The following is a 67,125-nucleotide window of genomic DNA, read 5'->3' as shown; positions in this document are numbered from 1 at the left end:
CACCGGTGCTGCTGAGATTTGCAACTCTGTGTGTGTGACGTCCCTAGTTCTTGTTCCCTGGGTCAAAGGCCCTGCTGTCTAGGACAGAACCCTCTGCCTACTTTGTGGGGAATTTGCAACCCATCTCTATGCTGGGGTCTGGTCTCTGTAAATCCACTTACACCAGCAAACATCCCAAGCCCTTCCCTGCTGACAGTCACAACACCCTTATTACATCTGCCATCAGAACATCCAGACCCAATGACATGAGAACATGCCTGGCCAACCCCACGCCTTGCTCTGGGGCTGACACACGGAACAGCAGAGTGATTTTTTCCTTTTCTTCAAAACTCTATGGTGCCTCTTGTGAGTCAGTTTCAAGTCCCGCGCTAGACATTGCAACCCTGTAATTGCAAATGGTAAACTAGGACAACACATTGCTGCTCTGGTTCCTTGCGTCACCCTTCCAATCTTTTTCCATTGTCCCCTCCCTGGGATGACTGTGTTCTGGCCGCCCTGGCTCAAAACATGACATGAGAGCCGCTTTCAAGTGCCTAAAAGGGTGTTACGAGGAGGGAGAAAAATTGTTCTTGTCTTCTGAGGATAGGACAAGACTCAATGGGCTGAAACTGCAGCAAGGGAGGTTTAAGTTGGACATTAAGAAAAACTTCCTGTCAGGGTGGTTAAACACTGGAATCAATTGCCCAGGGAGGTTGTGGCATCTCCATTCCTGGAGATATGTAAGAGCAGGCTGGATAGAAAGCTATCAGAGACGGCCTAGACCAGGGTTTTTTAAATCGTGTGCTGTGAAGAACAACAGAGTTCAAAATGGCCACCCTTAAAGGGACAGGAGACTTTTTTCCCCCTCAATAACTTTTACCCTCTTTTCTTTTTGCTCAATAACTTTTCCTTGGCCTCTTCTGTTGTTGTTGTTTTGTTTTGTTTTTTGTTCAACAAAAAGTCCTTGGTGTTCCTCATAAAAAAAAAAAATTCTTGTTCGGTGTTCCTCCATCTTAAAAAGTTTACGAAACACTGGCCTAGATGGTGCTTGGTCCTGCCGTGAGGGCAGGAGACTGGATCTGATGACCTCTCGAGGTCCCTTCCAGTTTTAGTGTTCTATGAATCTATGAAAACAGCTCGGGCTGAATGGCGAGGCTCAGAGAGAGCCATAACTTTTGTGGTATTCAAACCACAGCTGCAGCCTTAACTGCAATGCAGTCTAGTGCTACCCAGAGTATTGGTGTTATGAATTTTTCTCTATTGTTTTCTACGCCATTCCTTACCCAGAGTGATGGCTGGGTTGCTCTTTAGCCTTGACCTTGTGCAGAGTTTCTCATGGAGTATCTTTTTGAAAAGCAGCTGGGACCAATGTATCCAGATTCTGAATGCCACAAACAGTGGGGCCAGAGGTTGCGTAGGGGGACTGGCTTTCTGTTCTGTATATGAGTCAGGGCTCCGGCACTTCTGCACTGTACATAATAAGGATAATTCAACACTGCTTTGATCCCGTTCCTGCAAACACTTTTTAAGCAGCCACTTGTGTATGCAGCGCCACTTGAGATACAGTGGGCTCTTGTCTCATGTAAGAATCCTGGAACTGAGCATTTGCAGAGTCAGATCAAAGAAAGTAACAGTCCCTTTCCTTTGGGTACTTGCGCCCACTGAAATCTGAGTCCTGGAATGCCCTGCCATGCACTTCGCTGGTGACACGCCAGTGCCTCTGGAATCCCAGTGGCAAACCTAAAGTGGTTGTGCAAGTTCTATTTCAAAGCATTTCATTGCTTTTTTTTAAGGTAGTAAAATGCAGCGTATTTTAAGTTCCATGGAGTGGCCGGAGTGCTTGTGGTGTTCATAAGCCTGCTTGTGAATTCAGAACAGCTCCCTTTGTGCATATCTGTCGAAATTCACATGAACGGGAGCTGTCACATGGGCAGGGGGAGGGGAGACTTTTAAAGGTCCACAGGGTGGTGGAACTTTTAGTAGCAGCTGGGTGCCTATGTGCAAAATGGCCACCCTTTCGGCCTCCCATTCCCACTTGTGTCTTAAATCTCTCCCCTGCTCCCCAGTCCTAATGGAGTGGCTGTCCTTTGTGGATAAAATTCGTGAATGGGGACGGGAAGGGCAGGTTTGCATGGGGATGGTCCACAGATGGGTCAGCCAGCATAAAATCTATGCCCCTCGTACATCCCAGAGAACCTATTCCTAGGCACCATGTACCTCCCAGGTAGTATATTGCCCCCAGCTTCTGTCAAAATGAAGAGGAAAGAGAGAGGGGATAGGATGTAACAGTCCAGGAAAAGGCAGCACCCCAGCTGTGCTGTTATGACCTTGATCTATTGCCTTCTGGAACCTGCACCAACTCCTTGTGCCTCCAGACTCCAGCTGAAGGGGAGAAGGGCAGCAATAGGATTTGGTGCATGGCTCTGAACCCCTAAACAAGAAACTGATTAGAAGCCTCAGCCCCCAAGAAGAACAAAGAACCACGGCTAACAGCATAAGAAACACTGGTATGAGGGAAATTTCACAATATGCACAAAGGAGCTTGTTGGGGAGGGGGGGAAGGATGCTTATAAACTAAGTATAAACTAAACCATGTCAAACTTTAATTAGAGAGGGCCCTGACCAAGACCGTACTTAGCGTGGGAAGCTGGAGCCCTAACTTGATGACTTGTACATGGCACCACCCTTCGAAATGTTAGAGACAAGCAGCTAAAAAAACAGCTAAAATGGAAAATGAGAGAATCAAGTTTTTAAATACTTGCAAAACTTCCTGATAAGAGATGTTTATAAAGGGGAGACTTATATATCTAAAAAGCTGGCTAAAACATTCCACATCAATAACTGGAGAAGCAATTGTAAGAAACTTGACTATTTATAATGATACTCTATAATAATCCATGATAAAATTATACATTTTTATTGCATTTGTTGTTAGAAAGTAAATATTAAACTTTTTTTAAAAAAAAGGCAGAGTAGCGGGTAAACGTATATTAGATTTGAAAGAGAGGGAGACCAGATACAAAAGCTGAAATAATGCCGTTTATAAATAGTGTGAGTTTCATATTATTTTGTACAGTTTCCATCTATTAAAAATCAGCTGCTCCCATCTGATCCATGGTTCCTCCAATTCACACATTCCAAGCCTAGAAATCGTGCAATAGTTATTCTTTTATATGCTAAATGAATCATACTATTTCTCTCAGTTCTTAGATTCTAGTTCTGTAGAGTGTATATTTTTTACAACCGAAGGAATAAAACACACATTTTATGCAATCACAAACAATGTAAAAATGCCCCTCTTTAATCCACTGCAGACTCTTTGGGTTCTGTTCTTCACTCTGTGGTTAACAGGAGTGCATTGTGCATGCCCCTAGAGTCCTTAGTTCTACATGCTTCATAGGCAAAATAGAAATAGTTGCTTTATTACTCATTTGCTGTTCCTGATTACTCCTCTTACCATAGAATCCTAGAACTGGAAGGGAGCTGGAGGGAACACAAGTCCGGACCCCTGCATCCATGGCAGGACCACGCACAGAATGAATGGAGACAGCTCTTGCAATATCTGCAGCTTAAATTACTACAATGGAAAGTTGTGCAAGCAGGGAGACTTGTTTTTAACAAAGCTTTGGTGGCGTAGAGAGAGAGAATATCACCACGTCTATACGTGCTTGCACTCGGGTTTCCCGCGAGAGGGGCTTCTGAAAACAGGTCCATGTCCTCTTCAGTGCTGGCTAGCTCACTTTTAAATCCAGACACATCAACAGGCAGGCACACCCCTGCCTTTAAGCTGAAATCTGGAAGCCTTGGGAGCAAGGTTATCGAGAAGCTGCTAACCACAAACACTTTGCTCGGCTCCTAGTTTTAAGTTCATGCGCTGAATCCCTTGGTTGTGTAGGGGGATGTGACATTAACCTGTCGGTGGGCTTTTGGTCCCAGTTCACCAAATGTTATGTTTAACTGGTTAGCCAATTAAGTGAGAGGGCACCTGGGTAGCCTGGCCACATAAGGTAAAGGGGTTGGAGCATCCCCACCGCCCCATGGGATCCCATTTAATGAGTTAAACAGTTAACTGATTAAAGAGGATTTTACATCCCTCCTGGCAAGGTGAGGAGCCAGGCTGGTCCAGTTCCTGTGGAACTGATTTTAATGCTGCTGAGACCCACTGGTATTTATTGTGTAATGAATTACATAAGGGCATCTGGAGCTTTGGCTTGGTAGATTTAAATCTAAACAAAGAAAATATTTTATCGCTTCCTTCCAGTGTTTGCTTCTGATATTGTCCTATGAAATAACTACAATTAAAGACTTCTGGCTAGTGTCCTTATTTGAATGTATATTTAATCTCACCTGTGTGCTTTTTAAAAAAAAAGACTTTTCATTGTCAGTATTGTGTTAGCTATTAACCTAATTTGTTTATTTCTTAAAAGCTGCAAAAGAAAATTAAGCTAAAACATTTAGGTGAATTTTGCAACTAAGAATCTTTTTTCCCTTTTTAAGCATCTCTCCTAATTTAGCAGCAGACTGGAAGCAAGATAAAATACAGCACCCCATTAAGGCTAAAATATTCACTTTTCTGTCTAAAACTGACATTTCTGGAGCTGTGTGTATTCAGCACCCTCTAAAAACGAGGGTGCTTATTTTGTGGCCTAACTCAGGCATTCAAGTTGGAAAAGTTTGGCCAAAGAGTTTAAATGACCTGCCACAGGCCATGTAAAGAGTGTGAGACAGGTGGGAATAAAGCCATGTACAGGCAGTCCCCGAGTTACGCGGATCCGACATAAGTAACATTACGAACGGGGCCCTCCCTCTCCCTGGTCTCCATACATACAGATTCAACTTAAGAACAAACCTACAGTCCCTATCTTGTACGTAACCCGGGGACTGCCTGTACTTAAACAAAATGTAAATCCGAAGCTTCCCTTTAGTGCGTGTGTGTGTGATAAAGCTACTAAGGTATCAGAGGAATTTTGATATTCTGTGTTTCACACTAGGGTTACATATAGTCTAACAAGTCACATTTAGTTATTAACATCTATAACAGGAGATGAACATCTGTTAACCTCCTTTCTCCTAGTGTCACAACTCAGATACTATCAAACTAAAGAAATATTAAATAATATTTTTTTCTAGAGGGGAAAAAAGCCATATTATCAATTTCTTCCATTACTAAGACTAGCTTTGGTCAGTTTCATTAACAGTATTATTGAACAAGCCAGGACAGGCAGGAATGGTATCCATAGCCACCTGGAGATGGGTGACAGGACAAAGGTCATGCGAGGATTACCTGTTGTGTTCCCTCCCTCTGGGGCGCCTAGTATTGGCCACTGTGAGCAGACGGGACACTGGGCTAGATGGACCTTTGATCTGACCCAGTATTGTCATTCTTATGTAAGAAATATGGCAAGACTCCACGTAATAGTTTAATTCTTGGGTACTTGTTGCCAATTTGGAATTTTAAAGCCATTAAAATGCCATGTTTTCATGTTAGGGACGTTCTAATCTCACAAAGGCTTAGTTATGGGAATGGCCCCAGTGAAGTCAACTGGCCTATGGCTAAGTTAAATGTGTCTAAAAATACTGCAGGATCTTACGTTACAAATTCGTTCTTCAATGGGAGTAGCATCGACTCGAGACATTCCAGCAGTTGCCAGCTTGTGTGCTGAGTGGCCATCCAAACGGTCATTTGTAACAGCCACTTCTTCATGATGTCTTCCCTGTGCACCTGCATAGAGCTTCCCTGGCATCTTCTCTGGAGCCCCTATAGTCTAAGAAATGCCCGTATGGATATTCAGTTTGCCAAACGTTCAACTATTCTTGCTTGCTGGAAAACCCTTCTGAGAGTGACAAGAACCATCATCACACCATGGGACTGGAAGGGGACTTGAGATGTTATCTAGTTCAGTCTCCGGCACTCCTGGCAGGACTAAGTATTATCCAGACCATAGGTTAAATTCCGGGGGAGGGGAGCACAGGTTGACTCAGCCTCCCCCGTAAATCCCCCCCTAAGAAAAAGCCCTGTCTGTCCTGTAGAAAAATTCAGAAAATACCATGTGAAATTACTTCACAATTGCCTCCTTGAAAGGGCAATGCCTGCTCTGCTATTTCTAGTTTTGCTGCTATTTTGGGGGGGGGAACGGGGACACGAGGCTTCTCAAAAATCAAAAAGGAGGCATGTTGCAGAAAAATTTGAGAACCACTGATCTTGACCATCCCTTACAGGTGTCTGTCTAACCTGCTCTTAAACATCTCCAGGGATGGAGATTCCACAATCTCTCTACGTACTTTGTTAGGCTTTATTCTCTTCAGAGAAGCTGTGGAATATGTGCCTGTTCTTCATTCCAACCTCCAAATCATTCCATCCTATTCTCCAGTTCATCCCCCGCACTTTGCACTACAGCATGAACAGTTACTTAAGGTCCTGTCACTGGTCTTTTTCCAGTTAGTGAGATTGCTTTATGTCTCCTCCGCCTCCTCAAAGCCCTTGTCTCAGTCTTCCTGAACTGGATGACTGTTTTCCAGTCACGCATTCTTCTAGCTAGTATCAGAAGCAGAGAATCTGCCAGATGTACTCCGGCTGTGTACCCTCAATGCACAACGGGAACTGCTTGTATCACTTAACTACACATCTGCAAGGAAATGAGATCCTACCATTTCCCTGGGCAAAAATTAACCCATGGTTTTAAAATCATTGGTGGGCAGGGCAGGGGGAAAGTCAGTTCATATGGGCAGGGCCGGCCTGAGCCCTTTTGGTGCGCTGGGCCCGGGTGCGCGGCGCCACCCCATGGCACACAGTGCATGCTTGGGACCACCCTCGGGGCACATGCGCGCGCTGGCCACGGCCTCTGGCACGCAGCCCGAGGCCTGCCCCCGGGGCGCACAGCACATGCGCTGCCCAGCCTGGCCCGGTGCGTGCACTGGCCATAGGGGAAAGGGCGCTGCTGGATGGTACTGCGGGGCCAGCGCTGCGGGAGCTGGGCGCACGGCGCCTGATGGCAGCTGTAAGGGATGCCGCACACCCTTATAGCTGCCATCAGGCACCCCTCATTGGTTGGCGCCCTGGGCAGCTGCCCGGCTCACCCATGCCTCCGTCCAGCCCTGCAAATGGGGTTGGAGATTTCAACAGCATGGTCCCATTTTAAAAAGTGACTAAAGTTTCTAGCTAAATCAACGGGGGTGGAATCCTCAAAGCTACTGGGCTGCTTAAGCTTTTCTCCACACACTATGGCTACGTCTACATTGGCATGATCTTGCGCAAATACTCTAACGCAAGAGTTCTTGCTTTAAAGTATTTGTGCAAGAGAGCGTCTACACTGGCATGTGCCTTTGCACAAGAGATGTGCTTTTGCACAAGAGCATCCATGCCAGTGGAGACGCTCTCTTGCGCAAGAAAGCTCTGATGGCCATTTTAGCCACTGGGCTTTCTTGCGCAAGAAATTCATGTTGCCTGTCTACACTGGCCTCTTGCGCTAGAACAGTTGCACAAGAGGGCTTATTCCTGAGTGGGAGCATCATAGCTCTTGCACAAGATGCACTGATTTCACACATTAGAACGTCAGTTTACTTGCGCAAGGACTCCGTCAGTGTAGACAGGCAGCATGTTTTTGCGCAAAAGCAGCCGCTTTGGTGCAAGATCGCGCCAATGTAGACGCAGCCAGAGGGTCACAACATTCCCTCTGCAACCTGCATGTGCCCAAACCGTCAGCCTGTCCCCTAGTAGAGGGAGAAACTTGGATGTCCCACAGCTGCAAGTGCTCTAACCATTGCACCACATGGTCTTAGGTGGGCACCTTCTCTAGACAGGGAGGCCAGCACCTGAGCCAGGAGCGGGGTCCCCATTCAGCAGAACTAGTGCCCTTCCCGACCTGGACTAAGCCGGGAGATGCTTTCTCACAGCAGCACCTCCCATGCGCGTAGCAGGGGACTGCCTAGCAGGCTGGCTTTTGTGCACAGCTCTCCGATGGGCCTGCTCCTCCCCCTTCATTGCACAGGGAGCCTGGGCCTCTACCTCAGCTCTGTGGCTCAGGGAGGGGGTCCCGGGATTGTCTGGGTGCTGTGGGGCAGCAGGAGCGCAGCGGAGGGGCGATAAAAGCGGCCGAGGGGAAGGCAACCACAGGCGAACTGAAGTACCTGCTGGGAACCGAACGACCCCGCCCTCCGCCGCTGCTGGGGGCCAGGCTGGAGTGAGGACTGCAGGTTTGTGGTGCAAAGGGTCGCTCCCTCCCCCACCCGTTGCCCAGGCCTGGGGTAACCCTACGCGAGGGGAGGGGCTCAGACACACCCCTGCAGCGCGAGGGGCGTGGGGGGCACAAGGCCGGTGTCCTTTGCTGGAGCGACCTGCCAGGGGGCTCAGACCCGGGCCAGGCTCGAGCGGCTGCCCGGGGCTCTGTGTCCCGGCGGGGCAGTCCCACGCCCCCCGCCCCCGCCGGGAACGGCTTAAGGCCACGGCGCTGGCACGGGCGCTCGGACGCGCCTCCCTGCGCCCTTGGCCGGACACAAGGGGCAGCGCCCAGCTGCGCTCCGCGCTAGGGAGCGGCCACCGGCGGGTGCAGGTGGGCAGGGCGCCGAGCGCAGCGCGGTCTGGCGGCGGCATGGTGCGTCCTGGAGCCCAGGTGAGCCCCCCCCCCCCTTGTCCAATGCGATCGCGGCCAGGTCTGTGGCGTCCCCGGGGAGCAGCGCGTCTCCGACTTGGGCGCAGATCCCCGCTTGGAGATGGCGGAACCAGCCTGGCGCCGAGCGATGCAGCCACCGCCCCCCGGGCAATGGGGGCCCCGGGACGTGGGCGCCCCTGCGGGAGGGGAAGGGGCCCTGTTTGCTCGGCCCGGGGCCCTACAGAGCCCGACCCGCTTCTGCCCGGCGTCTGCCCAGGGCGGGCGAGGGGCGCTTATCGGAACGCAACGTGCGAGAGCCTCCGGCCGCCTGGGGCTCGGTGCACCGACTGCGGGGCGAAGCGGTTTCCGTGGGCGCGCCCCTTCTCTTATTTTCTGACCCCCCCCTTCCCCAAACTGGTGTGCCCTGTGTGTGTGAAGTGCAGCATGGAAATAAGCGCTTGTAGGAGTCAGTAAAACTGCAACCACCCTCACTTCCGAAGTAAGAATGTTTGTCAATAGTTAAGCACCTAGCTCGGTAAAACTAGGCCTGTATTTAAGCATCAGCGGGGCTTGGGCCCAAAGGCTAGAAAGGGAGGTGCTCTGAAAGGAGGCAATGCACGTTGCGGGTTTTTAACACGAGTGGCTGGTCCACATTTTCTGCCATGGGTATTAGCTGCCATCGAACTTTCTGTGAAAGTTTCAGGGGGCGAGTTTTGCCCCTGAAGCCTGTTTGATTGCATCAGCGAGTCAGGCGGAGAGGTTTCGGAGGGCGTGTGAGTTATGTGCCCCTGCAGTACAAAGAAATGTACTTTTGCACACCCACACAATGCTAAGTTGAATGTGGCTTTGGCAGTCAGGTTAGGACCTGGCTAATCTTCCAGGATTTCAAGAGGGGAGTGAAACTTCATTGCTGGGGTGTCCAAACAGCTCTGAAACAGCGGGCACTAGAGTGAACTAGCCACAGTCAACTGGCCACATGGCATAAGGATGTTAAGGACTAGTCAATTCCACCCACCCCACCATGAGATGGAGGCAGGAAAAGTGAGGAAGGGTCATTCAAAGCAGCAGCACTGCACAGCTGAGCTAGGGATCAGCCCTGCAGCACTGTCCGTTTCAAATGCCACCTCTACAGCCCCCGTGGAACCTGGAGTCAGCTGGGGAGGCCTCTGCCTGGCCCCAGGCTCCATGGCTTTGAAATACACAAGAGCACCTGCTGGGGACTCGTGTACATTTCAAAGCAGGCACCGGCCTGCAGTCCGGAGTCAGTGGGGCTTCCCGCTGGCCCACTTGGCTAGTTGAGTAGTCGATGGAATTTCCAGTCAATTAACCGTATTTTAACATCCCTGGTATGGCACAGGGACAGTGTGGCACAGACTGGGTGTGTGACAGTGACACCAGAGTGTGTGCCGGCTGCTGCTGGGTTACTTTCTCTGTAAGGCAGGGAAAGCTGTTTTGCCCACTCCCTTTCTCCTCCCCATTCTTGCTTTAGATGCTAATTTTTCTTTTTTTAATTTCTTTTTTCTCCTTTTTTTTCCTTTCCTCATAGCTGCTGGTTTGTTTTTTCCTCACTGTGTTCATCTGGGTCCAAGAAATTCCAACAGCAAGCTGCATGCACGTGACAGGTAAAAACTAATTTAAGCTGTTGACATGCATCCAGAAAAAGACTGCCTACCAGTGTTTGAAAACTACTGCATTATGCCACATCACAATACTTGTTCAGTGCCCTGTTTGGGTTGAGAATAGAAGCACCGTCAGGAAATTCTAAAGATAAGACCCTAACGCTTCAAAATCAATTGATCTTTTGGGGTATTTCTGACCATAAGTGCTCAACAGGAGATGCTTTAAGAGGATCTGCTTTTTGGAAGGCAAGTGGTGACTGAAGTCTTAGGATAGGTGCCTAAATCACTAGTAGCTTGAGAATGTAAGCCAGGCTTCAACAGCAATGTTGAAGGGATCCTTTAACAACTGGGGCTGATTTGGTGAAGCCAATGGGATGTTGCAGGGATTTTGCTGCAGAATGGGGCCCCATGACGTAGTAGCTGAAGTGGATTGTCGAGAGGGTATATGGTATGCGGCCAAGTTCCACGGGGTATGGATTTTGTAACAATGGAATGTCCTGACTTTCAGGGAAGGTATTTAAATAAATCCTTCAAGTTAAGGCATTTTGCAACATGCTTTCCAGGAAGGTCTCCAACTAACTGTGTGCTGAGAAACAATTGAACAGTGCACTTCAGCTGAGAAACTGCATAGACAGGTGCCAGTTTACAGCAGTTGAGCAGCTGGGCCATAAAGCCAATTGTTCTCGCTAATTGTTTCCATTTGTGTGCAGAATAAATTTTGTTATGTGCGCTGAGACCTGTGTGGATGTGCACCACCAGTAGAAACACATGTTGTGGGTGTTCTGCTGATCATTTGGGCAGCATTTAAATATCTCCTGGATAGTTCCAGTATTGGGGACACCAGGGAGCATCTACATATACTCATCTGTCTTGTGGCCTGTACGGGGCACACAAAGCACACGTGCTAGACTCCTTGATTTGTTTTTGGGGAGAGAGCTTACCCAGGCAGCAACAAGCACTAGGCCTTTTAAAGCTGAAGTTGAACACTGGTGTCTAGCAAGTATCAGCTGCTGTCCCCTTTAATGATGTCTCACAAGATGCTTTTTAAATCATGATTTCTTTATCAGAAGATTTGGATTTACTTAGAGAAAGGAATTTTGGATTTTCCTGGTCCTGGTGTGAGTGTTTCCCCCACCTGAATGGGATCTAGCCTTGTACAAAGGAATTTGAGAGCTTCCCCCCAAATTAAAATGGTTGGGGTCACAGCCGTGTTTCATTTTTGTGAATACAGAAAACCCCAGCTTTTGATTCACAAAATATTTTGAAATATGCTGCATTTGGATAACCAGAAATGAATTATTTCCCAATTGCCAGTGGACCTAAAGCTGCAATTCACTCCAATCTCAGCTAGGGATGTGAACGGATAGCGGTTAACTGGTATCCAGAAGGGCTCCTGCCTCTCTGGGCCCCTGGATGGGGCTGCCAGCCCTCAGACCTGTGTGGGGTCAGAAGCAGCTGGCTAATCAAGTCAATGGGACTTAATAGAAGATCATGCAGAACCACAACTGCTCTGAAATATGCTGTATTTCTGTCTTTCAGCACAGACACTGTCTCCGTGTTACAATGCCAATCTCACACTGACATCTGACCAGCTGACTTCTGCTGCAGGCTGCACAGTGGTGTTCTATCCGCCAGATCTGAATGACAGTCCTGAGGTTGTACATTGGACCTACAGAAATGCTGACAGCCCAAGTCTGTCCATCATAGTGTATTTTAAGGAACAATCAAAGGTGGATCTGTATCATTCCTATGCAGGGAGAGTTAACTTCAGCAAAACCAACTGGACTCTGCAAATAAAATTGCAGTTGGAAGATGAAGGAATGTACCAATTTAGAACCAACTCCCAAGAATCTAAGTGGTTCCTTCTGGAAGTTATTGGTAAGTGCCACACATGATAGTTTTGGTGACTTTCTTTATTTCTATACTAATTTTTATTTAACCATTGAAATAGATCGCCTGTCCCAAGGAAAAGGCAGCAGCAATCTAGCTCTGTCACTTTACATTCCACTTACTCAAGGAGATCTGTTGGTATGTGTAGTTGCTTAGCAATCAAGAAGTGACTCATAAGGAATGGGAGTTACCTTTCTGATTTTGATAGGGAATTTCCCTCCAACCAAGGCTCTGCACCTTGCTTTGTCTGGCTGCACAATGATTTATTTCATATCCCGACGGTCTGTGTCCATCGGATTTGGCTTTCAAGACGGGAGTTCTTTTGTTTGCACAGCTAAAGTTTGGAAAATATTATTTATAAATACAAATATGTTTTTTTTTTGTAAGTAGCACCACCCAGTGTTGCAAAGTGCTATTGTGCTAATTTGGGGGTGGGAATTTTTGGCAGAAATGTTACACTATTTTTTAATGGCATTAGCGACAAATACCTTTCTCTTCAGCTTTTTGAAACAGAGTAATTAGCAGGACTTATTAATTGTATTGGCTTTTATATGACCAATGACAGAGCAATAATGCAAGGAGCCACTTTATGAATGAAACCAGCATCTTAACAAGCAATAGCACAAATCCATACTGACTAACACATTGTCAGTCGTAGGGTATGTCTATACTAGCCCCCTCTCTCGAACTAGGGAGGCTAAAGAGGGCGACCAAAATTGCAAACGAAGCGCGGGATTTAAATATCCCATGCTTCATTCGCATGTTCCCGGGCGGTCGCCATTTTGGAAATTGACTAGCCCGGAATTACTGCCTGCGTCTACACGCGGCAGTGAAATGGGAGTTCGAAGTAAAGCCTTTAATTCAAATTAGCTGTTAAACCTCATTCCAGGAGGAATAACAGCTAATTCGAGTTAGGGCTTTACTTTGAACTCCCGTTTCACTGCCACGTGTAGATGCGGGCAGTTATTCTGGGCTAGTCAATTTCCAAAATGGCGACCGCCCAGGAACATGCTAATGAAGCACGGGATATTTAAATCCTGCACTTCATTTGCAATTTCGGTCGCCCTCATTAGCCTCCCTAGTTTGAGCTAGGGGGCTAGTGTAGACATACCCATAGTGTGTGAAAGTCACTGGAGAACTGCTAGTTGTAGTAATTGCTCCTTTGTTAAAAGTTCTTCAGCAAGACATCGGACACCCATTGAAATGGACTTGAAGCAAGTAAAATAAACCATATGGCTTAGTGCCATAACTGAACAAGAATAGGATTGTTCTCTTATCCTGCGTGTTGAATTGAAGGAAAGGGGCCGGGTATTAGCACTAGTCTACAGGCATGTTAGGGTCAAACTCTTGTGGACCAGTACTAAAGGCCTTGCATTGGCAGAGGGGGAACAGAACAGCGAGTTTGAGCAGGAGAGCTGTGCATCTCGGGACTTTGTTCCCTTTGTGTGCTCTAAAGCTGAAATGACTTTCGGTCAAGAACATGGAACTCTGTACTTTGTGCTATTTGTAGCTAGCTCCATTGATAACTACTTGGCTGTGAACTTTAGTGCCTTAAGAGCAACAAGTAACTTTCCACATTCCAGGCATTTGAGTAATTCTGCATACTAATGGTGTGTAAGCAAACCAAGTGAACATTGCTAAAGGATTTATTATGCTTTAAGGGCTGTCCTGGGCCTTTGGTTTCAGTGAGGTCTTCAGTCTTATATGCAGGATCTCTCATGTAATGATACCGAAAGTTGACTCAGTACATTTTATGAGCCACCTGGGGCAATTTAATTTCTTTCTTTCTTTGTGATTAAAATAGCTGCTGATTCCCAAGTGATATTTGAAGAAATGCTTTAAGCTATGTCTATGGTTTTGGCTTCTAGGAACAAAATACTGGCATACTTAGGATTTCTGATTCTCAATTTTAACTGATAAAATACCCTGATGTAAAAAAAACAAACCCAGCCGGCAGGCGTTTCATGTGCCCATCAACGGTTCTGTGACGCTGATGCTGTTTGAAACAGTGCCATGTTAAAACCAGGAGTGACAGAATGTCTCAATGGATGTATGTGGGGGGGGAGGGGTTCCCAGTAGCACCTGAACTGTGTCTCTGTCCTTCCCCACCCCTTGCAGCTGATAAAATAGGAGAGGCCATGAGCTCTTGCACCTCCCCACCCCATTCTGGTGCCTTGATGTGACGGACTGGGCCGTGTCTGGGCACAGCTGAGGGCGTCCGCTCAGGGCAAATTGCTCGAATCCGGGGCTTCTTACAGCCCCCGACTGGTGACCTTTCCACACAGGCCACAAACCAGTCTCACAGAGCGCTTCAGCTGCCTGCCTGAAGCCTCCCGAGCAAAACCCCTCCGACACCCCAGCAATATCCGTGCCCCAGATGGCCCCGGGCCTATACACAGGTGGGGGGTCCTAACACCCAATCCCACCTACCCCGAACAAGTTCTGTCCGGTTCCAAGAAACCAGCCACAGATCCCTGGTCAATTTACCCTCTGGACCTTGCCCACAAATCACGCTGGGCTAATCCTTTAGAATCTATATCTAAAGGTTTATTATTACAAGAAAGAAAAGCCTGAGAGTAAGGTTATTAAAGTACAGTACGTTACATGCACCGAATCTCCCAGTTCTCGATGCAGGCTCTAGCAGAGATGTTGCAGCTGCTGGTTTAAAAGTTCTTATTGCACATCCTAGGATCAGGATGGGTTCACAGGTCTTCCGGGCTCTTCAATCCCTGCAATGCTGCCTCTGGGATGAAGTGCTGAGCTGAGAATAAAATGGCATCGACCGCATGGCCTCTTTATACCTCCTTCCTGGCCTCTTCTGGTATGCAGCAGGTTACCTGGTCCTCAGCCTCTCTGTGTTCCCTGCTGGCTGCTCTCAGGACAGCCCCCATTCTTTGGGTGTGTCTTTGGCCCATTGAGAACCATTGTTCCACAGGTAATTAGCATGTCCACAGGCTCCACAGGCTCGGCCCTGCCCAATGCTTAACCACATGCAGGGAAATCTTCAGTTTCCACACAGATTACAGATCTACACACACAGACATTATATACTCACATAACCAGTGTACACAGGATCAGAAAACAACAAGCTCCCATTCAATACCAATCTCTGGGGCCAACACCCCCACCTAGGGGTGCAGCAGCGATCTGGCTGCTTCCCTCCAATTCGGTAATGTGACACTTGATTAAAAAGAGCTCTCAGTCTTTTTCGTTTTGTCCCCCCCTCTCCCTGCTGTAAAATCTCTGGGGGTGAGGGGACCTCTGGTGTAGGCATGGTTTGACTTCTACTTTGGGGGGAAGCCGAGACCGGCAGAGGTTCAGGGAGGGAGTGTCACCTGCAACCCCTGATTTGCTTCAGCAGGCCACCTACCTGTCGGAGTTTGGGGGGGGGGGGTGCAACCACAAGTTATAAATCAAGGGTGGGGGATGCAGCTTAAAGTTTGAAAATAGCTCAGGGTGGGGGGGTAGCAAGGGGCTGTGTGTGGGCAGGGGGTAGCTAGGGGCTGGGTGCAGGCAGGGGTTAGCTCAGGGTGTTTGCTGGGGGTAGGCAATCATTTTTTATAGGGGGCCACTCCAAAATTGTGTTAAGTGGCTGAGGGCTGCATTCTTCTATGCTAATGGAGGAGGTGTGGGGTCTGGGTGGAGGTCAGATGCAGAAGGGGCTCTGGGTATTGGGGTGCAGGAGGAGGTGTGGGGTCTGGGACGGGGGTTGGAGGAAGGAGGGGGTTATGACCTGGGGCAGGAGTGCAGGTGGAGGGATAGGAGTTTGGTTTGTGACCTGGGGCAGGGAGTCGGGGGGGGAGACGGGAAGGAAAAGGGGTTGGCATGCCAGGGGCAGGCTGGGACCAGAAGACATTTACTGTAGTAGGCAGCTCCCAGCCAGCAGCCCAGCGGGACCCTCAGGCGGGCTCGCTGCCTGTCACGCCCCCTTGCCACTCAAAGCATCTGGCTGCTGAGGCCATGTGCATCTCTGCACCATGTGTTCCTGGGGGAGGGGTAGCTCCCATCCCATTGGCTGGCTTCTGGCCAATGGATGCTGCGAGGATAGTGCTGGGGTCAGGAGCAGCATATAAAGTCCCCCCTCTCCCCCAAAGTGGCATGTGGCCCCAGCAGCTGCTCTGCGTTCCCAGACGCTGGCTTCCCACATCAGACACGGCTGGAGAAGGGGCTGGGGAGCAGAGGAGGAGCTGTCCCAGGACTGCTCAGCTGCAGGTCTTTTTGGGAGGAGGCAACTTCCCCCATACCCCTGCCTTTGCCCATGGGCTCAGGGCTCCTGCCCCATGCAAGGTGCCAGGGTCCAGGCTCTGGGTTTCAGCCGCAGAGCCCCGGCTGTGACCTGCTGCACTAGGGAACACTGCCAAGAGTAGGTACAACAGTATGTCACGGACAGAGACTCCTCCCTCCCCCACAATGCTAAAAATACTACCCCCCCCCCAAACAGAGCGCTCTGAAAACCAAAGGCCTTGCATGGAATTGGGAATGTTTCCTCTTCCAGAGCCCTTGTCTCAGCCAGAACTCAGGAGCGACTCCTCCCTGGTGGGCTCCACCACCGAGCTGGTCTGTGCGGTGTCGAGAGGGCGCGTGGATGTCTACCAGTGGAAGAAGGACGGCGGGAGTCTCCCCGAGGACGGTCGCTTCCAGTTGAGTCAGAATGGCAGCACGTTGCGTATCCAGGACACGACCGCGTCGGACGGCGGGGAGTACACCTGCACGGTCAGCAACCTGGTCAGCTGGAGCGAAGCCTCCCTGAAGGTGGACCCCCGCGGTAAGTGGGCGCTTCGACGCAACGCAGCAAACGAGAGTGTGGCTTGATTTGCAATGAGCCCAGCGGTATTTGTGGGTGCAGGGAAGGGAGGGTGGCATGTGGGGGGGGAAGAGGGGGGAAGGTGATTATCTTGTCTGACCACCTGAAACTTCCCCCCAGTAATTCCTAGAGCCAGGCCCGCCCATGGCGGGTGCAGAGGGGCAAAGGGGACAACTGACCTGGAGCCTGGTGATTGAGAAATACCTGGGCTAGCAGCAGTGCTCTGAGCACTGGGCCCTTTAAATCACCGCTGGAGGGTGTGCTCCAGGTGGCTCTAAGGGCGGGGACTGGCATAGCATGCTCTGGGCAGTGCTGAAGGCTTGCTGCCCAAAGGCCCCGCCCCTGCCACCCAAGGCCCCGCCTACCTTGCCCAGGGCCTTGGTGTGTCTGTTGGCTCCCCGACCTTGTGCAGATCATTCAGAAAAACACCTGGTCTCGAGTGACCAATCGATTTCTCCCCATCCCCCAGGTGCCAGCCTGGAAGGCTCTCAGGCCGGTGCGCTTCTTTTAGGGAAAGTCAACATTTTCCACGGAGTTTAAAGCACTTGGCAAGACGTTTTGTTTTTACAAATTAAATCGCTAAAGGTTTTAGGTGCCTAAATTTAACTCTTAGCATCCGAAACCCAACCTGTGGCTTTAGGCTTTTGGCTTTGCTTGGCTTAGTTTACTGTATTTATTCCAGGATTTTGCCATATATGGGTGTTTTGGGGGCGTGTGTGCAAGGAGTTATAATAAAACCTGGCTCTCTTGAATTGTTTTTTTTTTTGGTACGGCTTCGTGTCTCTTGAACTTTTGCTGTATGGTATTGATGAAATAATCCATTCATAGCAGGCACACGACTTTTCTCCTCCTGGTACCTGAGTGCCCCGGTCACGCAGGGGTTTGAGTGGGGTGGGTTTTCTGGGAGTTGCAAGCCACCACGCTGGAGAGGGGGGTGTGCACGTGCTGAGTTAGGGGTTGGTAAGCTGGAGATGGGGGAAGGCTGGGAGACATTGGGACTAGGCTATGGTGTGGTCAGATGGAGGGGGACGGACGCCCCTGCCTTCCCGCTTCCTCTGGGATTCCTTTGCTTTCTCCTTCTGTACCTCCCTCGGTCTCCACTGCTGACCGCACCAGCGGCTTCTCTACCGGGCTCCACACGCTGCCTCTTTGTCAGCTCTGGGCACCTCTTCTCTGATGGACTCCACAGCACAAGCTCAAGTGTGGTCACAGCAGGAGGAGGTGGTGTGGGGCCGTGGGGCCGTGAGTGGACGCCCAGAAGCCCCTGGGGCTAGCAGCGGGGCCTGGCTTTAGCAGTGAGGAGGGGTGGTCGGAAGCAGTGGAGGAGCCTGGCTGGGAGCTGAGTAGCCAGTTACTCTCCCAGAGTACAGGATCTCCTGTAAAGAATTCACAACTTCGGTCTCTGGACAACCCCAAACTAGAGTCACCTGGGCAGACTTGACATGGAGCGCTGAGGGAGGGGAGCAGCTGGTGCCCGAGAGGCTGGCAAAACCCGTCCTAGACCCTGCGTGAATACCAGTGTCTCTATCGACAGCTTGCAAAGATTTGCCTGAGGTGGGGAGATGGTGCTTGCTACTAGCAATGGCCCAGTTTTTGCATCCTGTTTCACAGATCCTTCCACCCTGGCTGTCTCTGTGGCCGTGGCAGTGGTGGCGGTGGTGGTGATCGCAATCCTGGCAATAGGTAAGTCGTGGGCTTTTCTGCTTTTGTGGCTTCCTCTTTGCCGTTCTGCTGCCGGCAGCTCCCGTGGCGGGTCGGTTCCGGGAGGCTTGCCAGCTAGAAATGGGGAAAGGGACCCAGACACGACCCCGCAGGTCATCTAGGCACAGACAGATCTCGCCCCCCGAAACGTGGCTGGTGCCTGGCCAACTCGTATGTGACGTGCGTGAGGCCGAACCCTGGCAGGGGCAGAAGGGGCTGAGACTTTGCCAGATCTTTGCAGCAAACGTGGTGCTGCTCTTGGAGGGCTCAGGGTGCCTCTCCCCTGTCCTGTGGGAAGGTTGGCAGGGCACCAGCTGCCTTCCAGCCCTGCCACTTCCATTCCCTGCCTAATGGACAGCTACTACTGCAGCCCCTGTGTCTGGGGAAGCTGCAGCAGCCACATAGAGCGCCCCCACCCAGCTGTTCCAGGAAGAAACCCCACAGGCTGATCCCCTCTGCTTATCCCCCATAGGGGGGCTGTTGACAGGTCCTGTCTCCCTCTCCCGCTGTGGCTGCTAGACCCATGGGGTGGCCTCTGTGAGTCAGGGCAGGGGGCAGGCGGCCTCACACAAAGTCCCCTGTGTGCCCAGATCCAGGGTTATGGGACCTCCTCTGGCAGTCTTTACTCACAGGCCTTCCATGGGAGTTCTGCCCAGGAGCTGGTGGGGGCATGGCCAGCACAATGTGGCCAAGAGGATTTAAGTAAAGCTGAAGCTACATTAGCACCGGGCATCTGGCCTAGCCACAATCCCAGCTGTTCTGTTTTCCCTGCCCCACATCTGAGATCACCAGGACATCCAGAGCTACTCAGTGTTTTCCTGGGCGGAAGCCTGACGACAGGTTGTGGTATGACCGAGAGTTCAAAACTCTGAGTCAAATCCAGAGATATCAGGCCAGTTTTGAAACAATCCACGTTAATGTGGATTCATTTTGGGTGTTTTTTTTTTTTTTAACATCTTGTTTTGAGACTTGGCTTTGCGTCCTGTTGTCTGGCTTTTCTTGGCAGCCAAAGATAGAGAAATTTGTGCTTGTTTGGAAAGCTACGATTCTCCACTCCAGAAGTGGGTTCGAAGAAAAACCATAATTTAAAAACAAGTTGTCCCATGGCACCTTAGAAACAACTAAAAATATCTCTAGCAATATGAGCCTTTGTGGGCAAAACCCACGTTATCGGATGTGTTGGAGAGGGATACCAGTAACCCTGAATTTAGAACAGAAAAAGAAGGGGAAGAAAACAAAAAAGGACCTGTCAATTGTTGGACGGGTGCTAATGAAGCTAATTCAGTGGGCTGCAAGTGCCCTACACTTAGCTTTTGATGTAACAATGAAGTGTTAAATGCAGGGCAGGCTACCTTTATAATGCAACTGAAACAAAAAACAGGACTATGTAGCACTTTAAAGACTAACAAGATGGTTTATTAGGTGATGAGCTTTTGTGGGCCAAACCCACTTCCTCAGATCAAATAGTGGAAGAAAATTGTCACAACCATATATACCAAAGGATACAATCAAAAAAATGAACACACATGAAAAGGACAAATCAAATTTCAGAACAGAAGGGCGATGGGGGGGGGGGTTCGGACAGTTCGGATGATTCTTTTTCAAGACCTTTTCACACCAGCCTTGAAAGAGAATCCTCCGAACTGTCATTCATGCTTAAATTCGACACTTTACGCCTCGGTCTAAACAAAGACATTAATTATCTTACTCATTACAAAGATAGCTTCCCCAATTATCACCTCTAATATCATTAGCTCACAGACATTTACCTTCCCCCCCATTCCCCTTATGTTCTGAAATTTGATTTGTCCTTTTCATATGTGTTCATTTTGGTAATTGGGAAAGCTATCTTTGTAATGAGTAAGATAATTAATGTCTTTGTTTAGACCGAGGCGTAAAGTGTCGAATTTAAGCATGAATGACAGTTCGGAGGATTCTTTTTCAAGGCTGGTGTGAAAAGGTCTTGAAAAAGAATCATCCGAACTGTCCGAACACCCCCATCCCCCTTCTGTTCTGAAATTTGATTTGTCCTTTTCATATGTGTTCATTTTTTTGATTGTATCCTTTGGTATATATGGTCGTGCCAATTTTCTTCCACTATTTGATCTGAGGAAGTGGGTCTAGCCCACGAAAGCTCATCACCTAATAAACCATCTTGTTAGTCTTTAAAGTGCTACCTAGTCCTGTTTTTTGTTTCAGCTACACCAAACTAACACGGCTACATTTCTATCTTTATAATGCAACATCCAGTTAATGTCTTTGTTCAAGCCCAAGGAAACAGTGTCACATTTGCAAGTGACTGTCAGTTCTGCCCTCTCTCTGTAATTGGCGGTGACATTTCTTTGTAGAAGAATGGGCTACTTTTAAATCCATTAACGAGTGTCCAGGCTTAACAACACAAGACTGAGGATAAAATCACAAGAGCTGACAACTCAGGGACTGCTGGGGGCTCCTAGGATGGAAAGTGCAGCTGACAGAAAACGCTACCCGCGGGTTCAAGCCATGGAGCCCGATACGCTTTCTGCCCCCAATTTGGCCTGCATGTGGAGTTGAGCTTAGTCACTGTGTAGCTTGGTGGTGTGGGAGGGTCCGTGTGCGTGTTTGCTCTTGCAGGGCTGTAGTATTTCTTTCCCGTTTGAAGTCTAAGGAGGAGTTGGAGGTCTGGGCAGGTGGCGGGGCTGCAAAGTGCTGGGTAAGTTTCACCAACAATATCAACAGGTTCATGCGGGAAAAATATGAGCCCCCCAAAAATCAGATCCCCTTTTTGCAAGTGTAAGCGAGTGATGCGTTTGGCTCCTTTTCTTCCATGCTTCCTCCTCTTTCCACCTGCACCACTTCAAACTGCAGCGGAAAGAGGAGTCCTTTTAATTTGTGTTTAATTTAAAATCAAGTGACAACTTTCAGGAAAACTTATGCCTCCTTCTGGTTTGTTTTCTTTTTAGTTGGATACAAGAGAGGTTTCTTTCAACGCTGTTTCTCTGAAGACTCTGGTAAGCTGGACTTAAATAGGCTAAAATAACCTCTTTGCTAGCTTGGGAGGCTGGTGCTTTTTTGGCAACTGACCCATTTTCTGTGCATTTCTTCCCCTCCCTTGTTCTACAACAAGACATTCGTTCAAGGAAAAGCATCAATTGGGAAAACTGATCAATTCCAAAAGCTGAGTTAAACATTCCTGCTCTTGCTGAGTCCCCTGCCAACTGTGTGCATGGGAGGAGGTTAAATCACATTTTTCTGTTCACACTCTCTTCCTCACCTCTTGCTCTGTGATGGACCCACACCGATGGCTGGCAGTGCAAACTGCTGACTGTACAGGAAAATGGTGAAACTGGCTAGATGCAGAGTTTGGTCAGTTACACTGAGAAATCACACTGGGAACAGATTTGTACCCTGACGTTGTGTTACATTGACAATAGTGTGTTGAGGAACCGCCCCTCCCAAACTCTCCAGTAGCAGGTGATCCCTCTTTAAATTGATGGTGTCCCTTCCATTTTTTTCTTTATGAGGACAAGGGATTGAAGGGGAATTCTGCTGTACAGCAAGCTTTGACCTGGTTGAATAACATTTATCAGAACCAGAAAATATTTGTGTAGTTGATGTAGGAATGTCTACGCTGAACAAAAGCTCCTTGTTACAGGGAGATGTAACAAGCATGCGGATGGATTCCGTTAAGTTAGTGGCTCAATTTAGCTTCTTAAGGCTTTAACCCCTTCTTGAGGGGTTTTCTTAATGGGAAATGAACCAGAATAACTGTTCCTTAAATAAACTATTCTGGAAAAGCTCCCTGTGTGGACACCCTTCTTCAAGAATTCCTGAATTGATCTTGATCCACTTCTGGAGGACACAAAACCAGGAAAAGGCAGCTCTTAATTTGGAATAAGAGCATCCACGTGCAGAGAGTTATTCCAGGATCGCTGTAGTTCTCTAAACTCAAGCCGTACCGTCTTCTGGAATAACTGCCTGGTACCGACAAACCCTTTGTCATGTGGCCTGTGGCTCAGAGATGCTTGCTGCTCCCAGATAAATACATCCACTGTCTGATCATGGCTGGGGAAAGGTCGGAATATGGGGGAAAAAATCAAAACCTTGCTCCAAAATCTGCTAGTGGCCTGTGCTGGCGTGGGAGGTGGGGGGAGAGGTCCGGTTCTCCCCTGCCTGGAACGTTCTGCCTGGATTTATACCTGTGCCAGATGAGCAGTGGTGTTGGATACACCCAAGCCTCAAACACTGGGGAGAGGGGAGCAGGGGAAGAGGTGAGCTTGAGCGGGAATGTAGAGCCGGTTGTCTTATGGGAGGAAGAGGGAGTGGGAGGCACAGGCAGGGAGGAAATTGGGGAGCCCTGGAAATGAGGAGGCTAGGATGGTGGTGTGTGGGGGCTTGTGCCGGTGGAATGGAAGGCAGCCTCAAGTTGAGACACGTAAGCCCGTACCTAGTATTATTTCCACTAGGCGAGTTGTCGCACAAGGTGCAAGTTGAATGATAATGCAGCGGTGCCCAAGTGCTGGTCCGCCGGGCTGGGGCGGCTGTTGGAGCTCGAGCCGGCTGTTCACGGCTCCGCGCTGGCAGCTGTGGTGGCTGAGGTGGTGGCAGAAGGAGGGGAGCAGGAGGCGCCTCCCTCTCACTTCCCTCTCCCCCACTCGGTAATGGAGGCTGGCCGGGGCTCCGCTCTCCCCCCACCCATGTGGTGCAAGGTGTGTTTGGGGAGGGAGGGGGCGCAGAGGAGGAGGGCTGCTCCCCCTTCCTGCATGGCAGCAACAGCCACGCTCCCTACAGGGGGCAGCCTCGCTCTGTGGGGGTGGGGTGGGGGAGCGAAGAGGTCTTGGGTCACGAGGTGAGAGGGTGTTGGCATGAGCTGTAAGGGTGAGTAAAGGATGTTTGGGACTGGGGAGAAAGGGGCTGGAGTGGGGCTAGGAAGATGGTAACATTTTATTTGCATATTCATTATTTGTATAATGAATAGCCCAATGAAATGCGACCAGTCTGCCAAAAGTTTGTCAGTGGGTTTGCTGGTCCATGGCATAAGAAAGGTTGGGAACTCCTGTGCTAACGGACAAAGTGTGTCGGTGGGCGGGATCAAACCTGGGACCTCTGGCACTCCTCTAGTGCTGGAGCTAAAAGCCCCAAAGCTGTCGCAGACTCAGTGATCGCTGGCTGGGCGGGGTGCTGCTGGGCGGGCACAAAGCGTCACACCCAGAGGGCGTGGGTTGCCCGAGGGGAATGAAATTAGCGTCTCTGGCTTTGTGACAGGGCTGTGCTTGCTGTGAATGAGGTTAAGGGGAGACAGGCACTGCTGGGCAGAGGCCAGGACTGGGTCCAACGCAGGCAGCTGTTGGCAGCAGACGTGAGCAGCAACGAGCCTGGGACGCGCTGGGTGAAACCTCTGCAGGGCTTCTGGGGTAGCCGGGGGCAGGCAAAGAGCCACCACAGGCTAGAAATGCGTCGTCAGCACGGACCGAATGTTTTAGTTTTCATGTGGTTTGTTTTAAAGCTCTGAGGCGCTGTTTGCCGGGCGGCCGTGCCGCTGGAGCAGGAGGACACGGGGACGACAGGGTGCAAATGTCACCGTTTCCTGGAACCCCGCAACCCACGGAGGCCCTCTTGGGCCAGCATCCTCCAGATTCGGGAAGTCAGAATGGGGCACGGATGCGGTCACCCACACCGGCTTCAGCCACACCTTGAGCAACACCCGGGTTCCTGCTGCTGCGCCGTTCTCCTTCCCCACCTTGCTTTTTCGCTTTTCCATCTCTCCCCTTTGGGCTGTCTAAGAAGCGTTTGGCTTACCTGGCCACGGCGGCGTCTTCATTGTGGTTGTGGCCACACGGCTCTGAGCCGGGACCCGAGGCAGCTCTGCAGATGCAAGTTTGGCATGTGCCTTGTGGGTGCTTGGCTAGTTTCTCCAGCCACGAGGTGGCCAGTAAAGATAGGTGTAAGGGGACTGTTGGCCCCTTATTAGAAGTCGGTGGGGGCTTTTGGCTGGCTTGCCCCAGTACCAGAAGGAGGGGGGGAAGTGCTGGTGTGGGATGCAGTGATGAGGGAGTCAGGGAGGTGGGGATGCAGAGGAGGGGAACGTCCTTCATGTGAGCTGGATTCAACCTGGCCCCACCCTGTCTAAGGGGCCCAAGCTGCGCTGGGGAGCTGAGCCGGGTGGCCAGGGAGAGCCAGGGAGCTGATCCATGATGGGAGCAGGGCTGCAGTCAATGCAGTGTTGGTGTAGACCAGTGGTACTTAAAAGGAAGTTCTTCTTCACACAGCACATAGTCAACCTGTGGAACTCCTTGCCTGAGGAGGTTGTGACGCTAGGGCTATAATAGGGTTTAAAAGAGAACTAGATAAATTAATGCAGGTTAAGTCCATTAATGGCTGTTAGCCAGGATGGGTAAGGAATGGGGACCCTAGCCTCTTTGTCAGAGAGTGGAGATGGATGGCAGGAGAGAGATCGCTTGATCATTCCCAGTTCGGTTCACTCCCTCTGGGGCACCTGGTACTGGCCACTGTCGGCAGACAGGATACTGGGCTGGATGGACCTTTGGTCTGACCCCGTCTGGCCGTTCGGATGAAGATTGATGGGGGGTGTAGAGACCAATGCTGGATTAACACACAAGCTAACTAAGCTACAGTTTAGGGCCTAGAAATACAAAACATTTGCTACATTCAAGCTTTCCATAACTGGCTTAACAAAGACGACCGGGAAAACAGACTCCAAAGCAGACCTTGTTCGGATACGGTAGAAATAACTGTCATTTCTATCAAAACGGCCTGAAGCCAGCTGCCCAGAAGCTGTCACACACGGATCGCAGCGGGTTTTGGAATGGCGATGGCTTTCGCGTTCCTCGAGTTAGAATGGGAGAGCGGTGAAAGTGCTTGCAAAATCGATTTCCGTCAGTCCGATGATGATGTTGTCAACGTGGCCGGAGAGTATAATGGCATGCAGCAAAGACCTCTAGAGAAAAATAAGTCTAATTATAGTCCATTTGCCGGACAATCACCGAATTGTGTTGGCTGTGCTGCGGCTGCCTGCCTGCAGTACGTTTTTTTGCCGTTGTCTAACAACCATCTACTTTCTCCTCTGCCTCTATGAAACGATGGGCAGAACTCGAATCATTCTCAGGTCACGATTCCATAGCACCAAAATGTGTCTCTGACTCTCGGTGGGCAGCACGTGCAAAGGCTATTTCAGCCGTAGCTGAGAGTGATGATTCACTTACGGATGTCCTTGTGCACATTCATATTAGTGACCGTGAAAAAGGTGCCAGAGCTTTGCTTGGTGCAGATATGTCAACGCAGTGTCAGCGTAGACCAGTGTTTCTCAACCAGTGGTATGAAATCTGGGGGGTACGTCAACACAACAAAAATTCAATTTTCTCTGAATTTCAGTTTTAAGTTTTACAGCGCTTTATTATTTTTGTACTTTTTACACCCAAAAATTTCATCAGCCACCCGGCTACAATTAAGCGATTTAAACAAATGTGTTGCATTGGTAGGAAAAATATTGTGTGTGTCTGAAAACCATAGGTACTGCGGCTGCTTATAATTTTTTTAAAAAAAGGTATACTTTATAATAAAGGGTTGAGAAATGCTGGTATAGACTAGTGGTACTTAAACTTTTTGGCCAGTGGCCCACCCGACTCAATGCAAATCTTTCTGTGGACCACCAGCTGCTAATGGAAACTCACTGTTAATTATATAATTACACCTGAACCATTTTGCTAGTGCTCAGCTAGGGAGAACAGTTTAGTTTAACCAGTAGGAAAGGAAATATTAAACAGATTACACACTTTAACTTTTTTTCATCTTAGTTTCCCAAACTTTATCTTATAAGTATTTCTGAAAGTTCATTTGTTTGTTTGTTTGTCCCGAAATATCTCTGAAACGGTAAGAGCTAGACACACCACATTTTGCACAGATACTACTGATTTCCTTACGTCATTCACTGGATTGGTTATAGCTCGAAATTGGTTCCCCCAGAACCCCAGTTGGGCCACTAATTAGCTTTCAGTAGCACCTGATCATAGGCATTTGTTGGACTCTTCTTTTAAGTGTCAAAAAACTGCAACTACAGTTTAGATCCTTTTCCCGTGATAACAGAAAGAGCACTAGCTATGTTCATTTCTTACAGTCACATATGAGAAGAGTATTTCCAATAAAATATGCTATGTTAATGCCATTGATGTAGTTCATTCATCACACCTTTTACTATATTTTCCCCAGGCGCCGCTGAGTATTTCTGCTAGTTTTAAATAAAGTAAAATATTAATTTATGTCCAGCACAAAACATTTCAACATGGCCTTTATTTATAGCAGGGGTGGGCACCTTTCTTGGATCAGGGGCCACTGACCTTCAGAAAAATCAGAGAGGGACCATACAAGTGAGAAACAAAGAGACAAACCCTCCACCCCCTGCCTGGACCCTCGCTGATGTGGCCCTAAATGAGACACCTCACTCCCCTGGTGCTCCAGCCCCATGGGAGAGGGAGGACTGAGGTTCAGGGGTTCCCATATTCCAGATGAACTCTTCTGGGGTTAGTGGATTTTGTGGACTCCCCTAGGCTCTGGGAGAGGATCAAAAATTAAGGGCTCAGTGTGCAGAGGGCGGCCAGTGAGTGGCCTAGGGAGGAGGGTGCAGGATTTGGGTGGGAGGTAAGGGCAAGGTTCAGGTTGTGTGTGGCTGGGGGGAGTGGGCAGGAACAGGAGGAGGGGAAGGTGTCTGGCCAGGAGGGAGGGGGCAGGAGCAGAACGGGGGTGCAGTGTTGGGGGAGGGTGTCTGAGAGGAATGGGGGTTCAGGTTCTCAGTGGGGAAGTACATGAGGGGGATGGGAATCAAAGGAAGGGGGGGCACTTACCTGCCCTTCTGCTCCCAGGTACCCTGTCCTAGGCACAGCCTGTCGCCGCGCCCAGGTACCCTGTCCTAGGCACAGCCTGTCGCCGCTCCCAGGTACCCTGTCCTAGGCACAGCCTGTCGCCGCGCCCAGGTACCCTGTCCTAGGCACAGCCTGTCGCCGCGCCCAGGTACCCTGTCCTAGGCACAGCCTGTCGCCGCTCCCAGGTACCCTGTCCTAGGCACAGCCTGTCGCCGCTCCCAGGTACCCTGTCCTAGGCACAGCCTGTCGCCGCTCCCAGGTACCCTGTCCTAGGCACAGCCTGTCGCTGCTCCCAGGTACCCTGCCACTGGCCAATGGGCGAAGTAGGGAAAGCTTCCAGGTAGCACATCCATGTGCTGCTGTCTCCCAGCCAGAGGCATGGTAGCGCATGGAGCTGCGTCTAGCTTCACTTCTTCCCTGCGAGTCAGATCTGGCGGGGAGGCGTGGGGCATTGCCCTCCCTACCCCCACAGGAAGCCAGTGCTGGTACTCCAGCTCAACGGGGCAGGGGGCTGGCCCACCAGCAAGGTGTCTGCAGACCCCAGGTTGAGACCAGCTGGCGTAGACGCGGCGGTACTTCTGCTGCTGTTGGCTGCCCGGGCCCCGCGGCCATTGGCGGAAGCGCTCCCGGTGAGGGTGTGCGCTGCTGGCGGGAGGCGCAGAGTATGGGCATCAAATGCTGGCGCAATTTCTGCGGGGGGCAGGATGTTGACTGAATTTTCCAGGGCAGACTTGGCCTTGAACCCCCGAGGGGAGTGGCAGTAGATACGAGTAAGGTGGATGAGAGGCTGGAGAGGAGCCAGCAGGGGGCCCCTGTAGCCAAGACGGCTAACGGCATATTGGGGTAGATTAGGAGGAGTATGGACAGCAGGTCTAGGGAACTCATGAGTCCCTTTTATTTGGCACAGCTGGAGTATTGCGTCCAGTTCCTCCAAGACCGAAAGGCTGTGGACACTTTAAGCACCCCCCAACATCACCAGTAGGGTTGCCAGGTGTCCGGTATTCAACTGGACAGTCCGTTTTTTGCACCTTCTGCCAAGTACAAAATTCAGAAAATACTGGACATGTGTAATGTCCAGTATTTTCTGCTTTTCTAGCTGGGCACCTGATGGAAACCTGGAGGGGGGGGGGCGTGGCTGCGGAGGTGGCGCTGCGATAGGGAGGTTCATGTAGTCGAAATATATGATGTAGACCACTGGTCTCCAACCTTGTACGCCCAAGGTCACTTTTTAAATGACAGACCAAGCCAAGATCTACCGCCCCGCCCCTTCCTTGAAGCCCCGCCCTCTCTATCACTTGCTATCCCCAATCCTTATACTGCGCTGCTGGCGGGAGGCGCAGAGTATGGGCTGCCCGACCAGCTGACCATGGCGCTCAGCCAGGGTGCCACCAAGCTCCACGTGGGCAGGCGCAGAGGGGAAGCCGCCGATCAGCTGGAGCGCGGAGCAGTCTCTTTCAGCTGAAAGCCACAGTCAGCTGGCTGGGGTGTTTCAGCCCTCCCGACATCCCAGCTCCCACCATTCTGCGTAGCTACTCACCTGTGCTGTTGCTCGGTGAGTAGCTGCTCCTCAAATGAGGAAAGCTAATGTAAATGCACTGCGCAGGCGCGCAGCTCAGAGATGGCTCAAGAGCTACTCTTAGAGCCCCTGAAATCTACCGGTAGATCGCGATCGACTGGTTAGTGACCATGGATGTAGACTGTTGATTGTTTATAATAAAGTTCCCATTCAGTGTTAATAGTGGTTGTGGTGGGGTTTTTGTTTGTTTGTTTGTTTTTTGTGCTTGACAAATTTGTAACAGGTGTGTTCGGTATTTTTTTCTCTTGCTTGACAAATTTTTAGCATGTGTGTTCGGTATTTTGGGGCAACCATCGTCATCAATGAAAATACCGCCTAGTGTTAGGTTTCAGACGGAGCTTGTGGTCATAGTCCGCGTGGTCCAAGAGTCCCTCTTATCATATTAGACCCTGTCATAATAGAAATCTTTCTTCCCTCTTTGTGTCCACCTCTTCGGGCATTCCCCTGCCTGGCATAGCCCCATTCAGCCATATGTGTTCTGAGCCCAAATCTCCCCTTGTAATAATGCAAACAGAAGGTCCTTTGTGTCCCGGCCTGTTTTCCAGCTCCGGCCTTGGTTGGCTCCTCTGGACAGGCTGCCAGACACTACGTCTAGGAACGGTGATGAATAGCTCTTTTTTCTGCTAATTACTGACTTGCCTGGAGAAGAATAGAAGCTTCACGGACTTTGCTGCAGTTTGCAGGAGCTCAGAAGCTACCTGAATGGTTACAGTCAGCATTTAAAGCTGCGGGCAACTTTCCTGCTCCTAGAACAGTGGTCTCCAAAGTGGGGTGCGCGGGACGCTCGGCAGGGGTGCGTGAGACAAGCAGAGGGAGCACATGCCGCTGCACAACAGCTGAGAGGGGAGACACTGGTTCACAAGACATCCAAGGGAGCGCATGCCCTGTGAACACACCATGCGTGGACTCCCTCAGATGTCTTGTGAACCGGGCGTCTCCCCTCTCAGCTGGTGCGCGGCGGCATGCGTTCCCTCCGATCGGCCTGTGCACCCCTTCTCCCCGTGCAACAGCTGAGAGGGGAGACACCAGGTTCGCAAGACAGCCGAGGGAGTGCATGCGCGGCGTGTTCAAATGCCCGTGCAACAGCTGAGACGGGAGACACCTGGCATACTGTGATGTCACGGCCTGGGACTTTAAATTTTAAAATGGCATGGCCCAGCTGGGGCCGGGCCCGATCACAGACTCAAACTGGAAGGCAGAAGGTGGGGTTGCAGGAAAAATAGGGGGAAGGGGTGGGAGAAGAAGGGGCTTGTGCTGACGGGAGGGGGGCAGGTCAGGAGAAGAAAGGGGAAGGCACCAAGGGACAGCGTGGAGGAGAGACAAATGTCAGGGGGCCAAGTGGAGACAATGAGGAAAAGGGCAGGAGGGGAGGTGTCGGTGGGAGGGGGACAGGGTGATGCTGGGAGAGGAGAGGGGAAGGGCATTGGGGGCTGGAGGGGGGAGAGGGAGGTGCTGGGAGAAGGCTTGAAAGAAGGGGTGGGCATGAGGAAGGCAGGGATGGAGCAAGTCATGTGTGAGGGCACAGGGGCATGAGGGGATCGGGGCTAGAGGGTGGTGAGGGGGGTGGGCATCAGGGAAAAAGGGGGCAGGGGCAGTGAGGGAAGGGGGAGGCACCAGGCGGGTGCAGGGGTAAGGGAAGGTGCAGGTGCCAGGGGATTCTGGGGGTGAAGCAGAAGGACAGACACCGGCAGGGGAGGGACCAGCACCAGAGGAGAGAGGCAGGGCAGGTGTGTAGAGGGAGGTGTTAGGAGAGGGGATGAGGAGGGGTAGCTCACATGATGAGAGTGGGGCTCCTGGAGGAGTGGGCACAGGGGGGAGAGAAGGGCTGGGGGAGGGGGACAGGTCTCAGGAAGGCTGAGGGCAGTGAGAAGGGCAGGAGTCAGGACAGCAGAGGAGGGTGAGAGGTTGGGGGCAGCAGGCACCAGGGGAGCTGATGGAGCAAGGGGAGGAGACAGGGCAGCAGAGGGAAAAGGGAGAGGTTTATAAGATATTTATTAATAACTTGGGTGCCACAGTGGCACATCCAAACAAGCCACATGAACTCAGTACTGGTGCACAACACAAAATTCATTCTGCTCATGGGAGGAAACTCTTAGCGGGAACTCTTCCCCCAGCCTCTCCGCCCCGAGTTAACGTCACACACATTGGGGTAATGCAATTGCAGGGTAGTTGCATGAGGGGGGTTTGGTGGGGGCCAAACTAATCCCTATTGGTAGGAGGATGGTGGGAAAAGTCCTTAGAGAGAGGTCACATGACACCTTTTACTGCTGGTCATGTGTCCATCTTGCCCCGAGCGTGTTACCTCCAGAGGCCTGGCTACTGGGAGTCAGGGTGTGTGGCTAATGGGGGTCAGGGGCATGATTAACGGGTCAGGGATGTGGCTAATGTGGGGGGGGGTCAAAGAGTCAATTTAAAAAAAATTCTTGGGGGGTGCACGCACAAAATTTTTTTACTGATAGGGGTGCGCAATCAAAAAAGTTTGGAGACCATGGTCCTAGAACAGAAACTCTGAAGCCCTCATTGTTGGCAATGACTGCTCCAGCCTGACCTTTAGTGCAAATGCCAACGGGCGGGTAATGGAACAGACTGTGCTGGCTACCTCCCCACAAAGTTCAGAAGCAGGGCCGTTCTGGGGCAGGCACGTCACACTAGGGCCCCTGCCCGGTGTAGGGCTGGCTCAGCCTGTCACGTGCAGCTGCCCCTGCGAGGTACAGCAGCAGAGCAGGCAAACGAATGCAGCCCAGGGGATAAGCCCAGCGCCAGCTGCACCTTCGTGGCGCACTAGACCGGGAAGGGACCCCGAGAGGTTGAGTCTAGTTCCCTGCCCTCACGGCAGGACCCAGCACCGCCTAGCCCATCCCTGACAGGTGTGAGTCCAACCTGCTCTGAAGTATCTCCAGCGATGGAGATTCCACAACCTCCCTGGGCACGTTATTCCAGTGCTTAACCACCCTGACAGGCAGGAAGTTTTTCCTAATGTCCAACCTAAGCCTCCCTTGCTGCAGTTTAAGCCCATTGCTTCTTGGCCTATCTTCAGAGGCCAAGGGGAACAATTTTTCTCCCTCCTCCTTGTGACCCCCTTTTAGGTACTTGAAAACTCCTTAACTGGGAAAGAAGCAAGCTACCACCCCGTCTCTACCGAGGCTCCACTCCTGCTGCTCTGTGTGTGTACACTGGCTGATTCTGGACAAAACTCCTATTCAAAAAGGGAGGCCAGGCGTACTGGCTCTGGCCTGGAGCCCTTCCTACAGGCCAACACCCCCTCCGCTCCCCTCTCCTCCCCCCGCAATGCCCCTCTTCAGCTGGGTGCACGGCAAATCTAATCCAAAGGCGTTTTTAAGAAGCGAAGCGAAGCCCACGGCTCTTCCTTCAGCCCTGCTGCCTTCTGAATGAAGGGCCTGGACTAATCGGAGGTGGGGGGAGAGGGGGGATCGCCTGGTGCAGCGCTGCCACGCTCCCATCTCCTGGAATGCAGGGCCTGCCTCGGCACGTCCCGGCCTCACCGCTAAGCAGGGAGTGTCGGGAACCACAACACAGCTGTCGTGAGCCCACACACCTCTCCCAGTGGCAGCAGCAAGGGCTGCTTCTGTGGGAACAGCTGCCGTAAGGCTGAAAGTCCCGTTCCGACCTTGTGGTGTAACCTCGCCAGCCCTGGCGCCATGTGGCTTCCTTTGAGAACGTGTCACAGCTCCGGGAACACACTGCTGTATTATCTCCCACTGCCTGGCGCTGGTTCAGGCTCGGAGCTGCCGTTGCCTCAAGAGCCGCTCACTGTCTCGCTGACTACGGGATAACAATCTCCGGGCGGGGTGGGGTAGGGGAGGGGAAGCTATGTGAGTCTGTAACTTTAAACCGACAAATAGTCCTGGGGCACCTTAGAGACGAGCAAAACTTATCTAGAGTGGCAGGAGCTTTCGTGGGCACAACCCACAGAACGTGGGTTGGGCCACGGCCAGGTGAGCCTGCCCTGGCCTGGCGGTGGCTATCTCCTCCCCATGCATGTGCAGCATGCCACCCCCAGCAGCCCTGCCTCAGGAGCAGGCCCACCCACGGGGGCAGGCAAAGGGGACAACAGCACCGAGGCCTGGTGTTTCTAAGGGGCCGGGAGCGCCTGGCCGCAGACGGCAGCAGCGAATCCCTTTGAAGTGCCACAACAATGCTGCTCCACCATTCTGCCTGGCTTTGAGGAGCTCCGCCCCTTCTGCCTGAGGCTCCGCCCATTGCAGGGGTGTGGTGCCGCCCCCACCTCTTGCGCCCCAGTGGCTGTCGGCCCTGCTGCTCAGGAGCTAACCACTGAGCTGCCAGCATAGGCTCCGGCTGGCTTCTGCGTGGAACGGATGGTGTTGGCTTTGAGTCTTAAGTGGTAGGTGAGGTGCTCAGTTGAGCTGTGGGAATGGGATGGGGGCGGGGGTCTGGGATGCACAGGATTTCTGGAGTACGTGATGACTCCAGGTTTGATGCGGCTGGTTGAATGTGCCTGGTGTGCGTTATACCAGGGCTGGTCAAACTTACTGGCCCGCCAAGCCGCATATGTCAACCGTACCAAATCCATGGCCATAAAAATGTGTGTCAAGGGCCATAAGCTCTGGTCTCCTCCCCGTGAAATCCGGTCTTTTGGGGGCTTTTACGCTGGACTATACTGATTCCACAGGGGAGACAAGCGTTTCTCCAGTTGGGGTCCTGCCCTGAAAAGGAGTAGTGGGGGCCTCAGAAAAGCAGATTTGACTCCCACGTTCCTCTGGGATGCTGCCATGAAGGGGAAAGGAGTCCAGGAGAGCTGGCAGGATTTTAAAGAAGCCTTATTGAAGGCACAGGAAGAAACCATCCCGATGTGCGGCAAGAAAAGCAAATAGGGTAGGCAACCAGATTGGTTTACCAGGGACATCCTTGGGGAGCTTAAACAAAAAGGAAGCTTACAAGAAGTGGAAGCTTGGACAGATGACGAGGGAGGAGTATAAATATATTGCTCAAGAATGCAGGGGAGTTATCAGGAAGGCGAAAGTGCAATTGGAATTGCAGCTGGCAAGGAATGTGAAGGGCAACAAGAAAAGTTTCTACAGGCATGATAGCAATAGGAAAGTGATCAGAGAGGGTGTGGGGCCCTTACTGGATGAGGGAGGTACCCTAGAGACAGATGACCAGGTCAGCTCTTAGACTACTGCACTAGGCAGTATGGGAAGGCGGTGGGCAGCCCTCAGTGGGAAAAGAACAGATTAAGAACTATTTAAAAAAGCTAGACATACACAAATCCATGGGTCTGGATTTAATGCATCTGAGGGAGTTGGCAAATGTCATTGCAGAGCCTTTGGCCATTCTCTTTGAAAACTTGTGGAGCGCTGCAGACATCCTGGATGATTGGAAAAAGACAAATGTAGTGCCCACCTTTAAAAAAGGGAAGAAGGATGATCCAGGGAACTACAGACCAGTCAGCCTTACCTCAGTCCCTGGAAAAATCATGGAGGGGATCCTCAAGGAATCCATTTTGAAGCACTTGGAAGAGGGGAAAGTGATCAGGAATGGTCAACTTGGATTTATCAACGGCAAGTCATGTCTGACCCGTCTGATTAGCTTTTATGATGAGGTAACTGGCTCTGTGAATATGGGAAAGTCAGTGGATGTGTTATACCTTGAGGCTACGTCTAGATTTATGAAAAAGGGATGCAAAGGGATGCAAATTAGACGTATCGCAATTGCTAATGAAGCGGGGGATTTAAATCTCTCCTGCTTCATTAGCATAACAATGGCTGCCGCTTTTTTTCGGCTCGGAGCTTTGCCGGAAAAAAGCGCCAGTCTAAACGCGGATCTTTCGGAAAATAAAACCTTTTCCGAAAGATCCCTTATCCCTTATTTTACAAGCGGAACATGGCCTAGGGAGGAGCGAACGCTCCCAGGAGGGGTGGAAATGTTCAACTCTACCTGATGAATGAGAGTGTAAAACTACACTGAATGAAGGAGAAGCTTGTTTATGTTAGAACTTTTTCCTCCTTGGCTGGAAAATCCAGTTCCAGCGCTACACAATGCGTTTCTGATTGCAGACTACCCATGCCTTGGGAGGTGAAGAAACAAACACAAGGGTGAGGCTGAAATGGAAAGTTAAAGATCAGCCCCCCTCTTGCATAAGACCGACTACTGATGTCAATGGCAAAAGGCCCATTCACTTTGGCAGACGCGGAGTCACTTGCAGAGAGGTCAGACTTTAAAAATAATCGTTCCCCAGAAAGCCACCCAGCCATATTTTTTTAAAAGTACAAACACAATTGTACGAAAACTCAGGTGTCCTTTAAGTCCTGGCCAAAGAGTCAAATGTTATGCCCTGATTCCCATCTCCCCAATATCACATCAGTCCTGGTACCTGTGGAGTTACTCCTTATTTACACCAACACACAGACGCCGGCCATTGCTGTGCACTCAGAGAAACTAAACCATGTTTAACTTTTAATAATCAAGGCACAATAGGTCTGCTTGGGGCTTGATATTGTGACAATACTCAAGCAGGGGAAAGCATTTGCTAACACAAGAGGCTAAGAGTTCCCCAAATCACTTAAAATACAAAGTAACCGCTGCCCAGGTTTACTTAGGGGGGAAAACAATGGGGCACAGTGCCCTTGCTTCTATATTTACCGTAAAATCTGGAGTATAATGCGCACCTGTGTATAATGCGCATCTGCCTTTTAAACATCAGAATTCTCGAATAAACGAAACTCTGATCTATAATGTGCACCCCTATTGTACTCGAGATTTTATGGTATGCACAGGAAAGAAGGGGCTCGCACTTGCCGTGGGGCCCCCTACCCAGCCGAGTTCATGCCTGCCGTGGGGCCCCCTGCCCAGCTGAGCTCGCACCTGCCGGGGGGGGTCTCCCCCACTCAGCTGTCGGCGTGCCAAGCTCGCACCTACCGGCCCCCTTCCCCCCCAGCCCAGCTCATGCCTGCCAAGGGTGAGTTTAAAACTTTTTAAAAAAAACTCCTATAGATAAAGCGCACCCCGACTTTGAAGCTAAAAAAAAGGGAAAAAAGTGCGCATTATACTCGAGATTTTACAGCAGCTTTGACATTTTGCTTCCTAGTGAAACACACTACATATTTTTAATTCTCTCTACACACTTTTAACCAATAGTCAGATACAGTGTCACATTTACCCTACATATTGGTCATTGGCATTTGTGCCTATCGTTAATGACCCCCCCCAATAAAAAATCAGGCCACAGATGGCCACTTGGGAGGGTGTGTGCGTGTAAGCCATTCCAAACACTGATCGTTGGTGCCCTCCTGTGGTGCCTAAGAAAACAACACAACTGTTGATGGGGTTTTGCACCTGCAGCAGCGTAAGTTTAGCAAGAAGCAAGGCAGTAGCAGCTGGCAGGCAGGGTGTGGGGGGCCCAGAGGGATGGCACTAGCTGGGGAAATCAGAGCAAGCCAGTGACCCGTTGGCGGGCACGGAAGAAAGAAAAGCGAGGGGTTGGCAGGGCAGCAGCTCGGAAGGACTTGGAATAAAGATTCCTGAAGGAAGTCACCCGGCCCTGGGCAGTCGCTGACTCAGCTGACAAAGGTGGGATACTGGAGCTAAGCCACAAGCCTCTACTGCTTATACGAAAAAGCAAAGGGCCACAGCTGTACAGGCCTTTAGGTACCTGCAGATGCTGATTGTGGGACTGTTCAATCTGGAGGCTACGGTTAACGTCTGTCCCTAGATCCACGGGCAGGACCTAGTAACAAACTCAGCTCTCTGGGCCCCAGGCAGTAGCAGGCACTCATCTGCTACACGCTCCTACACTGGGTTACAGGAATAGTCACGAAACACTGTGCTGGGCACGGGCCCCCAAATGGTAGGGTGCACCCCCCGGCGGGCATGGAGGATGCGACAGGGTCCAGGTCAGCCCCCATCTTTCTCCACACAGTTCATGAACCACTCTGGTGCTGATGGGGGAGACAGGGCCCCTTCCCCACTGTAGCCCAGTGAGGACCATAGATGCCCAGGGAACTTTTACCCTCAGCATTTAGGCATCTGAATTCACTGAACACCCACAGGCTGCGTCTAGACTGGCAAGTTTTTCCGCAAAAGTGACTGCTTTTGCGCAAAAACTTGCCAGCTGTCTACACTGGCCGCTTGATTTTGCACAAAAGCACTGACGTTCTACTGTCCGAAATCAGTGCTTCTTGCGCAAATGCTTTGACGTTCCCGTTCGGGCAAAAGCCCTTTTCCGGAAATGTTTTTGCGCAAGTGGGCCAGTGTAGACAGCGAAAAACTGTTTTGCGGAAAAAAGCCCCGATGGCGAAAATGGCGATCGGGGCTTTCTTGCGCAAAACAGCGTCTAGATTGGCACGGACGCTTTTCTGCAAAAAGTGTTTTTGCACAAAAGCGTCTGTGCCAATCTAGATGCTCTTTTCCATTTGCGGAAAATCATGCCAGTCTAGACGCAGCCACAGAGTTTGGTGCAAGTTTTATGGAGCCAAAACTGGCACGGAGAAGCCCACATCTGGGATTTAGGCAGTTAAGTACGTTTGTGCATCGCACCCTAGATCAACTAGGATTGTCCGGCTTTGTCAATCAGCTTCTTGGAAGAGAGGGTGCTATTTACCTCGGGCAGGAAAGGAAACAAGGCGCAGAGAGGGCAGATGGAAGGAGCCGGGGTTGAGTCTGCCCTTCTCAGGAAGGCCGTATGGCGGAGTAGTTGGTGTGGCTGGGTTAGGTAAGGCACCCTCACCTCGCCACTGACAGGAAGGAGGGGTGCGTGTGTCTGTGAGTGTGTGTGTGAGAAAGAGACATCAGGTTAGAAATGAGGCAGCATGAGGTCACATTTCTCTCTGTGATTTTACTGTTACTTGTAACACACACGAAGACATGCTTACAAATAAAATACAACCACCACTTAGCAGTGATAGTTGGGATTACAAACAGACACACTCAGGAGCTGAATGAAAATGGAGCTACATTCAAGTTGCAGAATCCAGCCCTGAAAAGTTAGATAGTGGCCAGAAATTGTCCGACACCCCCTTCTCCCACTTGGGCATGACCAATAAACCAGGGGTTCTCCACACAGGAGCCGCATAAACTTTTGGGGAGGGAGAGAAGGCTGTAAGGCCGGGGGTGTTTTTGTGACAACTGAAAAAGGCATCTCAGACCCCGACCTGTCACTTTGCCCAACTTCCGCTCCCTGCATCAAACCTCCAGAGGCAGGGCTGGACTGAGCCATTCCGGTGCCCCGGGAAGACAGTTTAATTGTGCCTCAGTTGGGGGAGGGCGCATGCGTAGCCCCGCCCCTGCCCAGCACGTGGGGGAGGGAACAGAGCTGGTGGCGGCAGGACGCATGTGCCTGGCCCGGCTATCGCCGCTGGTGCACAGCCCGGAGCTGCCCAGGGCAGGCCGAGCTTGGCCGTGCAGGGCCCCACGGCCGCAGGGCGAAGGGCGCTGCTGCGGGAGTTAACGTGGCCTCCGCCCTGGGTGGCCACTGCAGGGTGGCTGCTGGGAGCGGCTGCAGCCCGCGATCCGGGAGTCGGACAGCTGCCCAGAGGAACCAGAGCACCTCAAAGAAATGGGTTTAAAAAAAAAAAAGTGTGTTAACTTCCCTCTAACTCTGTTTTTTCCTTTTTCCTGACATTCTTGGGGGACGGGGCAGAGCCGGAGGCAGAGACCCCAGTGAAAATTTCAGCCCAGCTAGGTACATTTTGGCAAAGTCTATACAGTAAGCAGCCAACCACTTGCAACACCTAGACACAGTGTCGCCAAGAGCCGTGTAACAGGGACAGGTTTCCTGATTTGCTAGTAGTGTCTCCGGGACCACTCCCGGTGGTAAGAGGCGAGGGAATGCTCTTTACAGCTGCTCCGTCTCCTCTGCGTCCGGCTGCACCTGCACAAGAGACGGATGTGCATCAAGTACCCACCCACATCCCATTGCTAGGGCTCGGCGCCAGCCTCGCCATGAGGCGCCGGAGAACTTAGCTCCTCTGAAAGATGGTCAGACAGGGGCAAGCCCGCTTAGAGGGGGAAAGCATTTCAAAAAGCCTCATGGCCATGTGGGTGCCCCACCGCCTAGGGAACGGATTCACCAAGATGAGGGGTGAAGAAAGCTGGCATTTTTGGAGAACTGGGAAGGAGGGGTGGGGGTTCCACAAGGAGTAACGGTAGTTCGGCATAGGAAGCCTAGTCCGAACTACCTAGTTCGTGCCGCGTGTAGCTGTGGGCACGGAGTCCGAACTAGCCAGCATTTAAAAATGGCGGCGCCCGGCAACATGCAAATGAAGCCCGGGAAATTCAAATCCCGGGCTTCATTTGCAAGTTCGAATGCCTACATTAACCACCCTAGTTCGAACTAGGGGGGTAGTGTAGACATACCCTAAGAGCCCTGATGTGCATGCAATCATTATTCAGAACCACGGATGGCAGGCTCGTCAGTTCTGGGACCAGATCTCCCGCCTTCTGTGGGTTAAAGCCAGCCTCCTGCCTTGTATGGCACAGGCTGTCAGTTAAAAAAATCATCCTCACAATAATTTGTAAGCGAAGGGGCAGAGGAAACTCAAGATACAGACAACTGGCAGGCAAGGCCCGGCGCTGAGCGGGCAAAGTCCGATGAAAACCAAAAATAATTATTCACACTGGTGTTTCTCTAAGTGGGCCGTGGCTCCTCTCTGAGAAAGCTGTTCCTGGGCCACTCCGGTTTCTTTACTCACTAGCTCCGCAGCCAAACAGCAAATCGCAGCCACTAGAAACTGGTAAGTTAACAAAACGGAGAGGCCCACTAATGAAGAAGAACTTTCTTTTATTAGTTTTAAACCTAAAATTAATGGGTAGCAGGTTTTAAACTAATAAGCAAAAGTTCTTCTTCACACAGCACATAGTCAACCTGTGGAACTCCTTGCCAGAGGAGGCTGTGAAGGCTAGGACTATAACAGAGTTTAAAGAGAAGCTAGATAATTTCATGGCGGTTAGGTCCATAAAAGGCTATTAGACAGGGGATAGAAATGGTGTCCCTGACCTCTGTTTGTCGGAGACTGGAGAGGGATGGCAGGAGACAAATCGCTTGATCGCTGTCTTTGGTCCACCCGGCAGTGGCCACTGTCGGCAGACAGGACACTGGGCTAGATGGACCTTTGGTCTGACCCAGTACGGCTATTCTTATGCCTAGTAGCAGCTCTCTCAGGGTACGTCTACACAGCTCGCTTATTTTGGAATAAGCTATTCTGGAAGATCTATTCTGAAATAGCTTATTTCAAAATAGAGCGTCCACACTACAGGGAAGCCTCAAAATGAGTCCGAGGCGAACGTGCTACCTTGATTTAGAGACCCGGGGAGTAATTACTCTGAATGGCCACAGGGAGGAGCTATTTTGAAACAGCAGCAGTGGCGTGTCCACACCACCGCTATTTCGAAATCGCCAGTTCGGAAGAGGTGCTATTCCTCGTGGAATGAGGTTTACGGAAGTTGGAATAAGCTGCCCATTATTTCAACTTTATTTCAGAATCACGGACTTGCTTTGGAGATGCTCGCCCTGTTATTTCAGAATAACGGCCGTTATTCTGAAATAACGCTGCTGCGTAGATGCACCCTCAGAGCGGGTCCACGGACCACTCTGAGAAACGCCGATTTACAACTTTTGCCCAGCATATTCCAGTGTAAAAAGCAGGGCTTTCCGCTTATTTCAGTGGCAGGACTGTTTATGCAAAATTTGGTATTCAGGAAACACGACTTTATTTTGCACAAACAAATCCACAAACAAACTCTTCCAAACATACAGTCGACAAAACGTGGGTTATGAGGGCTGCTACCTTCTCTTTGGAACGCCGTTTATTTTCTCCTTGGTTTCCTTGTGTCCGGTGATCTGCAAAGCAGGGAAAGGCTGGTTGGTGCCGGTCTGCGTTTTGTGTAAGTCACACTTTGTCTACTGGGCGGCTGCATGTGTGGCATGTAAGGGAGCCCAGCTGTTGAGGAGCGGCAGTCAGCTGTTTGCAGAGCATCAGCTGTCAGACCCGACCTTTCCACCGGAAGGAGGCGTCTCTTTGTCGATTTGGGATTTCAGAGTTGAGGGCAGGAATGTGAGCAGGAAAAGGAAATGTCCTGTTTGATACTCCCAATCACCTGCATGCCACCCTTGTGAATTACCTGGTTCTAACCCGATTTACTAGAATCTCCAGTTGTATTTGCACTTGCTGGTATTTCCAACACCGCAGGAGGAAACATTATAGAGACCGTTCAGAATAACAACATGAAAAACAGCATTTTCTCAGAGTTTCTTCCCCAAAGCAATGGGGAAGAACACTCAGATGTGAATCCACACCTTACAAAAATACCCGAGAACAGGCAAAGGATGAGCAAAAGGCCCAAGAAGACGCACATCGCAAGAATAGCATCCCGAAAGCGTTGGTGCAAGGGATAGGAAAGGAAGCAAAACGGAGCCCGCTTGAGTTAGTTGTATCAGAGACATACCTTTATCTGCTCACACACATAAAGCAACACCACAACTAATCATGCGAGGGACAGGGTTTCACATCACAAAGCCATAGCCTCCAAGAAATACAAATGCATTTACACAACCCCGGGGAGCAGGAGAGACACTCAAACTATCCTGGCACTCTGCATGGGAGAGAAAATTGGCATTTAAGATGCAAGACTGTTAGTCACACTCAATACAGGCGAGCCAAGCAGTTTCTCCAGCTAGCTAAGCAGCTTTGTCCTTACGCTCGTTTCATTGTTTAACGTTTAGCCCAGTTTGACTTGTCGTTTCTACGCCGAATAAAACCTTGCTTCCGGCGAGAGATGCCCGGGCGGGTAATTTCTAGGGGCAAACCCTGGCGGCGGGATAGTCACGAGGGAGGGCGCTCCGATTGCAGCGTGGACGTAAGTTTGCCGCCGTGACCGCAGTCTGTGCCGACACGCCTGAGCTAGCTGAGAGTCCCAGAACGTTGAAGATGTGGGAGCGTGGGTGGTGCTCGTATACCAGACCCTGGGCTGGCTCTGCAGCTGGTGTTGTAACGTGCCACTGCAGCTTCACTATTTGCACCCAGAGTAGGGAGATTAGCACCTGCAGGACTCCAGTGACCACTGCTTCCTGACCGCAGCATATTCAGAGAGACCTGCTTCAGGACTCCACTGCGGGCCAGACTGTTCACGGTGTTTGGGCGCATAACACCACTGCTTTGGGGGCTTCTAAAACCCTTCCGAGGCACCTATCTGAATTGTCAGGGGCTGAAATGCCTGTATAAAGCTGGTCTTGAGTCCAAGATATCTCCCACAGCATTGACAGTAGCCAGGCTGGCCAGCTGGAGCCTGGGGAAGGGAGAGAGCCATGCACAAAGCTACCCAGGAAAGAGAGAGGGAGTAAGTGATGGCCACACAGCGACGGGAATGAAATCCCATGGATACTTACACCACACGAAGAGGGCCAGAAGGCCAAGGAGAGAGATTACAGCCGAGGCGACTGCACTGCCGGTCAGATCTACCGACGGGGAGCAGCCTCGCTCTGCGTGAGTTATTTTTTTAAGAGAAAGTGCATCAGTCGGTTGCTCGTTCAGCCAAAGAAATCGTAAGGGAGCAGAAATCTACGAGTGTCTTTAATTCAGACCCCTGCAGGGCTAAGCCGTGTCTGTGGCAGGGGAGAACCGGGATGTTTCTACTTTAGAATAATACACGAGATTCAAACGTGCTACCCGGGGGACGTCCATACTCCAGATCCCTGACCAGGGCTTCCGAGTGAGCGCAGGTGAGACAGACCTACGGAAACGCCTTGCTAGGTGTTCTGCTGAGCCCCGGGCATAAAGGGAAAGGGCTCTGGAGATCTGGTGTGTGCTGTGCGTGGCTGTTCATGCAGGAGAGACGCATTCAGAGTTGATGGGCTGCGTCCCTTCATTTTGATACAAGGAGCTCCCAGGGATGGGGGGTGGGGGGATGTCACAACATGATGGTCTGCAGTGAGACCCACCCAGAACCTCCAGCGCTCCCCGGTAAGAGTTTATTTCCAGGGAAACGCGCAACACACACAGACCACCGGGGGTATAGTCTCACCTTGGAGCTGAGAGATTTTCTGGAGCAGGAGGCTGGCAAACAGCACCACTAATATCACAGCTCCAGGAGCGGCTGAGTCCAGGGTGAGCCGCTGCCCTGAAGAGGAAGGGAAACGGGGGAAGGTTTTCTGAGGCAGAGGCAGCCAGACAAACGTGTTATAACAGCTCCTGCAGGGGCTCATTCCTGCTCTGTACCCGAGCGTCATCCCAAGGATGCAGGGAGGGTCAGATCCCAGGGCTCTGCCTTCGGTTACCAACCAATTACTGGCAAGGGACGGAAAATGTGGGCAGTTCTCTGGCGGCGGCAGCCAGGGTTTTGAGACGCCAACACAAACCTGGCTCAACAGACAGGTCACCCTACAGTGCCGTCAAGCTACTGATCTCCAGTGGGTAGTAACTACAGGTTCCTCCCTCATCCCTCCCCCATCCCTGGAGTTATCCCCGTGTCGGTACGGCGAAGCGACGGTTGCCTCAGAAATGCGGACTCATGACCCAAAGGCTTCAGAAGGGAACCCCGCGTCCTTCCATGCTGTCCTCTCTGCCGCCCTTTTTCCCACCTCTTGGGAGCAGATATCTCATGGGTCTCACAGTGAACACGAAGGGGACGAGCCACGGACAGGGGGTGTATGTGACTCTCGGTACCATGAAAGCCCCCTCCACGGCCTTCTCTCTACCTCACTGCGGCCCATCGAGGGCCTCTCCTCAGGCCGTCTAGGCGACGAATCAATTCCCCGTCTATCCCCGGACGGTGAAAGCACCGACAGAAGGACTCACATGGTTTGCTCTTCAATCCATTGAGCTTTTCCGGCCGACACGTCAACGTTGCCGAGATCAGGGCCGTTACCATGACTACGTAAACAAGCAAAACCTCAAGCAGTATGAAGGCCACCGAGGGACCTGGGGGAACGAAACCAGACGGAGAGAGGCTGACGGGGCTTGGTCAGAGAGACCAGGTCTGGACGGGGCTCTAGCAGGGAGGGGCCCTTTTTGGCCTGAGGGCCGCATCTCAGCTCACAAGATTGGGGTGCCGGGCAGGCCCGGGGCTCCTGCTGGGGAGGTGGGCTCTGGGTTGGGGCCAGAAATGAGGTGCTGAGGGTGGGGGAAGGTACTCCAGGCTGTAACTGAGGGTTTGGAGGGGTCTCCTGGCTGGGGCAGGAGATTGGGGCGCATGGGGGTGTGTGTAAGGACTCCCGTCGGGAGTGCCTGCAGCTGCTCTTGGAAGCAGCAGGGCCCCCCTTTGGCTGCCATGAGGCGGTGGGGCCACGCAGGCCACTGCCCCGTGCGCAGATGCTGCAGAGCGGGCACTTGGGGAGGGGCAGCATGTGGCACAGCTACCTGCCCCTGCTGCCCAGCTGGAGCACCCGGGCGGGGCAAACTCCCACCCCCACTCCCCAGTGGGAGCTCCAGGGCCAGATGAAAAGGTTTGACAGGCCGGATGCAGCCCACAGGCTGTACTTTACACACCCCCGGGCTACGGTCTGGCGTCAGTCACACCGACAACACCCCACGGAGGTTGGGGAGGTCAGTGGGGCGCACGGTGCCGCAGATGGCACAGTCGGGCACCCTGGTTGGTGGTGACGTTGACAGCGGGGAAGCAGTTACACCCGTGGCTGGGAAAAGTGACGGGCAGAGGGAGAGGGGCTGGACGAGGCATCGCGGCTTAAAGTGTCACCCTAAGAAGCAACAGCAGAATTCACGGTACACCAAAACCTTCCGCCAGCACAGAGATCCCCCCGAATTACACCACCCCCCGCTGCTCCCTTGCCTAAGCTGGTCTGATCTCTCCACCCCTCTGACTTAACCTTCCCCACTGCACCGCGACAAGACACCCCGGATTCCTGCCAGCTGTGCCCTGCTGTCTACGATCCTGGACACACACCAGTCCCCGGGACCTTGCCGCTACAGCAGTGTCACTTCCATGGCCTGGTCTCGGCTTTCCTGTGTTTGTCACACAACCCGTGTCTCAGTCGGCCAGAGAACATCTCCCTCAGGAACATCTCTGGCAGAGTCTCAAATGCGCTGCACTATCTGGCTGACCGAGGCCTCTTGCTAGGTCAGCCAGTGAAATGGACAATGGGGTGGCTGGGAGCACATGCACCCAAAGGTCACCCCAACCCAGCCTGCCACAGGTAGCTGCAGTACCAATGAGGCCTCCCTGGGAGACTCCATCTCCCCCTGCACCCCATAAGTCCTCCCCCATCCTCAAACCCTCCAGTGCATGCTCCTTTGAAAACCCACCAAGAGCATGTCTGGCGCTTCCTCTCCTGCCCCCAGCATGCTCCAGTTGTACCAGGTTTTTCTCGAAGGGTCAGATCCACGCTGGCATAAATCTGTGTGGTTCCACTAGCTTCACTGGAACAATGTTGATTTACACTAGCTCCAGATGTGACTCTGGATTAGGGATGTTACATGACTATTAAAATAACCACTTGCTAACTGCTACCTTTCTTAGTGGTTACACAGTCACTCCATGGCCCCCGGGGGTGGAGGCAGCAGCCAATGCACTTCTAGCTCCACTCCCAGCGATCCCCCCCATCATCCCGCTGCTGCCTCCACATCAGAGGCAGCAGCACGGGCTGGCAGGCGGCTCCCTTGCTTGCTCTTCCTTGAAAAGTTCGACTGGCGGGCTGGGACTGAACCAGCCTGTCGGTCCAAGTTTTAAATGCAGAGCACGTGGGGCGTGTGCTGTGGTTAACCGGTGTCGTTAATCGATAAGCAACCATGTATCTGTTAAATGGCTAGCCATTAACATCTCTACTCTGAATCTGCTCCTGTTCCCTTCCGTTAGGTTTCTTCTCCCTGAATAGGTTCATTCGTTTCCGCTCCTTCTCCTTGCTAACAAATGTATCGTGATTGTATTAGAGCCAGGGGGGACTCTACCTTTCTCCAGCATCCAGAGGACAGTGGCAGCAAACAGCAAGGTGGAGGAGACACACACCAGCACGTGAATTAATACGATCAAGTATCTCCAGGTCTCTCCCTCTGGAAACGCAACAAACACACCGACGGTGAGAAATCTGAGCGGCCCAAGACCTCAGGCGCTGGGGACTCTGTTTGCAAGGGGTGACTCAAACGTGCTCAGTTTTGATTGGAGATTTATTCCCTTGGAGCTTCAAACAACCGCCCAAATCAAAGCCCGAGTCACAAACATCCTTGGCTTAAAAGAGCCAGGCCGGGTGGCAGGGTGTTTTCAGTAGCAGGCTGCCAACTCCATCCTTGCTCAGACAGGCTGTTTGTTGGCTCAGCAGGTATGCCGCAAGGCACAGGGCCTCTCGAATGAGGCTACACATAGGATGGGGGCGGGCAGGTGGGCTAGAGGGTGCGTTGGTTGGGACGAGGCGGTGCAGAGCACACGGGCAGGGATACGTTCATTCTGAATTAATTTGTAGCTCTGGATGTGGGCGTTGACTCTAAACTGCAGGCTCCTGTAGTGTGGGACATGGCATGTGTCATAACCAGGAGGGCTGATTAGTACCTGAGGACTAAGAGGTTAACTATGTTTCCTGTCTCTAGCCAGGTATCCGGTCACCCAATAGCAATGCAGGTGGGGATTTCCAACTGGGACAAAGGAATTTTTATCTTTTCCCTCCTATGAGTCAGAGCAGTTTCTTCCAAGTAACAGGGAGATGGGAGGCCTGTCTCTCTCCAAGGACGGACTCAAGGTGTAAGTGGGGAAAAGTTTAGCTAGTCCGTCAGGTTTTATTGTTTTCTGGTTTGGGAATTCGGAGCAGAGGTCTGTGCTGTTAAAAATGTTTTTTCTTCCTTTAAAAGTGTTTTCTTCTCTCTTTGGTAATGAAGCTTTCTAACCCAGGGAATTTTCTCTGAGTATATCAATTGGTGGCTTTTACCATCTAGCCACCTCAACTATGCTTGCAATGGTAGTTTTGTTTTGATAATAAAAGTTTGTTTTCTTTTTATTATTAACCGGTATTGGTTTATTTGTGTGTCCTGGGAGGTCTGTCGGTCTGACTCGGAGTCAGCTACCACAGACGGCAGCTTGGTTTCTCTTTTCTTTTTCAAGCTCTTTGGGGAAAGGATTTGGGGTGCCCTTGAGGTTGGTTTCAAGTGTCTGCCCCTGTCTATGGGTTCAAAAGCATTTGATGGCAGCAGTGGATATTCTCCAAAAACTGGGTATTAGGATTTTGGGGGGAAGTTTTTGTACCAACGTCTGTAGAGACAAAGTTTTAGGGTGCTCTTGTGGGCTCCCACTTCTGATTTGTTGTGCCAGATGGGGAACAGCCTTGACAGCACGATTTATACCAAACAGATTGCGCCGCTGGTTCACGTCCCAACGATCAGCATCTTGCCAGCAAACAGAGCCAAGTTCTGCTCTCCAGGGGCTAGGGAAGCCCTTTGTCTGAGGCCGGATACAGAGCCCCCAGAAGCGAAGGATTTCAGTGGCCTTGGAATCAGGCCCAGGGTGAGCAATCCACTCGGGGGAGGGGTTCTACACTGTTGTTAAAACCTCACAGGGTCAATTCTCACAGCTCAGGCGGCCGGACTAAAAACTGCAATGTCGACAACGGGGTTCAGGCTGGAGCCTGCGCCCTGAAGTTCTCGCCTGAGCCCCAACATCTTTGCTACAATTTTATGGCCTGGCAGCCCGAGCTCACACCAGCTGGGCCCGGCTAGCCGCAGCCGGGATGCAGATAGACACACCTGGGAGGCGCAGGGGGAAAGCAATCGGCCAATGCTGCCTGCCCTGTGAGATCCGATCTCAGCACAGAGGTTCCCTTCTGTGTGCAACAGCGTTCTCTAAGATCCACAGGAAGCAAAATACTCACTGATCCTTCGTTTTTCCGACTGGCAGCACAGGAGGATGAAGCCCAAGCCAGAGACCAGAGAGAACACCAAGGCAACAGCTGACATTTCCAGAGCATGGTCCAGAGGAGGCGGGATACCTGGTGGGTGGAGAGAAGAAATCCCAGTTTCGGGGGGAAGAGCAGAGGAATAAGAGAACAGAGGCTGTGGGCAGACTGCAGAGAGGGGAAGCTGCTGAGACAACTGAAGGGAGCTGGGATTTCTGCATGGGGGTGTGCACAAGAGGATTGTTACCCCCTGCCCATGGTGGCACCGAGTCCCAAAGGCAAACTCTTTCAGCAGGGATCTAACCTGCAGGGCTGCATAGAATCACAGAATTAGAACCAGAAGAGATCTCAAGAGATCTCAAGTCCAGTCCCCTGCCTGCATGGCAGGCACCATCTAAATAGACCATCCCTGACAGGTGTCTGTCCAACCTGCTCTGAAATATCTCCAGTGATGGAAATTCCACAACTTCCCTAGGCAACTTATTCCAGCGTTTAACCACCCTGAGAGGTAGGAAATTTTTCCTAATGTCCAACCTAAACCTCCTTTGCTGCAGTTTAAGCCCATTGCTTCTTGTCCTATCCTCAGTGGCCAAGGAGAACAATTTTTTTTCTCCCTCCTCCTTGTGACAGCCTTTTAGATACCTGAAAACTGCTCATGTCCCCCCTCAATCTTCTCTTTTCCAAACCAAACAAGCCCAATTCTTTCAGGGTATGTCTACACTACCCCGCTAGTTCGAACTAGCGGGGTAATGTAGGCATACCGCACTTGCAAATGAAGCCCGGGATTTGAATTTCCCAGGCTTCATTTGCATAAGCCGGGCGCCGCCATTTTTAAATCCCGGCTGGTTCAAACCCCGTGCCGCGCGCCTACACGGTAGACATACCCTCAGTCTTCCCTCATAGGTCATGTTCTCTAGACCTTTCATCATTTCTGTTGCTCTTCTCTGGACCTTCTCCAATTTCCCCACATCTTTCTTGAAATGCGGCGCCCCGAACTGGACACAACACTCCAGCTGAGGCCTAATCAGCGCAGAGTAGCGCTGAAGAATGACTTCTCGTGTCTTCCTCAGCGCACTCCTGTTAATGCACCAGCAGCAATTCCTCCTCCATAGCAGAAGGCGGCGAGGTCAATGTGTGTTCATTCAAGGAAATGCACTCAACTAGCAGAGCAGTAGGCAGGAGGGTTCTGGGGGTCACATTGTCTACCTGTGACCCCACATAACACATCCACCCATCACCAAAAACGACAAACAGGGATCACAAACTGCCACCTAGTGGCCAAAGCAGAACTGCATTCAGACAGGGTCAGAGTCTAGATCTTAAGACAGCTGTTCGGCTTACCCACAATGATCAGGTTCAGGGAGGCTTCCTTCCAGCTGATCTCATTGCTGGCATTGCAGGAGTAGGAACCGCAGGTGGATTTTTCACCCCTCTCGATGCGCAACACACTGCGATTTTCGGAAAGCAGGTAGCATCTTTCCTGGGGCAGAGGCGCCCCTTCCTTCTCCCAGTCAATCTTTTCCACTGTGCCCTCCGACACGTTGCAGAGTAACTCGATCTGTGAACCGGCTTCACTGGAATTGCTCCATAGGTGAGACTGGGACACGGGCCCTGAAACAAACCACACTGCTGCAGCACCCGTCAGTGCTTCTTGCCTGGAATGACAGAGGCTCAGAAGCACAGCCGGGCTCTGCCAGCGTGAGCACTGGGGACGCTCTGCACTCAGGAGAAGGGTTTCTGTGCTAGGTCAGCCGGATTCCCAATCAGAGCAGCCCCCGTTTTGCCCCAGAAGGAGAAGAGCCGCAGCGGACGGCTCAGGGTGGCTGCACAGTGCGCTGACCCACTGGTGTGCCTGTGTCCCGCACAAACACTTCCTGGTGCTCGAGGGGGTAGCTCGGCTTGCTGTGCACGAGAGCACAAGCTGGCTCAGCGAAGTCGTAAGCACCACGCAGGAGCTGGCTCCAGCTGCAGTTCCCTCACCACGTGATAATGCACATGATGGACCTGAGCACGTGTTGTCTCACCATCTAGCTGGGTCTCCTTCACCTCTAGCAAACGGGATTTCAACGGCACACAGCAGGATGGGGGAGAGGGGTGTGTGAATTGGGACTAAGGATTTATCCTTCTCACCCAAACACGAAGGGCCATTTGATAACAAAGAAAAGCAACAAAAATCCACTTCCTTTTTAAAGGATTTCGTTTTAAAATCCCAAACACCATTAGCCTGCGGAACTCACTCCCACTAGATATCGGTTAGGCCAAGGACTTAGCGTCAGACGACTTAGACATTCACCTTAGAAATGAGAGCATTTGTGGTGACTCTGGACAGGGGGATAGGTTTAAACAGTCATTTATAGAAAGAAGGACCATAAACCCTTAGGGTCACAAGTTTAGACAGCCACTCACTGAGGCTAGGAAGTTTCCTTTGTGGGCAGGAACTGACTTTCTTGCACCTTCCTCGGAAACAACTTGAATTGGCCACTCATGAAGACAGGACACCACACTAGATAGGTTTCTGGTCTGACCTGGTATATTCCCAATATTATCGCTATAACATTTCTCTTGTAAAACATACATGGAGAGACTTCCTATGATGGAATTTCAATATATCCAGCTCTTCCTAATGGTCAGTGATTTATTTTAACTTATTTATACTGCTCTGGTTTTTAAACCAATTGCCCATAAAGAATCTGAGCCTTTATTTACAAAAATAAAAACTCTGTCATGAATGCTATGGTATGCAGACAAAGCAAACATCCATCGGCTGTACAACGCTCAGCATGAGCTCTTGTTTAGAGGGAAATGTACTAACCTGGGACGGGGTATCATTTTTGGGTCAGGGGCCACGGATCTACAGAAAAATCAGTCGGGCGCTGCACACAAATGAGAAGCAAAAAACCAAACCAAACCCAAACCACCCCAGAAACCAAAAAAGCCCAACAAACCCAAACCCTCACTGTCATGGCCTCGACTGAGGAGACAGACGCTTCCCACACCGGGCCTAGCCTAGATTTTGCATGCCCCACAGGAGGACAGTGGGGAGCTCGAGCTCCAGCATGGGCTCCCCATTGCTGGGGGGAGCCCTGAGCTTTGGGGGCCGGATCAAGGCAAGCCAGGGGCTGCATCTGACCCCCACGCCTTAGATTCCCCATCCCAAACTATAGAATCCTGGGGCGAGTTCTCTCCAGATTTTCTCCCAGTACATTTTCCTTCTGCTCTGTCTGTTGTAACCGTTGCCCTGTGCTAGGCAGCTGGCTATGAAGGAGCCCATCCAACCCTGGGCGTTCCTAGCAACAGGAGTCATTCATCGGATTCCATCCTCCTGGGGCGGTCAGAGCCCAGCCATACTCACACATTTCCCAGTGCAGGCTCAGATAGGGCCTCCTCTCTGACGGGCCTTGCAGATTCCCCTGACACTTCCCAGTACATCCATCAGCGTCCCCTGGCTGGGTCAGAAGGACGGCCTTACTGGATCCCTCCACCCCAGCCTTCTGCCAGTGTCAGGTACCCCAGAGGCAGTGAACAGAGCAGGGAATCATCCAGTGATCCCTCCCCTGTCGCCCATTCCCAGCACCTGACAAATAGAGGCCAGAGACCAACATAAGAACGGCCGTACTGGGTCAGACCAAAGGTCCATCTAGCCCAGTAGCCTGTCTGCCGACAGTGGCCAGCACCAGGTGCCCCAGAGGGGGTGGACCAAAGACAATGATCAAGCGATTTGTCTCCTGCCATCCCTCTCCAGCCTCTGACAAACAGAGGCTAAGGACACCATTTTATCCCCTGGCTAACAGCCTTTTATGGACCTAACCTCCATGAAATTATCCAGCTTCTCTTTAAACTCTATTATAGTCCTAGCCTTCACAGCCTCCTCTGGCAAGGAGTTCCACAGGTTGACTAAACACTGTGTGAAGAAGAACTTTCTTTTATTAGTTTTAAACCTGCTACCCATTAACTTCATTTGGTGTCCTCTAGTTCTTCTATTATGGGAACTAATAAATAACTTTTCTTTATCCGCCCTCTCCACACCACTCATGATTTTATAGACCTCTATCATATCCCCCCTCAGTCTCCTCTTTTCTAAACTGAAAAGTCCCAGTCGCTTTAACCTCTCCTCATATGGGACCCCATCCCTGTCCATCCTGGCTCAGACCCATTGATAGACCCAACCTCCACGAACGTATCTAGTTATTATTATAATAATCTTGGCCTTCACAAAGCTTTGTGGCTTGCTGAAAACCCTCCGCCCCTCTGACTATTCCCTTGCACAGAACTGACCCTTCTTATGTCCTGACTTGTACCTGCTGGAAGGACACAGCCCTCTCCTCCGTGTGCCCCACTTACAGAGAACTTTCAGGTGAGTCCTCCTGGCTTCACTCTCGATCAGATTGACGCTGGCTTTGTAGGTGCCACTGTCGGTCTCTTGGAGCTTCTGCAGCAGGAGGGAGCCGTTGGGGGGGTGGAAAATGACTCTCCCTCTAAAGGGTGCAAAGACAGTTGGCTCCTGGGCATTCTTATAGAACTGCACAATGAACTGCGGGCCGGAGTCACTTAGATATTCCCACTGGATGAAGTTGATGTCTTGTACATTGTCTGGTGCAAGCAGCAGCACCGAGGAGCCCACGGCTGCCACTTTTCTTTCCTGAGGTGGTGCTGCTTCTGAAAACCATTGGAAAACCAGCAGCAGCCCTAGCCAGCCAGGGAAGAGAAGCAGAAAAGCAGGAAAAGGGGAGTCAGCCACAAAGCAAAACCCCAAGGGCATTTCTGAGTCCATGCCATTCAAATGCTCCTTCCACCATCCCTACACTGCCAGAGCACCTTTCACACACCAGGACTGGCATAGGTCCAGAGACGCGTCACGATGCCATTACTGTTGGCGTTCATTAGTTCTGCGTGAGCAGCGATTTGAAATATTATGGACCGACAGTGGCTCCACAGCCGTCGCTGTGCAGAACTTTCTGCTTCAGGGCCAATTTTTCAGTCTCTTTAAGATTGCCGCGCCTCACCAGGACCACAGCTAGCCATAGTGGAGAAAGAAGGGAGTCTTATAGCCCAGGGGTTCCTCAGCCACATGCCTCGCCCCCCCTCCAGTACCAGTAAGCTGGTTTTAATATCCAAAATACTCAAAAAATCCACCCGCATGGGGAGATTGTCTTGGACCATTATGCCCTAAAAAGGGTTGACCTGACTGAAGAAAATTTAAGGTCATTTGGCCAAAGTGTTCCTGAAATCCAGCCTTCCTTTCCACGAAAGTGGGCTGCTGTTGAAAATTTCAGGGTTTTATACACTTTTTTGGACAGACTTTAGGGGGAACAACAAACAAAACCGAGGTGCAATTCTCATACGACATTACAGGACTGTCCAAGCTGAGCTAGTCAATGGTAATACGGTGAAAGGGGGCGAGGAAGGTGGCAAAGGCAATCTGTGGTACAGGCCGAACCGCTCTAGTCTGGCACTCTCTTGGCAACATCTGTGGTCCGCCATGATGTTAGTTAGCTGGGTGTGCACTCATCATGGGGGTGGCCAAGTTTCCCACGGTCCTGTGAAGTTTGTTTACAGCTGCCAGTCCTGGCTCTGTGTTCTGAGCGGTTATGTAGCTCGAATTCACTCCTAAATGTCGTCTTGCAGCTCAGTAAGCAGTGGAAGTCTTGGTAATGCTGCTAGACAATATTGACCTCCCGTGGTCTGGCAAATTCTCTGGTGCCGAACCAGACAGGTCCCCAGGGCGCCAGACTGGAGAGGTTCAACCTGTAATTCTGTGCTGCTTCGTCCTACATCAACATCTTGCTTAGGATAGACACATTTTTCATTCTACAGGAACTCAGATTTCAGGGCAAGAAACTTCCCAAACCCCACAGCCAGTAGCACCTTAGTCACCGTTAATACTTAATCTTCCTGTCAGTCACCAGAGAATGAAAAGCTCCATAGCACCCAGGGATGGTTATTGTCCTCTTTTCCAACCAAGGAGCTCCAGCAAGTTCTCACCAGCCAATGCCACCACACTCTGAAAAATGTGCAGGACTATCACTCGTGGTCTACAGTACCTGATTAGCAAAAGACGACTGATGCCGCTTGATTCTAGTCTCAGGGGGTTTGCCGTGTTAGCCTTGATCCACCTAAAAGAACAAGGAGCCGTGTGGCACCTTAAATACTAAACAGATTTATTTGGGGATCAGCTTTCGTGGGTACAAACCACTTCATCAGATGGACGGGATGGAAATAACATTTAATTAGCCTCATTAGCCCCGGTCCTACAATTGACAGGTACCTTCCCCCGCCGCCTCCTTTTTCTGTTATACATTCTGGGCTCCTGTTATCTCTCTCCAGCTCATCTGATGAAGTGGGTTTTTCCCACAAAAGCTTAAGCCCGAACAACGTACAATTTGTTTCCCCTTTAGCGTCTCATGCCCTGCAATGCATCCTGCCCCGCTCCCCCAGTCTGAGAACCTCTAAACCAAATCCAAACTGAGACCGCCTTCAAGCAGGGATTTTCCTTTCTGGTGTGTGTACTGTCCAATCTGAAGCGCATCATTGGTTCTTAAGGAATATTAAGAGAGGTGAACGGAACGCCTTGAACTTTATACTTAGGGACCACTCCTTGTCTAGAATTTAGAGGAAAATGGCACAGCTGTTCCATTGCAGCAAACAGGACTTTTAAAGCGGAGTGCCTACCAGAGTGTCACTTTTGCTCTAGCATTCACACATTCGCATGCAACCTCTATCTCTGTGCTGCGCTATTGCTCCTGCAGCTACTAGCAGTGTGGTGGCACACAGTGCCGGGCATTAACGCAGGGGATGCACCAGGGAGATTTCTTGGAGCAGGATGAAAGGGCGTTAACACCTCCAAAGTCTTTAGGGGAGTTGGTGCTGCCTAGGAAAAGTGGCCGAGTTTGGTTCCGCTTTGGTGGTTGGTGTTAACTAAGACTGATCTCAACAGCTCAGTTGTTTTCCTAGTCAAGATAAAGAGCTAAGAGCCTCCTGTGTGCTTCCCTGCACCCTCCACATCAGTGTTTCTTAAACTGTGTTCCACGGCACACCGATGAGCTGTGAGGCAGCTGGTGGTGTGCTGCCGAGAACAGAATTCAAAATGGCCGCCTTTAAAGGGGCAGGCAACTTTTTTTTTTTTTGCTCAATAACTCCCCCCCCCCCAACCGTTTTCTTTTGCTCAACAAAAAATCCTTGGTGAGCCTCATTAATAAAAAGTATTGTTTGGTGTTCCTCCGTCTTAAAAAGTTTAAGCAACACTGCTCTACATGATTGGGAAGGCTGGTGCGCTATGGGGGGGGCGCACTACTCAATGGGGTCAGCATAGAGAGTTGGGATGCAGAAGGCAGGCATAGAGATATCCCTTCAACTATCTACAGATACGCAGAGCTCAATACATCAGCCTCTCTAATTTGGGCTACAGAGACAGACTCTCAGGAAAAGCCCCTCACACCTTTTGGGCTCAGAACAGGACAAGACACCCTGATCTGCGTGTTACCAAAGCAAACTGGACCAGTGCCTAAATCATGCAACAGATTTTTTTATTATTTTGGCGAGTCCCGACTCGACCCTCTCCACCCCAATAATTTACAAATGGAAACAGTTTTGGTACTTAAATGATGAGAAAGGGTTGGATGTGGCTCACACTCTATCTATGGGGGACAGGAGAGTTGTAAGGATTTAATCTTCATTAGAGTTTTGATGGAGAATATAAATGTCCATTTAAAGCATTTTCTCACCTTTTTTTACTGATTTATATTTTCATAAGAGCACGACATTATGGAGGGAGCAGGAGTCAGACAATAATTACTGAATCGACGTGGATGTTGAGATTCAAAACGTTAAACTTTATATCCATTAAAAAGTAAATTGTCAACATCACATGCCAAAAAATACCAAGCAGATGTTCTGAAACACTAGTACATCTCAGCCAGTGTATTCCTTACCTTGCCTATCTGTAAGCTTCTATAATCACCCATGAACACATTTTTCCATTGGTTTTTGCGTGACCAAGGGAATCAATGTTCATTAACAACAATCTGATCTGGTGGTCTACAGCACACACCAACCACATCATCACCCCTGTTGCGTCCACCTCTAAACTTAACCCATAGACTCTCAACAGTCTTTTCTCCCTCTATTTACTGGAGCTCTGAGCAATCATACACACCTCTTACAAATTATGGAACTCCCCCTCCTTTTCTCCCCCACCTGTTCTTCTTGAACAGTTTATACCCCCCTTTCACGACAGTGCTCCAGTCATGCGAGTCATCCCACCAAGTCTCCGTTATTCCAATCAAATCACAGTTCTTTGACTGGGCCAGGGCTTCTAATTCTTCCTGTTTGTTTCCCAGACTTCTCGCATTGGTGTACAAACACCTTAGATAACCAGTTGATTGCCCTACCCTCTCCATTCAAATCAGAGGTCCTCCTTTGTTGCTCGTTCCTCCTTGTGTTTCTTCCCAGTATTCAACTTCCTCACTTACCTCAGGGCTTTGGTCACCGTCCCCCAACGAACCTAGTTTAAAGCCCTCCTCACTAGGTTTGCAAGCCTGCCCGTGAAGATGCTCCTTCCTCTCTTGGTTGGGTGGATCCCATCTCTTCCTAACAATCCTTGTGCCCAGAACAGAGTCCCATGGTTAAAGAAACCAAAGCCCTCTCTGTGACACCACCTGCGCAACCACACATTGACTTCCTCAATTCGACAATCCCTACCCAGACCTTTTCCTTCAACAGGGAGGATGGACGAGAACACCACTTGTGCTTCAAATTCCTTGATCCTTCTTCCCAACACTACATAATCTGCTGTTGGTACCAAGGTTGTACCAAGGTCATTCTTGGCCATATCGTTAGTTCCTACGTGGAGAAGCAGGAAGGGGTAGCAATCCGAAGAGCTGATCAGTTTTGGAAGAGTCTCTATCATATCCAGAATTCGAGCTCCTGGTAAGCAGTACACTTCTCGAGATTCCAGGTCTGGACAGCAGATAGATGACTCAGTCCCTCTCAGGAGGGAATCCCTGACCACCACCACCCGTCGTCTTCTTTTGGCGGTGGTGGTGGTCGTGGAACTCCCATCCCTACAACTACGCATCCCATGCCTTCTGGCAGATGGTGTTCCCTTCTGATTTCTTCCTTGAAAAGTCCCTGCCAAAGCATTCTCCACTCCAGTGCCTGAGGAGAGAGCCTGCAAGCGGTTACTTACCTTTACAGGAATGGGGGATACCTGAGTTGGCCACCTTCTTCTTCTAGAGGTTACATGTTCTCTTCCTTGTCCTGTATTGCCCTCACTGTCTCGTGAGCCTGCCATGCCTGCAGGATTAAACGCTGCCTTCTATTGAGGAAGTCTTCATCCTCTCTGATGGAACGTAGGATTGATACTTGCGCCTCAAGGCCTCTAATTTTTTCTTCCAAAATGGCGATGAGCTTGCACTCAGTGCAGATGAAATCCTTTCTTTCTTCCGGGAGGAAGACAAACATGGCACATGCTGTGCAGGTAACAACAGCAGACCCATCACCATCCATACCTGCCTTCCTTCGGAGAGATTCCTCAGATGTTATTAAATGCCTCCTTGAAGGGCAGGAGAGAGAAAAGGAGGAGGAGGACTTCACATGCATTTTTCTCAGCAGGTTACAGGCATTAGATTCTTAGTCAGGAGTCGGATAAGGATGATCAGGGATTCTGGAGTCTCTGGCTCTGGAAGAAGAGCGTTGTTTGTAGTGGTTAGAGACAGGAGACCCAAAACTGGCTTACTCAGTCTGAAAGGCAATGCGGTTCAGTGGGTAAGACTGGAATGTGTCATGTGAGAAACAGAAACCTAGTTTCTGTTCCTGTGACCTTCCATAAGCTCTAACTTGTTTTAAGAGAGGGGAGTGTTCAGTAGCATTTCCCTGTCTGTGAACATCAGGAGCACAGGGCCTTATTCATAGAGCGAATTGCACGGGACCACAGAGGTTAGAAGAGAAGAGATCTTAGTCTCTTGAGTAGCTCCAGGATATTTTCTCTAGGCAACGGGGGTGGAGGTGGGGGTGGGGAGGGTGTCTTGGTCATTTATTGCCCCCTAAGATGCAGTAAGAGTATTTGCCCCATAGCCGACATTTAGGAGGGTTTCGCTTGGTGCACAAATCTGCCGTGACAATGACACCGTAACCAAATCGAGACAAGCACTCTCGATGTAAAACTGACCGAAGAAGTCCTTGAGAACAGGGCTCTCTGCCTCCCAATCCCCTGCTCAGGTCCAGAGCTTGCTCCCAGCATCTAAACTCCATTCTGGAGTCGGCCTCCTCCCGCACCCAAACTCCCTCTCAGCGCCTTAGGCAGGGGGTGCAGCGGGGGAAGAGTCGGAGGGAATCCGAGTGAGGGACGGGTGCAGGCTCTGGGCACCACCATCATTTTTGCTAACCTGCTGGCCCTGGCCAGATGAGGGAAGTCTGGATTATAGATTACAGTGTGCACTCTGAACAGACACACACCCAATGCAGTCACTATATAGCATGCGCCTATGCAAATTTTTTTACCAACATGCAGAAAAAATGTTTTAAAAAAATCTCTAAAGTAAGGCAAATAGCTTTCCAGATTCCAAGAACAAAGAGCCTGGGCACTTTAACCCATTTTAAAACACCGACACTTACAAAAGACAGCTCAGAACTCACTAATGCGCTACTTCCACACTGAGTTCAAAAGTGGTTACCTGCCAGGAATGTGTAGCCTTTACCCGGGGTCTCCAACAGGAAACAGATCTGCATCTGTGAAAGGAAAACTGTTCAACCATCCAGGGACTTTCCAACTGCAATCAGTTCCTTAGAGAAACCACAGTCACTACTCTGAAAGAAACACTGGTTTTTTGTGCTATGCAGGGGGTGGTTTACACTTATAACCACAAAGATTTGTAGGTGCCTACCGGCCACTGATTGGCATCTTTGAGGATCTAGGCTAAGGCGAGGAACATTTTTGGGTCAGGGGCCCCTGACCCACGGAAAAATCAGTCGGGGAGCCACAGGAAAGTGAGAAACAAAACAAACAAAAAAATACACACACATGCACACGCACACATACACAGCCCGACAGAGAAAAAACACCACCACTCTTTTCACTCCAACCCCACAGCCCGTGCGTAGAAGATTTTGTAGGGCACCCCTAGACTCTGAGGTGGGGCCAAAAATTAGCGAGTCTGTATGTGAGAAGGGGCTGTCTGAAACTGGTTTGGGGCTATGGGGTCTGAGTGGGAGGTAGGGTGCAGGAGCATGGGGGTTGATCTGGGCAGGAGGGGGTCAGGAGCAGGTGTCGGGCCTGGGTGATGAAGAGGAGCTTATCTGCACAACTCCCCAAGGACACATGTGGCTGTGCCAAGGCACCACCTCCCACTGCTCCTATTGGTTGCGATTCCGGCCAATGGGAGCAGCGGGGGAAAGCCTCCAGGTGAGCGCTTCCTTTCACTGCCATTTCCCCAGCCGTGGAAGCGGGAGCCATTAAGCCACCTCCTCTTCCCCGCCAGGCAGAGCCCTCAGATCAGATCTAGCCCCGGGCTGGCCTGACTCCGGCTTGGAGCTCCCCTCCCCCAGCTGGGAGCGGGCACTGGTACTCCGGCCATGCGGGGGAGCACCTTAGGGGCTGGAGCACCAGAGCAGGCTCTCTGATGTTGGGGGGGGGGGACCCAAGCCTCACAGACCATAGGTTCCCCAGTGATCTAGGGCAGCCTTTGAGGCTAATCCACATAAGTAAAGTGCTAGACCAGGAGAGAGGCACAATCACAAGAGACCAAACTCAAAAACTCCCTCTCCTAACTGCGGCTGGAATTTGCCGCTCTGTTAACAGCAGGTGCTTTGGTTTCTCAAGCCCATTTCCCAAGACATAGGCAAGTCCCAGAGGAAATCCTCTGACCCCCAAAGGCAAACATCATGGGTCTGAGCTGCATCAAAGCCTGTGGGGCTACCACCATCGTTATGATCAGGGCTCAATGCACGTTTTCCCCGAAGCACAGACGTTATCTTCCCCAGGCAGCCCTCCTTTGGAGGCACAAGGCGCCCTGATAGCCACGAAAACGCCACCAAGCCATGGGGTGTATCTGCCACGCCAGGCGCCCCTGCCATCAGCTGGTAGTCAGGTTCCATTCCGGAACTCTCCGCTCGCTCCATGGGGCCCCTTCTGATTGGTCTGTAGCTTCCCTATAACTCTTGGGGGGGGGGGGGGACTTTGCAGGCCCTTCCCGGCTCAGCTGCCAACATTTCCCCCCCCCCCCCAGGGCAGGTTCTGCAGCTCGAGGTTTCTGGGGGAGGGGTTCCTAGCGCGCCCCTGCGCCCCGGGGGGCTCGCAGCCTGGCCGGGCGGGGGAGGGAGGCGGTGGCTCTGGCCCTTGGCTGCCCGGAGCCGGCTACGCCCTAGGTCGCTGGTGCAGACCCAAGGGAGCCGGGAGCGCTCGCTGCCTCTGCACTTTGGACGGGGCGGGGCAGGTGCAGGAGCCGGAGCCGGAGCCGGGCTGGGGCCGGTGCAATGGCTCACAGGGCGGGGTGCAAGGGCGCAGTGCGGGCGCGCCGCTGAACTGGGCAGACAAAGCGAAAGTGAAAGCGGAGCGGTGAAAACGGAGCAAGCGGCTGCCAGCGGGCCAGCGCCCCTGCACCGCGAACGCCAAAGAGCCCAGACTCACCCTGCCGGCCGGGCCGGGGTGCGGCTGCTACCGGCGCTAGCGCATCGCCCCTCGGCAGCCTCGTCCACCTTCCCCGGGACCAGCACGCTCTAGCCCCGCCCTGCACTTAAGCCCCGCCTTAGGTCAGCCCTGGGGGGGGGGGTCTCCAACCCCTCTTCTCAACTTTCGCTTTTCACTGTTGTACCCCCCCCCCACTGATTTTTCTGTGGGTCAGCACTTCTGACCCCCAACCCGGTTCCTCAGCCCTGGCCTAAGAGAAGTCCGGGCTTGTCACAGGCCTGACCCAGCTGCGGTTAACCTCGCCCTGGGCAGCCTGCAGCCCGGGACCCCAGGCGGCCCACCAGAGCTCTGAGTGGGGCCAGCAAGACGTTGCGTGTTCCTGCCGGTATCACTAAGGGGACAGGCACGTGAAGCACCTGCTGAGGGCGCACAACATTGTGAGCCGGGCGCGCCCTCTGCATCCGATTGCAGCGCTGCTGCGGCTCGGTCGGCCCAGCCCGCAAATTCTAGGTGCACCAGCAAGTGTTGCAAAATGACCCCATCAATCCCTCCCTCCCCCTTGGGGCCGCCCTTAGCCACAGGGGTGCCAGTTTCACAGTAGCGTGAAGGGCCCCATATATCCTAAGGATGGGCCCGTGGCTGGGTAGCTCCTGCTTTAAGGGTGGGCGAGAGTGCTGACGGTTATTTTTGTTCTAGTTTCTGGGGTCCACTTGCCCCTAGAATCCTAGAACACTAGGACTGGAAGGGACCTCGAGAGGTCATCAGGTCCAGTCCCCTGCCCTCCCAGCAGGACCAAGCATCAACTTCTGTTGGTGAGAAATGATATAACCTCCTGCACCTAGGCTGTGTCTAGACTGGCAAATTTTTCCACAAAATCATCTGATTTTGCGGAAAAACTTGCCAGCTGTCTACACTGGCCACTTGAATTTCTGCAAGAGCACTGACGATCTCATGTAAGATCGTCAGTGTTCTTGTGGAAATACCGTGCTGCTCCCATTTGGGCAAAAGCCCTTTTGCGCAAATCATTTGCGGAAGAGGGCCAGTGTAAACAGCACAGTACTGTTTTCCACAAAAAAGCCCCGATCGCGAAAATGGCGATTGGGGCTTTTTTGCGGAAAACCGCATCTAGATTGGCCCCGGACGCTTTTCTGCAAAAAGTGCTTTTGCGGAAAAGTGTCCTGCCAATCTATATGTGATTTGTCCGAAAATGCTTTTAACGGAAAACTTTTCGAAAGAACCATGTTTAGACTGCGGTTTTACTTTCAAAATGGTGCTTTTTCAAAAGAGCACCATTATACAATTATGCAAATGAAGCGTGGGATATTTAAATCCCCGCTTCATTTGCAATTTCAAAGTGTCTAATTTATATCCCTCTGTCAAAAGAGGGATGTAGTCTAGACACAGTCTCGGCGTGTCTCTAACAGGACATTTATATCATAATCAAAAATCAAACTAATACATTCTATGTACAATATTTTTAGATTTCCTAGGTAACTAAATAATAAATCGCTGTTCTTAGGGATTATTAAAAGCCGTGATGTCATACATGTGGTACAAAACAATGATATAAAAACACACATCTACCAAGTTTACACTTCAGAGGGGTAGCTGAGTTAGTCTGTAACTGGAAAACTTGAAAAATAACGAATAGTCTGGTAGGACCTTAGAGACTAATGAAACGTGTCGATGGAATCGTGAGCTTTCGTGGGCACAACCCGCTTCTTCAGATGACTGGAGTTATTAAAGGTTCAGTTCTTCAGTTTCCACTGTAAGACAAACCATGGGAGAGCAGCCAGTGCAAATAGTTAGTTATTTTAACTCTCCTCCAGTGCTGGGGTCTCGGCTCAGAAAACAGGCTACTAACCAACACGGGGATTGAATGCCCATCGTTGTCGGTGACAGTCTTGCAGCTAATTCCCTGTGCTCCACAGGAGGTGTCAGATGCTTTCCTCCACAAGAGATGGCACAGCTGTTCTGTGTGTGGCCAGCAAGGGGCACTCTGGAACCGGAGCACAGTCGCTTGCACAATCCTCCCGCTGTGTGAACACAGCACCTCACTGACAGACACCTTGCTGCCCGGTTCTAAGGGGCAGAGACCTTCTCCCGTCCCCGCCTCTCGGCTCAGGAGCGTAGAGCAGCATCGTGCAGAGTTGCCGCCCTCTGCAGACCTTAGCGAAGTCTTCCAGTGAGCGCCTGGGTGCAGTTAATCCCTGCCCGGCCGGAATCATGATGGCTACTCCCACTGCATTTAGCTCTGTTCCACTGCACAGACTAGCACACGTACAAGGCCTAAAACCATCTCCCCTGCGCCGCTCGCTTACCGAGAACGTCCAGCAGGGTTCTCCTGGCTGCGCTTTCTGCCATATCGACAGTGGCTTCGTAGGCCCCGTTGTCTGTCTCTTGCACCTTTTCCAGCAGGAGGTGTCAGATGCTTTCCTCTACAAGAGATGGCACAGCCATCCCTTGGATGGATAGAAAATGCCCCTGCCCCTGTTGGACCTGGTGACCCTTCGTGGTACTGCACGATGAAGTGGGATGCAGGACCGTTTAGATGTCCCCACTGCAGGAACGTCACCCCCTTTATGTTGTTTGGTGGGGGCAGCAGCATTGAGGAGCCCACGGTGGCAGCTTTTCTTTCTGGGGTTCCCTTTGCGTCGGCTGCCCATTGGAAAACCAGCAACAGCTCTGGACGGGAAGGGAAGAGAAGCCGGAGATGACAAAGGTTGTCGGTTTTAGAACATAAGAATGGCCAGACTGGGCCAGACCAAAGGTCCATCCAGCTCAGCATCCTGTCTGCCAACAGTGGCCAATGCCAGGTGCCCCAGAGGGAGGGAACCCAACAGGTAATCCTCCCGTGATCCGTCCCCTGTCATCCATTTCTAGGGACACCATTCCTACCCTTCCTGGCTAATAGCCATTGACGGACCTAACCTCCATGAATCTATCTAGCTCTTTTTTGAACCCTGTTCAAGTACTAGCCTTCACCACATCCTCTGGCAAGGAGTTCCACAGGTTGTCTGCATGCTGATTGTGCATGAAAGGGCAAGCCAGGAAGTGCAGCAATAATGCACCTGGGAGCTGCTGTGCCACTGAATGGACCAGCTTCTACCTGAGAGCATTTTATAATGAATAACTCCTGTCGTATTTCCAGCTGTCATCCATACATAAAAAATGGTGAAAGAAATCACAATTGCCCAGTGACAACAATGGGCTGGGAAAACTTGCCATGACTTCATCCTTAATCCTGCTGCAGATGAAATTCCTGGGTCTTCAAAGGAGTGGGCATGGATGAGTTCAAATTTTCAAGGTTTTCCAGTATGGGTGGAAGACATGTCAAGACCGTGAAGAAGAATATATAAGGCCAGATGTTCAGCTGGTAAAATTGGGTGAAACCTCATTGACTGCAACAGAGCTGTCTCCGTATATAGCAGTGGAGGATCTGTCTTGCTAAGAATTTCCAAGCAGGGAAAAAAGGGGATCATTAGAGGAACTTGCCGTAGCTATGGAGGCAATCGTCAAAATGAAATGTCCTGGCCCAGAGGCTATCATGGAAACATGGTTTCACATTGAATAAACATGGCCCCCAAATAGCTGTTGATTTGTATCCAGATTGTACTTAGTTTACCCAAATTCAACATTTATATTGTGGGACGCTGGTCCTCAGCAGATGTTAATTGGTTCCTTACCTTACTGCATCCAAGTTAAATTTAATCTGGGATTATGTTGTCTACTCCCCTTAAATCTATTTGGATTCACTCAGAATCCTTCTACTCTGAGGGGCATCTGTTCAGGATACTTCTTTTTCCTAGTGCCTGATTAGCTTTTAAACCAAAACAAGATTTTGCATCCTATTCCTTGGTTACTTAATTTCTTCACTAGCCTTGCTTAGTAAGAGTATTACTCCACTACAAGGTTTTTTTTCGGAAAAACGGACATTTTTCCAAAAAAACGTAAATTACGTCCACACTGAAATCGTGTTCTTCCAAAAGAAAATCGAAAGAACAGAGGGGTTTTTGCAACATCAGTAATCCTCATTCTACGAGGAAGAAGCCTTTTTGTGAAAGAGCTCTTTTGGAAAAAGGCATGTGTGGACGGGGAAGAGGGAGTTCTTTCGAAAGAAGAGGAAAAAGCACAGGTGCCCTGGTGGCCATTCTGCCCATAGTAATCACAGCTTACATGCAAGATTGCATCCATTCAGCGTGGACACTCTCTTTCGGAAGAAATTTTTTCAGAAGATCTCTTCTGGGAAAGCTTCTACCGAAAGAAGCCTGCAGCTTAGACATAGCCTAAGTAGGAACATGCAGAGTTTTGAAAATCCAAGTGTATTGTGTTAGTTGGGTCATTTTTATCTACTATTTTAGTTACTTTTACGAATATATAACAGGTTCTTCATGTGTGCATAGATCTCCCAGTGGTAGCAGTGAGAGATCGGTGCATGGAAAGGAAGTAAAATACTTGAGTTGAGAGCCATCCTTTGGCTTGGAGAGAAGCATTGATTATTATCAGGGCTCACCGAACCGCGGCGAGCCCCGCTCGCCAGCCGCGCTGTCCGGCGATCTGCGCATGCACAGATCATTCTGCACATGCACAGATCGCCTGAACCTGGCTCTTCCGGGTTACAGTCTACTCGCCACAGGCGAGTAGATTGTATAATTTGTCGAGCCCTGATTATTATGGTACCTAATGGACATTTGTCCTTAGTTAACACAAGAGAAGATGAACTCATTAGTTGCATGCAGGTTTTATGGCTGTAATATCCAAGGCCCATCATGCAGACTCCCACACACAGCACACTTGCGATGTGGCATTTTAAGTGGACGCTTGCAGCAACGGGCTTGCCACTGAGATCAAACACAGCTCTGCGGCTAAGTCTAGACTGCAGGCTTCTTTCGGAAGAAACTTTTCCAGAAGAGATCTTAGCTCAAAGCAACACAAGGTTTTGGTGGTGCCAGGACAATGTTTTGTGCCTGGAATGGGACTGCTTCTCATAAAACCACACAGAAAAGAGACAATCACCAAATCAAGAACAGTCCTCAAAACGGAGAGAAATGAGCAAATGTTGAAAGAGACTGAACCAAGATGAGCCATAAAAACAGAATGAACCTGGAATTGGACTGTTTCTCAATAACGCTTACAAAAAAGAGATAAAAAGGAGAAATTTGGAGTAGTGTTCTGTTTTGGCCCAGCTATATCAATGCTTAAGATTTGAAAACTAGGGGTATGTCTACACTGCATGACTATTTCGGGATACCAGAGGTACCCTGCATCTTCACAAGTTGCCAGTTATTACAAAATATTTTTCAAAATAACGGGTGCGCTATTTCAGCATCCTGGTAACCATTGTTCCACATGGTAACCTGTGTAGATGCACCAAATTTCAAAATAAGCTATTTCAAAATAGTTTTGAAATAAGATACTCAATCTTATTTCAAGTTTAGGGCGCTGTGTAGACACACCCAAGAAGACAATGCTATTGCAAACTGCATTGACTACAGCCCTTTTTTGTTAAAACATAACGAATGAACAGCATTTATAGGGATGAAGAAAAATACCCTTGATGGATTTCCCATTTAAAATTTTACTAAAATTACCCTCATAAAAATAACACTGTATTTGTGAAAAACTATCAGTTCAATAATGCACGTGCATTTTCCTTTTCTTTAGAAGAAACCTTAATTGAGTTAAGGACCTGAGCAATGCAGGGTAAATCTGCTAGTATAAAATAAATTTGCAGGTCACAGTCTTATCTGAAGCAAACTGTCATTCCTGCAGTGAAGTCAAAGGGATTCCACTGATTTACACCAGCTGCAGGTGTGGTGCAGCGCTGAGCCCTGTGGAGGTGCAGCCCCCGGCCGGCCTGGCGCAAGGACACTACCTGCAAAGAGCACGCAGCTTTTCCTGAGGAACTGCGAGAAGAGGCAGATCAGCATCTGGCGCGGGGAAAAGTGTCCAGTGTGTTATCTTTGAGTAACAACCATGCACAGGTCAACCTACATGTGAAAGGCAACCACAGCAGATGTGGACAAACAATGTGACTCCATACACAGGGAGTCAGATTTTTGAAGTTGCTTGGGGGTTTAGGCAGCCAGATCCTCTTTATTTGGGTATCCCAGCCTCAATACAACCCCAACCCTGCGCAGATCCATCCGATTTCCTCACCCCCCTCCAGTTATAACTCACTGGTTTCCCCCTGGCTTCTCCTCTCCTTTCTCCCAGCCTCCTTCTCCTCCGCCTGCTGTGGAGCACTAGCTCTGCCGGCTGACAGGGGTTTTCTGATCTCCAGCCTGGGCACTGGGTGTTTCTCAGCACGGATCAAACAGCCGCGCTGCCAGGAAGCAGGGAGGGGCCGCGAGGCCTCCAGACTTGGTGCAGAGGCAAAGGGCCTGGGAGCTCTCTGGCGGGGGTCAGAGCAGGCCTGCCTGAGGATGGGTAAAAAATGCGTAGGGGGGAAATCCCACATCCCCCAAAGAATAGTTTGGGAAGACCCTAAATCCAAGCCTGTGGGGGGGAAGGGGAAGGGAGCAAAGGGGGCAATGACCTCAGGCCCTGGTGGTTCAAAGGGGGCGGGAGTGCCTGGCTGAAGTGGGGGCTGGAGCCCCAGGCCCTTTAAATCACCATACGGTGCTCTCCAGTCGGCTCTGAGGGCAGGTCTGGGCGGCATGGAGGCTGGCTGCTCCCAGCCCCGCCCC

At 50.9% G+C, this 67,125-nt stretch overlaps 2 protein-coding genes across 9 annotated transcripts; one reads left to right on the top strand and one right to left on the bottom strand.

Annotated features, from left to right (window-relative positions):
• The first annotated feature begins 7,911 nt into the window (after positions 1-7,911).
• Positions 7,912-28,293, top strand: LOC106731632 (coxsackievirus and adenovirus receptor homolog). 5 transcript variants are annotated; one of them, XR_016350576.1, is made up of 8 exons: positions 7,912-8,172; positions 10,114-10,189; positions 11,726-12,064; positions 16,572-16,841; positions 18,492-18,563; positions 21,524-21,571; positions 24,067-27,436; positions 27,696-28,293. XR_016350576.1 is itself a non-coding variant. In XM_075896682.2 (7 exons), exons 1-7 carry the CDS (start codon positions 8,568-8,570, stop codon positions 21,723-21,725), a joined length of 864 nt encoding a protein of 287 aa, XP_075752797.2. In that variant the 5' UTR covers positions 8,287-8,567; the 3' UTR covers positions 21,726-22,359. The 5 variants fall into 5 exon arrangements, 1 of the variants encoding a protein (XP_075752797.2); XR_016350575.1 differs by lacking the exon at positions 7,912-8,172 and adding an exon at positions 8,291-8,588; XR_012895634.2 differs by lacking the exons at positions 7,912-8,172; positions 24,067-27,436; positions 27,696-28,293 and adding exons at positions 8,285-8,588; positions 21,688-22,359 and having other exon boundaries at positions 18,415-18,563.
• Positions 28,294-37,804: 9,511 nt separating this feature from the next.
• On the bottom strand, positions 37,805-60,558 carry LOC102451011 (cell surface A33 antigen-like). 4 transcript variants are annotated; one of them, XM_014570996.4, is made up of 12 exons: positions 60,437-60,535; positions 58,485-58,539; positions 57,321-57,490; positions 52,156-52,500; positions 49,156-49,425; positions 47,791-47,907; positions 45,887-45,988; positions 43,781-43,903; positions 43,008-43,103; positions 42,373-42,465; positions 40,775-40,827; positions 37,805-38,859 (listed from the first exon to the last, which is right to left on the bottom strand). In XM_014570996.4, the coding sequence occupies exons 3-12, from the start codon at positions 57,409-57,411 to the stop codon at positions 38,824-38,826; spliced, it is 1,326 nt and encodes a 441-aa protein (XP_014426482.3). In that variant the 5' UTR covers positions 57,412-57,490; positions 58,485-58,539; positions 60,437-60,535; the 3' UTR covers positions 37,805-38,823. The 4 variants fall into 4 exon arrangements, with proteins under 4 accessions (XP_014426482.3, XP_075752803.2, XP_014426484.3 ...); XM_075896688.2 differs by lacking the exon at positions 57,321-57,490 and having other exon boundaries at positions 60,437-60,557; XM_014570998.4 differs by lacking the exon at positions 42,373-42,465.
• Between the last annotated feature and the right edge of the window lie 6,567 nt (positions 60,559-67,125).

The sequence above is a fragment of the Pelodiscus sinensis genome, chromosome 13 (genome assembly GCF_052426305.1).
Source record: "Pelodiscus sinensis isolate ZL-2025 chromosome 13, ASM5242630v1, whole genome shotgun sequence".
NCBI lineage: Eukaryota > Metazoa > Chordata > Testudines > Trionychidae > Pelodiscus > Pelodiscus sinensis.
This window is presented reverse-complemented; position numbering and strand designations above follow the sequence as displayed.

What these genes read in the sequence shown, in the direction of transcription:
- LOC106731632 (XM_075896682.2), top strand. Translation starts at nt 8,568, where the DNA reads ATGGTGCGTCCTGGAGCCCAG. An exon ending in AAGCTGCATGCACGTGACAG is followed by an intron (nt 10,190 to 11,725) that starts GTAAAAACTAAT and finishes TCTGTCTTTCAG; the next exon opens with CACAGACACTGTCTCCGTGT. An exon ending in GTTCCTTCTGGAAGTTATTG is followed by an intron (nt 12,065 to 16,571) that starts GTAAGTGCCACA and finishes TTCCTCTTCCAG; the next exon opens with AGCCCTTGTCTCAGCCAGAA.
- LOC102451011 (XM_014570996.4), bottom strand. Translation starts at nt 57,411, where the DNA reads ATGCATGTGAAGTCCTCCTCCTCCTTTTCTCTCTCCTGCCCTTCAAGG. An exon ending in ATCTCTCCGAAGGAAGGCAG is followed by an intron (nt 52,501 to 57,320) that starts GTATGGATGGTG and finishes CTGGCTGGCTAG; the next exon opens with GGCTGCTGCTGGTTTTCCAA. An exon ending in TGGATTGAAGAGCAAACCAT is followed by an intron (nt 43,104 to 43,780) that starts GTGAGTCCTTCT and finishes CTTCCTCTTCAG; the next exon opens with GGCAGCGGCTCACCCTGGAC.